Source organism: Adiantum capillus-veneris, chromosome 25 (assembly GCF_014529385.1).
Source record: "Adiantum capillus-veneris isolate H3 chromosome 25, ASM1452938v2, whole genome shotgun sequence".
Lineage (NCBI taxonomy): Eukaryota > Viridiplantae > Streptophyta > Polypodiopsida > Polypodiales > Pteridaceae > Adiantum > Adiantum capillus-veneris.
In genome coordinates, this window is record NC_140955.1 from 81,323,077 (window position 1) to 81,395,165 (window position 72,089).

At 42.8% G+C, this 72,089-nt stretch overlaps 2 protein-coding genes and 1 pseudogene across 2 annotated transcripts; 2 read left to right on the forward strand and 1 right to left on the reverse strand.

The window, feature by feature from the left end:
- Window positions 1-5,620: 5,620 nt before the first annotated feature.
- Window positions 5,621-48,052, reverse strand: LOC147425166 (sister chromatid cohesion protein PDS5 homolog A-like). Its single transcript, XM_086500764.1, has 34 exons — window positions 47,914-48,052; window positions 47,545-47,801; window positions 27,873-28,076; window positions 27,618-27,799; window positions 18,350-18,473; window positions 18,066-18,272; window positions 17,745-17,961; window positions 17,478-17,644; window positions 17,242-17,399; window positions 17,014-17,163; window positions 16,874-16,922; window positions 16,603-16,788; window positions 16,341-16,523; window positions 16,106-16,260; window positions 14,794-14,917; window positions 14,521-14,670; window positions 14,383-14,433; window positions 10,274-10,398; window positions 10,077-10,194; window positions 9,856-9,990; window positions 9,571-9,779; window positions 9,321-9,480; window positions 8,888-9,022; window positions 8,707-8,787; window positions 8,122-8,628; window positions 7,928-8,041; window positions 7,753-7,844; window positions 7,581-7,632; window positions 7,421-7,495; window positions 7,271-7,323; window positions 6,843-6,902; window positions 6,609-6,751; window positions 6,125-6,267; window positions 5,621-6,047 (listed from the first exon to the last, which is right to left on the reverse strand). Exons 2-34 carry the CDS (start codon window positions 47,674-47,676, stop codon window positions 6,012-6,014), a joined length of 4,677 nt encoding a protein of 1,558 aa, XP_086356890.1. The 5' UTR covers window positions 47,677-47,801; window positions 47,914-48,052; the 3' UTR covers window positions 5,621-6,011.
- On the forward strand, window positions 38,247-39,143 carry LOC147425167 (uncharacterized). The gene has a single exon (XM_086499394.1). It carries the CDS (start codon window positions 38,469-38,471, stop codon window positions 39,141-39,143), a length of 675 nt encoding a protein of 224 aa, XP_086355520.1. The 5' UTR covers window positions 38,247-38,468.
- An 84-nt stretch (window positions 48,053-48,136) lies between the features above and the next one.
- Window positions 48,137-60,402, forward strand: LOC147425168 (uncharacterized; annotated as a pseudogene).
- Window positions 60,403-72,089: the final 11,687 nt, after the last annotated feature.

Here is a 72,089-nt window from a genome sequence, read left to right on the forward strand (position 1 = left end):
ACTACTCCACCCGTCACCAATCATTGAAACCAATATTAAAACCAGAAAACAATTCAAATCGACACGAAGACGGGTTCAAAACAGATACCATCCATTTCAAACAAAGGATCACCAAACAAGTTCAAACAGAAGTCAAACTTAAAAGCAATCTCGACATCATTCCAGCTCGAAAAGTCGACTGACTTTCCATCCTAGAACCTACACCAAAAATTAGGGTTAGGTTCATTCCGTAAGGTCGTAGCCAAGCACAGCATGGTCCATCAGCTCTTGGACAAACAGACTGTTTCTTTGGCGGCGATGGTAGTCCCAAGATAGCAATCGCACTGGTTCTCCAAGGTCATCTGCTCGTGAAGAGACATCTATTGAGAAATGTCAAGAAATTTCAAGTTATAATCTGCTAGGGTTTCCATGGCAAGCATTTCAGGATACCCCACTTTGCCAGAAGTTGCACTCTGAAGGAAGATGTCAGAAACTATATAACTTCAGGCAAATTTTTTCTTGAAAGCTTGCCAAGTCCTTGGAAGTGTGCAGCTTGGTAGCTATAGACATCAACATCTACATGGCACTGCTTCTGAGAAAAACAATGACTTGAAACAAATTTGGATCCTTCTCTTACAAGTGATCTTTATGGCTTATGCCTTGTAAAACATGAGCGGTGAAGACGGGAGCGCGCCCGATGCGCAATGAAGTAAGGGTGGGAGTGGCTCATAAGTCCGTGTTGGACAGTGAAAAGCCTTCAAACTCAAAAGCATCTGGTCCAAAAGCAAAGCCAAAAAGCTACCAACGTAAATCACGAAAACCCGTACAACTACCAGGTCGTCAGCCAACGCAAAACGCAAATATCCATACAACCTGCCACGTCATCATGTCAGCGCAGTTTTTGGAAATCTACCACGTCATCAGTTTTTTTGCGTGTGCAGGCCCTGCTTTATTTTACTCCTTTATGTCACTTGGGGCCCCATCGAACGAGGTCCCCATAAGTTGGTAGGACTTCTTATGTTACTTGCTCTTCTTAGGGTTAGGCCCCTCGGCCAGCATCTGCAAGTTGGCTCCCTTCTTCAAGGCTTTGACACGTCAATAGCTTGTGACATGCCACCTATGCCACACAAAGCCAAAGACGAAGGTGCATTATATATGTCAGTGCACAATGTATTACAAGATACGGGGTGGCTTCCACTATCTATTTAGAGAAGGTTTCGGACCTTTCTCCAAAATCATGAGCTATCAAGACCAAAGATGTCTTGGATTGTATCTGCTTGAGTTACACAAACACAGATGTGGCAAAAGACAATCCCAAAGACAGATTACTGATTTCTTCACACCAGACATGGAGCAGCCCTACCACTACAAAGGTCAGTTGAGACTCACACCCACAGTACTTGGACATTGGAGTTAGGGAGATCGCCTCTAGGGAGATCGAGGCGATCTCGACTGAGGAGAGGAGATTCACTGCATCGACGAAGACTATAGCAGTAGATTCACACCATATTGTCACAACATTCAGAGTGTAGATGAGGATGGACATCACGCATACCCCACATCGTTTGAGCTAGTATTCCTCGTTTTATTTTGAGTTTTTCTTATACCAAAACCTGGTCTCCGATTCATCAGTTTGTAACAGCTTGGTCTCATGTTATTTTGGCCTCTTGAAGATGTTAATATATCATTCCATCCCTCGAGTACAAAGAAGACGAGGAGCTACCCTTCTCCAAAGCTTGGAGAGACGGCAAAGATCCACAAAAAAGAGCCCTCATCCTCCAATTCACCTCGAAGGAGTCTTGAACATCCTTCATCCGAAAGAGGGTTATCCTGAGAGGGCTCGAGGGGCCCCCTATCTACCTTGATGACGTCCTCACAAAGATGCTTTGTCGTAAAGAAGGGGAGAATGTTGTATACCGAGATGGTAGGATCATCATTGATGGTCAGACCATCGCATAGGGACTCGTAGCCTATGGGACACATGAGGAGATCTACCTCGCAGTTTGGAACTGCAATAGGGATGTATGGATACATCCACAAAAGCTTGAGGAGGTGATGAGAGCACAGGACCTCATTCTTCTGACAGAGACCCATGAGAGTCCAAAGCAGAGTGTACCAACGATCGACGGCTTTCAGTGCAAGTCCTCGCATCGAGAGAGCACCTGCTAGCACACCACATGAGGGTCAAGAAGGGTGGCTATACTCTTCAGACAAGGACTCCGAAGTAGGATACAGATTGTTGCACGAGACCCACAAGCCCGTTTCCTTTGTATCCACTTTGAGCTATCACAAGCAGGACTATCTTCGTCGCTCTCTGCTACTTTGCCCCCTCATGCTCCACATTTGCTACCACACAGACAACAGGGAAGGGGGAGGAAAGATCATCCCCATACACATGCATGTCAGACGAGATTATGGAATACTCTACACTAGGGGAAGTCTTCCTTATGGGAGACTTCAATGCCAGCCAAGACATGCAAGAATCAGTGTGAGACATACGACACAGAGGACCCAATGGCAATATTCGCCCTACATGAGGAGGCCACCATGAGAGAGTCAAGAGACAACTCACAGCACAAGAGTACGGCCATCATTTGCCTTGATTAGGGTCTAAACACGACCTTGTTATTTATAACGCGATGGCACAACGGCATACTTCAGGACTTACATGCATACCACATGGAGTTGCAGTCCGAGGGAAGGTGGAGAGTACCATGCATTACATCATGGGATCCAAAGGGGGCCACCTACCATACCGTTTGGAGCCGACCACACCTATCTTGCACTATCCTTCACTGCGATGCCACACACCCATGACACGCACCCCACATACCACGATCCATTTCACACGAGCTCATCTATTCTTGACATCAGCCATCAGCTCTTTCTCGCACACCACCCACACAGGCCACTCTCCCCCGCCCCCCACCAAAGCGTTGGTACGATGATGAGTGAAGATACCTCAACCGCGGACGATTGCGTGCACAGTGGACTCTTATAAAGACCATTGATCGAGAGGCTAGACACCATATGAAGACGCTCACATGCCGAAAGCAACAAGCTTTTGAGGAGGCATAGGAGCTAGAGTCATACCACTTGTTCATGAGCATGGACACTGCCACAACACGACGCACCCTCCAAGAGCCACGACCAACTATCCCCACTAAGGATCCATAGGTATGGCATGACTATGCAAAGTAGAGATCGAGGTCGGGCAAAGAGTGTGTAGAGGAAGTGGAGAGTGAGGAGCATTTTGTTTGCAGATGCAAAGCTTATGCGGATATCAAACGCCAATACAAGCCACTATTCAAAGGGAAGCCACCTATAGAAACCAAGGAAGGGGGGGGGGCACAACTTACAGATTTCTTTCAAAGAGCTACACCCCTTCCACGCCTAGACCCACCAAGGGGAGTGACCCTTTACAGGCCAACGATGCCCGAGAGCTATTAGAGGCCAGGCCCGACGACTCCACATTGTAAAGAGATCGAGGAGATCCGGACTCGAGAACATCCAGCTACAGAGGAGACATGAGCCAGATGATGGCTCACCTAGAAGCGTTCATTATTGCAACCCTTACTACCCTCAACATATAGACATGCACACACCCCCATAGATCTCATCACCAACCAGATATCCTCTCTTTTATTCTATACCAGTTTGAACTACTTTGTCTTTTCTAATAGACAACAGCAAACACACATGCATACTCGACCTCTCATAAGCCGGCTTCGGCCTCACATAGACGTTAAAAAGCTCACATAGGCCTCACTCGCATGTTCTACCAGCGCATTGGGTCAAAGTTTTCACAATGTAATGAAAACTATCCATCAAGCCCATGAAAGGGGCTTCTATACTCTCGTCATTGTACAAGTTAGTACTATCATTCTACTTGGCATATATCCTATATCTCTACTCCTGAAGACACAAAACATCATGATACTAGAAACGTGAGTGCTCCATTCTCAAAAAACACTTAAAGCTCATATCAATCCCAATTTAAGCTCATCTAGGACCGCTCCTATGGATCCTTTAGAATAATAGTTTACTTAGGTTTGAAATTTTCATGAAGCTAGTCGTCTGAAACTTCACGCACGGCATATCAAATCATCAAGCAGCTCATTATGAGCATGTGCATGTGCTTTCACGCGCACAAGCCGCGCACAAGCACTCTCACCATGTACCGGGATCGACTTTTCCCTGAGAACTTAACAATGTAAGGAAAGACTGTCTCTCCATCTAGCTTGTGAATCTCATTTTCATAAAAACACACATACTAGACCTTGAATGCTAAAAAAGTTTACCCACACAACTCCATTACCTTAAAACACTATCAAGCCTACTGCCTCTAGGACCACTCTCACTATATCCTCGGTAGGCAATCATCTCCTTACAATCTTTCACTTGACCTGACGGGTACACCTGAATCAAACCGTAGTCTTGCAATTACTTCCAGCAACAGCACAAGACGTTTGTCCATGGTTTCGCGCTTAACTTGAAGTTAAAGCCTCACGGTGGCCAAACAGTGAGTAAAATCCACCTTTCATTGATACGCCATGGTCAGAAGGACCAGATTCTTAGACAATCTCTACCAATTCTACATACAAGGCATAGATTACACACAGCCAACCTATTGCACCAAAGATGAAGCATTACAAAGATCGCCTCATGACAAGGATTGCTTCGTCCCACTGCCTCAATATATGGACACGTGTACCACTTAATGCTAGAGTGAAATGGACAGCTCAAGGTTTCAACTCAGACTTCAGATCAAGTTTTTGGGGGGGGGGGGGGGGGGGGGCAGCCCAGAACACCGGCGGACATACATGGTATGGAGAGGGGAGAAGGAGAGCAAGGGGCACTCTGTATAATAAAACTCCCCCCCCCCCCCCCCCCCCCCCCCCCCCCCCCCCCCCCCCCGTCCCGCCCCCTAATCTGTCAAACAGTAAAGCTGAAGTTCCCAATTACTACTTTAACAATTCAAGTTCGAAGGCAAATCAGGAGCTACAAAGCTTCTGTCGAACCAAACAAGTTGCATCTTAAGCTACGAACAGCGGAGAATTGGATGAACATCAAGGCCATTACCACTGAAAAAATTCTACAGCCAAGATCCTCTGAGATTTTCCAAATATTAAAAACGACACAAGTTGGCAAAGAAAACAATTTTTAAAAACAAAAAGTTGCTCTTGTTTAGCAATAACCCGAAGTAAAATCATTAAGAGGCTGAAAGAGTGAAGCATGCTAATTCAGACAAGACAGGTTGAAAAAGCCCCAAGAGACATCTGTGCTTTACCACTGCTAAACTGTAGATTTCATGAACGTCAGCATCCTAGCTTGCGAGATGCTCCAAACCCCTAAAGGAATACAGTGTAAGTTTGAAGACAAAGACGTACACAGCGTGGATATGGTTAATCCACTATTGCTCTTCTACTTTCAATATCGATTCTTCAGAAACAAACACAACCCACGATGTGGGTGCTCTATTTTCACCGCTATTTACTAGATCTTCTAGGTACTAAAGGAAAACCAAGAGCAATTACATGCACGTACAAAGTAGTCCGCAACAATATAGAAGACTTAAAAGTGGACATTAGCCTATGCAGTGCGCCCGCTCAGAGTTAGTTACTAGCATACAAGAACTACCTTTGCCAACAAAGAATATCTGCATTTGTATTCACTAACCGTCAGTATTTCTATGATACACAATGACAGATTAAATAACTTGTACAATGTGATACTTGTGATTGCATATGGTAATTGCAGAAGGACACATACCTTTCCCCACAATTACCAGAATATAGTACACTAGCAAGGGGCAACAAACTGCACTATGGAAGGTTAGACTACGTCAGTATTGGGTCTCCCTACAAACAGCCAGAATTGGTCTAGCTTATCTTTTTTTATCTCCCATGCTATCAAATTGCTAAACAATCGAGATAAGGCCGCAACAAGACTCCTTACGAGGGACTTCTGTGCATTAGAATCAAGATTAAGAAGAACTAACAAAAAGTACTATACAAAGATCCTGAGCATGATCAGTGCCCTTTTCTTCTCCCACTTTTCCATGCTTTCTGTGCATCAAAAAATAAATATATCAGGTGAATCTGAAGTCAAATCTACCAGCGGACAAGACCTTAACGAAACTTACAAGTGGTAAGTCACCAGACTCTCTGGACTCTTTGGATACTGTAGAAGGACTTTCTCCATGGGCATTATCGTCGACTTTGAGGTCAGCACTTTTTGAATTGGATTTTTTACCCGTCTTCTCTACACTCTTTCTCCGTTTCGCAACTGTTTAATCATTAGGTAAAAGACGTTAGTCACTCATCTTCTGTACTTCAAACACTCACTTGCACTTACATCTTCACTTTGAACACTCACATGCCCTTAATTCTGTTGGAAGAACGCATAACAAATCAAGGCCAGAAAATTTCGAGATGCATGGGACCGACAACAACCACGATCATGAATGAACATAGATAATGTAGAGAAAACACTGCTAGAACAACAGCCCGAAGCACTGACGAGCCTCTCAATGCACTCACAAACGTAACATGAAAGGCAGAGAAATGTAGGGTTTTGGGAAGGGGTCCTCCTGCTCTTGGTTAACAAAACAATTAGACAAACCAAACCTGATCCAAGTGTCTCCTCAGCATCAGCCATCTCTTGGCCATGCTCTGTTGTTTCTGTGTTGTCGCTTCTATTTGACGGATCATCCACTTCAGTTTCACCCTGCTTAGAAGAGCTTTTCTTGCTCTTGGATTGGCTGCCAGATCTGGGTCCGAGCCAAATTTGTACAGCAGGAATCAAACACAAATGAAAAACTGCCGTAAGGTGCAAAACTTTGGTGAACTCTCTATGCTTACTTTTTACGATCTGAACCTTCTTTTGTATTCCTCGACTCCTGTTTCTCCTTTGACTGCCTGCTAGATAAGATCACCTTCATTTAGCACTCAAACTGTGCTTGCTAGAATTATCTGAACTTAAATCCACTAGGAGAATGAAACAATGTGGTATGAGTGTAGGGCTCCAAGCCAAAAGAGAATCTTCAACCTACCTCCTTGGTCCCTACTCCAAACCCTATCAACGCAAACTGTGCTTGCTAGAATTATCTTAACTCAGATCCTCTAGGAGAATTAAACATTGTGGTAGTGACACAAGTGAAAAACGAGAGCTTGACTAGAAATCCAGGTAGCATGTGCTTCAGAATAACATAATGGGCAATTCCTAATGCCAAAACAGGCGACTCAATTCAGAGCTATATCCTCAGTTTCAAGACACAGTAGGAACTCACAAGCCATCATCAGCATGAGACTTTGATTTTGTTGAGGGGGATCCTGGAGTTTCCTGATGTGCATGCCATGAAAACCAAGTAGGAGCTGGTCAGTATATTGAAAAGGTTCTTCATCCAAAGGTTACAAGAACTAGAATGAAAAGTTTATACCTTTGTATCTTTCAAAATGTCCCAACGCTCATTCCCTAGTTTCAGGAACTCCACATCCCCGTCTTCATATACAACCTGACAGCATAATGAAACATTTCAAATCAAGCAGTTGCTACACAAACTACTCATCAATAGCCATCCGAAGTATACGCCCACATACTTTGTGTGTTCTTTTGGAAGGTTGATAAGCTTTAACAGTTCCATTGTAAAACCTGCAGAACATTATAATTAAGAAAAAAGGTTGAAAACTAAGTTGTTGGAGCCTTTTGACAGACATGTTGTCAAAGATGATTCCAATTTCCTAGAATTCAAAAATAGGGACGAGGGCACACTTTTTATCCATGGGCCACCACACCCTTATTCTGCATCCCACAAGCTCATGTGCAGCTGGTTCCTCGTCCTCCACCACCTTCGCTTTTGGGCTCTTTACACAAGAGAACAGTACATCTGGTTCAGTATGAAAGGCTATTTATATTGAGAAGCACATTTTCATGATCAGATTAAGACCTCTAATCCAGAACTGGCAGCAAGCTTAGAAGATCTCCTCGGTGTCCCCCGTGGACTTGACAGTGGCTGAGCTGAAGTTTCAGCTGCACCATCATCAGGAATAGCATCAAGCACCTGCCCATGGTCAGAATGATTACTAATATTTCATTTCACAAAAAAGATAGGTAACAACAGCAATCAATTCTGAAACCTACATCTTTACGGCTTCGTTTTTTTGTGTCAACAGAATCTTCTTTATTTATGGACTCCATCACTAGAGGAGGCTCAGGAGGGGGCCTTGGCTTTTTGATAAAAATTCGCACCCTTTTGGTTGCTGATCCATCTGGACTTAATACCTCTGGTGAAGGAATACCACCATGTTTCACATCCTCCGTTTCATTGACAGAAATTTTCAGATTCTTTGGCTTGCGTGTAGATTTCGTCTCATCTACACGTTCATGTCTTGTTTCAGGCGAAGACACCTCACCATTTTCGTTGCCATGATGAGCCCCTCTCTTCCTTTTAGGGGAGACAGGGGTGGCATCTGCTCCCTGAACATCTGGTTCAGATTCTGCAGACCGAACTTTCTCAATGCCTGTCCTTTTGTTCCTCTCTTTCCTTTCATCGTTAGATGCATCCATAACTTTGCTGCGTTTGTGAAGGGGTGTTTTGACATCCTTTAAAGAGCCAGAATCAGCTTTTCTTTTCCCTTGCTTCACCACCTAACAAAAATACACATATATCACCTACTTGGCATTTCAAACACACAACATAAATCAATTACACATCTAGTTTTTTACCACGCTAAGCGGCCAACCAGACTTCAACTTGGACAATGCTTCACCCTCCTCCAGGACGGATGGCAAATATGACCGGTCAGCCTGACATCCAGCAACAAGATCCAAGCTAAATTATAAGAATTTAATAACTCTGTAGTATAAACACTTGATATGATGCATTCTGCTGATTGAAAGCTGTCACCATTGTATTTCCCTCCACGCTTTTGTAGATTGACACAGGAAGAGGTATGTCATGTACAAGCTTTAAATTTGTAAAGGCATCTCCAACAATATCCTTAATAAGGGAAATTCCAATGTCGCAAAGGAGGTAAGTAGCCTGTAAAAATCCAATAAACGAATCAATGGTGAAGTAGAAAGTCTTTTTTCTGTATAGATGTGTGTGTGCGTGTATACGTGTGGGCACAAGTGTAAGCATAGACACATATACACACACCCACACCCACACCCACAGACCGGGGGAGGCCGGGGGAGGCTGGGGTTTGGGGGAGGGAGGGGGGGGGGGGGGGGGGGGGGGGGGGGGGGGGGGGGGGGGGGGGGGGGGGGGGGGGGGGTTTTAAACCCACATCAACCACCAGGATCAAACTGAAATTCTCTAACTTGGTTGAAAAAGATACCTCAGATTTTGAAGCATCCACAGAATCCACTGCATACTTCATTGCAGAAAAAACACTGCAAATAAATGCAATCGTTTCAAGATCATCTTCTTTGCTAGTATCAATGCTTGCTATCTCTTCGTCACCCAGGAGTAATGCCCAAATGAAAAGGTACAATTTCCTGGAAACATACTTAAGCTGAGATTATGCATCAAATGCCCAGATGATCCTGATACGTGTATACTTACTGACATAACAAAGAAACTCTAACCTGAACACCGGTTCTATAGCTTCCAAACTCAGCCCTCCATCAGTTAATGCAGGGGATTGAATTTCTTGGGCCAGAGTATGAACAAGATAGAAAAGTACATAAGCTGGTTGAAAGGTTACAGAAGATGTTTGGGAGTCTTTCTCGGATAAAAACTTCTTTGAAAGCACCTGTCGTGCATGTTTGACATAATCACCAAGCTGCTGCTTTGCCTGCAAGAAACATATGCAGTCACCCCTATGATGAAGAGCATCGTAAGCAGAACAAGAAACCTTGTATAGCCCTTACTTCTTCTAATGCACCAGCTTCACCATCCTCAACGTTTAGGACAAAGGCACATGCATACTTTGATGGAATCGCTTGCTCCATCAAACCCTTGTGGACGTTTTTCACAAAACCATGCTTAACCAAGATATTAGGATCCTGGAAAAGGAGAATTGTAAATGCCATGCTTGACACACAACCTGCACCTTACCCATCCATAGACATAACACATAAATCTGCACTACCTTTACGCATGAAATAGCAGCCTGAAACAATTTTGGTGATATTTCATCATCATAAACCCTTGACAATTTCAACACTGCATTTGCAGCTGCTAGCCGGAGATGAGCCTTGTCAATGTTACTGCAAAACCCATTATTGAAGACACGCAAGCTAAAGCCTAAAATGTTTATGTTTACTTGCACTCATTCAATGGCCAGACCTTGAGATAACATTGTCCGAGATCAGAAGTCCAAGGAGTGCCTCAAAAAGCTCCTTCGGAAGTTCCACATGTTCAAGTTCTTTGATTGGAAGAAAAGTTCTGACGAGCATTTTCAAACCAAGAATCTGCCACATTAAAGAAGACCCATTGATGCTACCACTCAAGAAGACCATACACACTGTAGACTCAGAGGCAGGCTATAGTGCAAGTGATTATCCTAACAATCAGACTAGAGAGAGAGAGAGAGAAATGAAATGTTATATTAACGTCTTCGAAAGGCCAAAATGACCTATGAGACCAAAAAGTTACAATTGGTGAATCTGATATCATGTCTGAGTACGGAAATTACAAAGAACTAACACAAACACTAAAAAACCCTAAGCAAAAAAAGGAAATGAATCTGAGACTGATTCGGGATTGAGACGAGATTTTTCATTTATTTTTTTTGGGGGGGGGGGGGGGGGGGGGGGGGGGGGGGTTGTGGGTTCAAATGAAATCTCTCATCGGGCGCTGTCGAATCTCATCAACCTCCTCCATGGTCAGTACTCTGGATGGGCGTCTTGCATGTCGAGCTAGGGTGATCTGTATCTTCTGCTGCAGCCTTCGTCAGTGGTGGGAGACCCCCCGAGGTCATGGGCGTCTAGATCTACCTAGCTCAGTGGCTCGATCGAGCAGCGTACCTCTAGTGTGGGTGGGCTCTGAGATCTGTTGTGATGACTGCTCCTTTGGCTCTCCCCTGGCTGGTGTAAAGAAATCTGTGATTCGTCTCTGAGACTGTCTTTCCCCTGATGTCCTCAGCAAGCTCTCCCTAAGTCTGCGCAACTCTAGCAGGAACAATCCGAGACATCTCTAATCCTTGTATCTCATGACTCTAGAGAAAGGTCCAAAACCTTCTCTGAACAGGCAGTGGAAGCAGCCGCGTATCTCATAGTACGCCAGGCAATGGCATGTGTAATGCAGCTCTGTCTCTCTGTCTCTGAGTTACATAGGTGACATATCATGGACCCTGCTTGCACCCCCTGAAAACGGCCAATCTTTGATCTGGAGCTGATGTGAGGATGTCACCATAGCGCATCGTATCCCATGAGATAAGTGCGTATCCATGTATGCAGGCCTAGTCACAAAACCATCCTCCGTGAGTTGGAGAAGATGCTCTCTGTAGAAGGCCATCTTCGTGCCCAACTCCTGTGTCGGTTGTATCCATGTGCTCCTGGTAACTAGCTGAATCAGATCCCGATGTACGAGTCTGGTGAATCTTTGTCCGTGTGAAAGACAAGGAGGGTGCATCCAGGGAGTATTGAAACGGAGGCAATCTATCCACGTTGAAACCATGTGATCGAAACCATGCTCTCATTTGTCCATACCAACATGCTGTATCGCCTTGTAGCGCTAGTTGTCGAGATGACTCGAGGCAAGCCGAGCATATCTTTCCCTGGGGAGATCCCATAGACCGTGTATAAAGGATATTGATCTATTCAATGCCTCACCACGAGGGGTGGGGCGGCTAGCTCGGCTCGGATAATCTCATGCGGCACTAAGGCCTGAGCCCGAATCATCCGAGCGATCATAGAGACCAGAGGCCTTTCCATACCTCTCCATCCATCTGTGTTGCCAGATCTCCCATGGTGGTCTACTGAGGGTCCCCATACCTGAACTCCATAGAGCATAGCTGAAGTCACACTAGTGTCAAAAAGCCAGAGCTTTGTTCGTGGTTCCTGAAACTGAACCTGCGAACACATCCTCTCCAGTCCTCCCAAGGCTGCATATGCTCTCATCAGTCTAGTCTCCGATGCTCTTCTAAGTGAAAACACCGGTCCACCGAAGACTACCCCAAGATAAGTATATGCATCTGTGTACTCCATAGTCTCCTGGCCATACGTAAATGTGGGTGCTGACATCCTGACCCGTTGTGGTGTGGTGTTGAGCACCATAACCTTCATTTCCCCAAGTTGACAGACAATCCACTGTCACGAGCAAATGTATGCAAAGCATCCAAATGACGCTGCATCCCCTCTGGAGAGTCAGAAATTAACACAATATCATCAGCATAGTAACAACGGAATCCATGTCCCTACTAGTTGAGTCCCTCTGTCTCCCTAACGCTCTACATAGTCCGAAAACTCATCCACATACATCCCAAAAAGACTCGAGGATAGGGGGCATCCCTGCTTTACTCCAATAGTGGAGTGGACCATGTCAGGCATTCCCTCAGTGGTGCGTACCCACCCCATCACTGTCCTATATAGAGCCAGAATACCCCATATCAGCTTTGTAGGCACACCCATGTCCTGTAGTCTGCGTATAAGTCTGGCTCTCGACACTATGTCAAAGCTTTGCGGAAATCCACAAAGCTACAATAGATCCTCTTGCCATGGTGTCTACCCTCCTCAATAATAGCTCTAAGTGTCAAAATCTGGTCAAGAGCCTCTCCTGAATCCTGCTTGCCCTCGTGCTCGTATGCCCTTTCGCTCTGCCCATCTACTCAGCTCCTGCTCGAGAACAGATGCATACAGCCTAGCTAATGTGTGACCAACCATGATGGTGCGATAATTCCCAGGTGCATACAGCCTAGCTAATGTGTGACTAACCATGATGGTGCGATAATTCCCGGGAATCATGGGATCTCCTGACTTGAAACTAGGCACAATCGTAGACATACTCCAAGTCTCACAAAAGCCTTCATACATGGCTCGATTAAACATCATCGCCAGGAGCTCTACGAGCATATCCCTGGCATGGATAAAGTGCTCTGCTACCAGACCATCATGATCATGTGCTCTCCTAGTCTTCATCCTGTCAATGGCTTTCCTTACCCTCTCGGCAGTAAAGAAAGAACATGTCTCCGGGCATGTCTCTAGTGGGTCCGGCAAAGGTGGTTGCCCTGATGCTGTATAGAGAGATGTGGCATATTCCCCCCATGTCTTCAGTGGAGGTGACCGTTGATGGTGATGAATGCTCATGGAATAGCCTCCATGCTTCGGGTGAGTCTTGACTCATAAATAGCTGATATAGATCCCGCTCTAGCTGAGATAGGTAAGCCCTTTTCTTTTGTCGCACTAGGCGGCGAAAGATAATCCGTGATTGTCTATGTGTGGTAATACCCATGAGCACTTCCCTCTGTAATTTGATCCTCGTGTCTCTACACTCCTCATCATACCAAATGTTCTGGGGCAGGCTCCTGTATCATCTCCGCGTAGGTTGGTTGTGGGGGTATGCCTCCGAAGCTACAGCATGGAGCGTCTCGATCAGTATCTGAGTGAGTTCAGCTAGTGGCCGTTCCAGCTCCTAAGTGCATAGCTGCCTTTACATCTCATCCATATACACAGAATTCGTCTCCCTCATGAAGGTATACCGGGTGTGCATGAGGACCTCTCCTAATGGAGCTGTGCTGAACTGAAACGTCAGGGTGAAAGGCAAGATAGCATGATCAACTGCTACTCCAACCGGCCTAGTGCCCACAATGAAATTCTGAAAGAATGGAATAAGACCCGGCTGGGCATAACAAAATCCATTGTGCTAGCACCATGTCGGTGTGGAAAGCAAGTAAAACCATTCAAAATGGCCAATCTATGTGCAGTTCCCATAGCTATCAAGTATCTGCCATACTCGGTGTATTCTTTATTTTGTGATAGTCTGGATAGACCCATCTCTGTAACGTCAAGCTCCCTAAGCATCTCCTCAGAAGTATCATAAAATATTGTCCGGTGGTGGGCAATCCTAGCATTGAAGTCCCCTAGTATGATAATGTCACCATCCTTGGAAAACTCCCATAAGTCATCCAAAATAGCAAAGGGGGACTGTCCTCTATGTGATGCATATACTGACGTACTAGGAGGAAAGTAACAAATAGCAATGTACAGGTATCTACCCGTCTCTGCCCTGAGCCTCACCCACATGTACCTAGCCTGTTCATCCTTGCGCGCTATATATATCAATGGCTGCAGCTCCTCCCTGAATAGAACTGCCACTCCCCCTGAGCCCCGTCCTAGAGAGATGAATTGACGTATGTGTTGTCCTCCAAACAAGCAGTGTAACAGCACATTACCACAGATGATATTTCCCATTGAAACCATCTAAGAGTTATATGAAATGGGAAGTTGGAAACAAACCTTCAAATGAGTAATTGCACTCAGTTGCTCGTCACCATCTGCTGACAAATCCTGTATGTAATGTGTCAAAATCAGAAAATGCTAGAAAACTTTAATGAATATATTGGTTAAGGCCAAACTGCAAGATGTAATGCTTACACTATCTCTCCTCAGAAGATCCTGCGTTAAAAAGTTCACGAGTTCTTCCTGCTGTGTTTTATGACTTGCTTTAGTGCACTGAGCTATAATGCCCAAAGACTTCAGAGTGGTAGGAAGATTTGTCCCACTCTTTAATGCATCCAGCAGTTTCTGGTAACAAATAAAAATAAAAACCCTGTTACACATCAATACTTCCGACTGAATCAGTAAAAGTATCACCATACAGCTAAAAGTTCAGATTAGAATGAAGCACAAGTATTAAAATGGGTGTACCCCATATAATGTTGTCAGAGCATCTGATCTAGAATCACCACAAAGAGCAGACAGGGCCTGTACAGCATATTTCACATGCTTGCGATTCCCCTCCACACAGTACTTTTCAAGCAGATTAACTGAGCTGGAAAAAAGCATGTGGAAAAGTAAATCTTTAAAAAATACATACTCCAAGTTTCCAAGACATCTTTAAGCAGCACACTTCAAGAAGCAAATGCATCGATCGTATATGATCCACATTGTTCAAAGTTCCCACATGCTCAACAACCCTTGACAGCAATTGCAATGCCCATAAGCTAATGAATAACACACAGTTCCATAAAGGAGGAACGAAAACAGACTTAATAATCCCACAAAAACATATGTTTGTAAACATTGAAGAAAGTGCATGTTGTGAATAAACACAAGTAAAACAAACACTCTCTCAACTGATTACACAGTTTTTCGCAAAGAACCTTACTATGCAGCACGTGTTCGATTGCTATTTCTCAATCTTTATTCTATTTGTTTACAGATAATAGGTTAAAGGAATCAGGATTGCCTTGGACTCAAAAGGATGGGCATACAAGCATATTATAGAATATGGAGATGGAGATACACTACGTGGCAAAGTATCTATTTGGTTTTTGACCAAGGCTCATGTTCTTGAAAGAGACCCTTGCCAATTAGTTTGGAAATAAAAGCAAAACTCTGCATCTTTACACCTATGATTGCCAACCTGCTCTCCACACAAAGCATGATGATTTGTCCACCATACAACTCATGTTCTAGTATCACGAGTCCCATCAGAACCTCCCCAGAAGAAATTCCGGGTGCGATGCCTCAAGTGACCAAGAACCCCAAATTGAAGCATCCAACAACAAGTTGAGTACTGGTCTTCTTTGCATTTGTCATGGTGGGTAGAGCGCTGATCGCAAACAGGTGCTCTTTGCTACTACATGGCAGCAAAGCTTGCGACAAATAAACAATTGGCGCAAACTGTTCCTAGGGGGATACCCTCAGATATATCTCTGCCTGACCAGGAGACAGCCAAGTGAAACCATCAGAAGTTCCCCAATCACAATCACCCTCACCACCATGAGAGTTCCATCATATATAAGCACTGCTGCGCCCAAGTTGAAAATCTCCAATGCAGCCCTCTTGTGAACACATGGAGTGCCTGCATGCATGTGTGTTTTGTGTACATGTGCGCTTAAGCTAGAGGGAGAATTTTTTCCTTTGCCTCCTAAACAAGAGCCTGGTGTGCTTTTGCAAGGGTCCTCAAAACAAGATTTTTTTTTTTCGAAATGCAGATACTTAAGCCCCATCTTACTTGTACTCTTCGCACAATTCCATGCGGACATTTCCTCCAATTTCAGCTAAAATCTGCACAACTCCATCTTTGATAAAATCTCTCTCGTCCTTCAGCAGTTCCAAAAGGTCAGCTTCTGCACCTTCAAGAAGGCTTGGAAAATATTTTGCGATCACCTGTAGACCTCAAGAAAAAAAGGATCTATTAAATTCATGCAAGGTTAAAGTATCAAATTTCTTTGCATTTAGAACCTTACCAGCATCAAATTTACGCTCGCTTTGAGCATCCTCTCATCTTCCGAACTTCTGTAATCTTTGACCTTCAAGAGCAGAACTCGCATATGTTCTTTGTCAAAAAGTGCAAAAGAGCACTTGATTGCAAGTTCTCTTAAGAAATCATTCTTAATTCCATTCTCTGCATATAACTTCAGTAAATCTTCCTGAAGCAAACAAAAAATACATTACTAATTTTTACACCTGATATTTATGTAAAAAATTTGAAACCTTCACCGAGCTTACTCTCAAACAAGAACACTTCAATGAGGACATGTTTGCATCCAGCAAATCCACTATCATTTTCAGTAATTTGCTATCACTCAGACTCTGAAACTCCAACTCTGCTTTGACTGGATCCGCAAAAAAACTAGCCAGTCTCTTGCAAGTCTTCTGCAAATCTGTTGTTTTGCTTTTCTCGGTCTCTTTCTCCTTAAAAAAACCAACCGACAGATCAACACGAAAACTAGACCCTTCTCCTCACTCTAGAGGAGTAGGGAAGAGCTAGTACTCTTACCTTTGATATTGATTGATTGGCTAAATAATTTCTCATCTCCTGTTGCAGCCTGCACAAAATGACTAACAAGGTAAAATGAACCATTTGCATAAGCATGCCTAGACACACAGACTCACAAAGAAAGAGAAGACCTTAATTACCTTTTCTTGTCATCAAAAATCTTTTCAAAAACCTTGAGACCTTTGTTGTCAAGGGTGGCAAAAGAAACAATCCAACAGTCTACTTTCTGTTCTATAGGAAACTCGACAGGAAACAATTGTTCTGCAAAAACTACCTCTATAGCCTGTGATCTGCAAGCAACTTCGACCTGTTAGTTTGAAACTGCTTGAACTGGTAATCGCCAGAACTGATTCATCTATAACACACACCTGAAAAAGTTGGAGTCTTGATCGGCAAAGCAACTAATAAGCTTACTTGGGATCCAGCAAAATGATTCTAACTCAGCGACCGAACCTTCAGAAAATTTCAAACAAAACGCCTTATGCACCCCAATCAGTTGTTGGAAAGTCTCTTGTCTTACAACAGCCTGCCATCAGCAATGCAGGCTGAGTTATATTGTATACATACTTGGAGAGGATAAAACAAAGGTTAAACATAGCTTTACCTCAGAATCCAACAGGCAATCAGATATTTTCTTTAAGGGGTCTATCAGAATTGTATCCAATTTAGACTTCGCTGTATCCAATTTAGACTTCACAAAGGCGCAGATGGTAGCAACCACCTGCCTTCTTACTCCAGCATCATTGTCTGCCAAGAGAGACATACAAGAGTCTGTCTGCGTCTTAACTCGCTATATTTTCCAAGAGAGACGAGTCTATATGCACACAGAAACTTCCAAGACCACATGAATAATTCAGAGTGGTCAACTCACCGAGGAGTTCCTGTGCTTTGGGCCCGGAAGGCTTGGCATGAAGGTAGTGTTTTGCGAACTCTATTGCAGCAAGACGGATCTCAGGTACACTGTCAAAAATTAAGCTGAGTAATTTTATGAAGAACTCATTGAAACTTTCTGGTGTGTTCTCTTTTTCAGAAACCAAAATACGTCCCACTAATCGCATGGTTTTCAACCGAACCTCAACCTTGTCATTCTGCAAGACAAATCAGCAATGCTCCATCATATTTACAGAAAAACTCACAGCAGTGAATCCATGCTTGCAGCTGAATCTCCGAACAAAAAGAGACTCGAGCATACCTGCAGCTCCTCTATTAGCTTAGGTACCAAAGGCAGAATATATGTGGCGTTAGCCCTAGAGAGCTCAAAAATAAGGTCATGATAGCTCTCCCGCCACTTATTTTTAAACGCTTTCGACGTCAAAACTGTCTCTATCTGCGGCCTTAGATGTGCATCACACCTTTCAAATACAGCACGAGCAAGAGCATACCCCGTATTTGAGACACCCTGTCAATGGTATGAGTTAAACACATTGGACAAACACAAACCTCAAAAACATAAAACAACAGTCACTTGCTTTCTACCTTCTTTCCAGGAAGCAAGTTGCGCAAAAGCACGTCCAGTAGTGGCAATGGAATCTCTTCACTTTCCTCAAGAACTAAGCACATGATTGCTCTCATTGCAAGAATCACACTTTTCGGCTCTTCGCTGCAGACATGCATAAGACACACATCAGCCATTTATATGCTCGAGCTTATGTGCACGCATGATGGCCTGAACAGATGGCAAATACAAGCAGCTGTGTTCACTATTCATTCAGGAACCTTAGTAGATCCCCTGAGACACATAAAAGAGGCACGTTCAAAAGTCCTGCTGGTGGTAGTGGTTGTCACAAGAGAAGTTGCCAGGCCAGGAGAGGTTCATGCCCGCACGCACAAGCATGAGTATTTTCTGTGCATGCCTGCGAGCATGCATACATGTGTACGAGAGAGAGAAATGAAATGTTATATTAACGTCTTCAAAAGGCCAAAATGACCTATGAGACCAAAGCGTTACAATGTGGTGTATCTGATACAAAGTCAGAGAGAGAGAGAGAGAGAGACAGAGAGAGAGAGAGAGAGAGAGAGAGAGAGAGAGAGAGAGAGGAAGAAGATGAAATGAAATGTTATATTAACGTCTTCATAAGGCCAAAGTGACCTATGAGACAAAAAAGTTACAATGTGGTGAATCTGATACAAAGTCTCCGTCTTTGTGTGAGCTTTTCTTTTCTTATGCGAGCTGCTAATATTTTCTTCTTCTTCTTTTTTGCAAAACAAATACTAGAGAGAGAGAGAGAGAGAGAGAGAGAGAGAGAAAGAAAGAAAATTATTTAACGTCTATGTGAGGCCGAAGTCGGCCTATGAGCCAAATCAAGTATACATGTTGTATGTCCTCTGTCTGTGGGAAAAGACTAGAGAGAAATGAAATGAAATTAAATGTTATATTAACGTCTTCAAAAGGCCAAAGTGAACTATGAGATCAAAAAGTTACAATGTGGTGGATCTGATACAAAGTAGAGTAACAAAAATGACAAAATAAAATCCTATGGAAACCTAAACGGCTAGGTGTGAGCTAAGCAGCTAGGTGGGATAGCTAAATCACAAAAGATCCATAGAGAGAGAGAGAGAGAGAAATGAAATGTTATATTAACGTCTTCAAAAGGCCAGAATGACCTATGAGACCAAAAAGTTACAATTGGTGAATCTGATACCATGTCTGAGTACGGAAATTACAATGTTACAAAGAACTAACTGTAACAAGCTGTTGACGTGTCAAAGCCTAAAGAATGGAGCCTACTTACAAATGCCGGCCGAGGGGCCTAAACCCTAAGAAGAACAAGTAACAGAAGAAGAAGTCCTACCAACTTATGGGGACCCCGTCCGATGGGGCCCCAAGTGACATAAAGGATTCAAATAAAGCAGGACCCGCACACACACAAATTGATGATGTGGTAGATTTTCCGAAATTGCGTTGTCATGATGACGTGGCAAGTTGCACGGAATTCCGTGTTTTGCGCTGGCTGATGACATGGCAAGCTGTATGGATTTCCGTGATTTACGTTGGCAGCTTTTTGGCTTTGCTTTTGGACCAAAAGCTTCTGAGTTTTAAAGGCTTTTTACTGTAACTGCTTTTAAGGCCAAGGGTCTTTAAATATGAGGTTAGGGCTCATTCTCTAGCATGCTTCCTGGAGAAGGTGCAGAGTCTGGAGTACCGGCTTGTACTTTGATGATGCAATATAAAGAAATATCGAAAGGGGCGCCAAGGTTTGGGGCCAATGTCACAAACGGGAGCGCATAACAATATAAAATACATTCGGATAAATAGAATTTATCACTTATTACTGAAGCCAAAGGATACAGAAAGAAATAGATAGAGAGAGAGAGAGAGATAGAGAGATCGACACAGTACTAGGACCAGAAGATGGGCTGGTCCCCCCCCCCCCCGTAATAGTATCTTTATTACTGAGGAGAAGTCTATACAAGCACTTGAACCGAACGTATTACCACGTTCATTCTAGAATAAGACTTGATGGTTCCCGGAAGCTGACGCTTCCGATTCCTAGGGCAAAACCCTATTCCAAGGAACTTCCCGTTCCTTATTCCAAATCCTTGAGAACCAAGGTTCTCGCCTCTGGATCTCACCTTCCAGACTCAGGGTATGACATCCCTGCAACTCTCTTTCCCAACTCTGTTTCCAGAGTCCTCTTCCCGTAGAACAACTCTACTTTCCCGGACGCTAAGTCCTTAATTGGGAATCTCAACTTCCGGATCACAACTCGAGAGACTACCTCTCTCCGATCCGTGGATCTACTTCCCAAACTTGGGTACGAAACCCTTGGGCTGATCTGGCTCTAGTTCCTAAGAGCGCTTTCTCCTGCAGAGGCTCATGCCTTCCTCTGTTCCTACTCCCTCACGAAGAGAAAGGACACCTGCAATCAAATACTCAAAGATCATAACATGAAAATCGTTACCTTCAAAGTCTCGACGCTCGAAACGCAACTCGGTCCTCAAAAAGCAATTCCCCAAAAGAGATCTCTACATAAAAAATCCTCTCTTCCAATCCTACACACAAAAGAGGTGTCTTCTCGGGTTCCTTCTTGTAAATCAGCCCCCTCTACGACGTTTATGGGCTGAAAACAGAGAAAAACAGCAACTTGTCACGATGGAAACACGCTTCGTAGGCACTTCTTCACGAGGGAACTCGCGCACTAGGTCTTGGCGACATCTGGTACATTTGGGGCAGCCATGGGCATCACCGGCAACGTCTTCTTTACGGCTGAAATCTGCAGCAGCATCTCCTCCTTGCAAAGATTGGTCTTCCCTCCGGGAGAGGGCATGTGATGCTTTTATAGCTCCTTGGCCATGGCAAAGATAGCAACTCGCGTAGAGATTTTTTTTGTTTTTTTTTTTCGTTGTTCTGCCAGAAAAAGAGAAAGAAAAAACGTTGGATGATCTGTTGCCTTATTTATCAGATGACTGCCCACATATTAAGTGGGCGGCCGACATATTTTAAAAATAGTCTGAACCTGCCCAAAATCTCAATAAAACCTTATAAGTTAAAAACAATGCTTTCACAGCACTTCCGAGGCGTCCCTGGATGCAATCACATGAACAGTTGCAATGCAGACATAGACTTCCTCGCGGGAAAGCATTTGCTTTCCCGAAAAGCAATCCCTCTTTCTCAGAAAGCATATGTTTTTCATTCAAGCAAGCACTTGAATGAAGATGGGTTCAGAGGAAACTTTGAGGAAAAACATATGCTTTCTGAGACACACACTTTGTGACGCAACAGGAATACCCATCACCTAGTCCTTTCCTACCGAACTTACGGTACACTCTCCTTCACGATGCTCTATGTTACCCATCCTATGACGCATCAGAGATGTCCGTTCCCGAATGGTCGGATACTTCTTTCCGATGCTCCCTGTCACCCATCCGATGTGACGCATCAGAAGTACCCGTTCCTGGTGGCCTTACAGATATTCCCGTTCTCAGTGCTCCCGTCATTACTTTAAATGACGGACTAGGAATACTCTGTACTCGGATGTCTCCAGTGAGAAAAACCCTCTCACTAAAAATTCCAATAATTCATTTAGAATTATTTTTCTTGGTGTTCCAAGTGAGAAAACCCTCTCACTTATAAACCAATAATTCATTTAGATTTATTTTTGTGTCAGATAAAGCCAATTTAGCAACAACCAATACTCTCTGGGGTGGAATTCCGCCACTCCGTGTCGTGTGTCGTCTCTCTCTTTCAGTTCAGTTGTTAATGAAGTGCTAAGAGTCTGTTCAGTCTGTTCTTTTCTATTGGCACGTGGTGCCCGTCTTGTGACACTAACACTAAAACAATAATGAAAAAAGGAAATTGGGGGGGGGGGGGTTTGTTGCATGTCGAGCTAGAGTGATCTGTATCTTCTGTTGCAACCTTCGTCGGTACTGGGCGTTTGGATCTGCCAAGCTCAGTGGCTCAGTCAAGCAGCATACCTCTAGTATGAGTAGGCTCTGAGATCTGCTGTAATGACTGCTCCGTTGGCTCTCCCCTCACTGGTGTAAAGAAATTTGTGATTCGTCTCTGAGACTGTCTTTCCCCTGATGTCCTCAGCAAGCTCTCCCTAAGTCTGTGTAGCTCTAGCACGAACAATCCGAGACACCTCTGATCTTTGTATCTCATGACTCCGAAACCTTCTCTAAACAGGCAGTCGAAGCGGCCGCGTATCTCGTAGTATGCCGAGCGGCGACATGTGTAGTGCAGGTTTGTCTCTGGCTCTAAGTTACATAAATGACATATCCGGGCCCTTGCCGGCACTCCTCGAAATTGGCCAATCTCGATCTGAAGCTGATGTGAGGATGTGCATATCTGTCCAATAGCCATCTTATTCCATGAGATAAGTGTGTATTTATGTATGCAGGCCTAGTCACAAAGCCATCCTCCGTGAGTTGGACAAGATGCTCTCTATAGAAGGCCATCTTCGTGCCCAACTCCTGTGTCGACTGTATCCATGTGCTCCTGGTATCTAGCTTAATCAAATCCTGACGTATGAGTCTGGTAATCTCTGTCCGTGTGAGAGACAGGGAGGGTGCATCCAGGGAGTATTGAAGCGGAGGTAATCTATCCATGTTGAGACTATGCGACTAAAACCATGCTATCATCTATCCATACCAACATGTTGTATCGCCTTGTAGAGCTAGTTGTCGAGATGACTCCAGGGCAAGCCGAGCGTATCTATCCCTGGGGAGATCCCATAGACCGTGCATAAAGGATACTGATCTAGTCAATGCCTCCACCACGAGAGGGGGGGAGGGGGGGGAAGGCTAGCTCGGCTCGGATAATCTCATGTGGTACTGAGGCCTTAGCCCGAATCATCCGAGCGATCATAGAGACCAGAGGCCTCTCCATACATCTCCATCCATCTGTGTTGCCAGATCTCCCATGGTGGTCTTCTGAGGGTCCCCACACTTTAACTCCATAGAGCATAGCCGGAGTCATTAGAGTGTCAAAAAGCCAAAACTTTGTTCGCGGTTCCTGAAACTGAACCTGCGAACACATCCTCTCCAGTCCTCCCAAAGCTGCATATGCTCTCGTCAGTCTAGTCTCTGATGCTCTCCTTAGTGAAAACACCGGTCCACCGAAGACTACCCCAAGATAAGTATATGCATCTGTGTACTCCACAGTCTCCTGGCCATACATAAATGTGGGTGCCGACCTCCTGACCCACTGTGGTGTGGTGTTGAACACATATTGGTTTTCCCCAGATTGACAGACAATCCATTGTCCGAGCAAATGTATACACAGCATCGAAATGACGTTGCATCCCCTCTGGAGAGTCAGAAATCAGCATGATATCATCAGCATATAGTAACAGCGGAATCCATGTCCCTGCTAGCTGCATCCCCCATGTCCCCCTGACGCTCTACATAGTCCGAAAACTCATCCACATGCATCCCAAAAAGAGTAGGGGATAGGGGGCAGAGAGAGAGAGAGAGAGAGAGAGAGAGAGAGAGAGAGAGAGAGAGAGAAATGAAATGTTATATTAACGTCTTCAAAAGGCCATTCAAAAGGCCAAAATGACCTATGAGACCAATCTGTTACAAAATGGTGAATCTAATACCATGTCTGGGTACAAAAGAACTACATACTACTACTAGAGGAGCAGTCATTATTGCAGAGCTCGGCCCCCACTCATTCGACCACTACCGGCACTCTCATCGACCGAGCACTGGAGCTACGGAGATCTAGACGGCCACGATTGAGGAGAGGGGCTACACAGCATCGCCGGAGACTACAGCAAAGGATTCGAGCCATACTCTCGATATCCAGGGTGCAGATGAGGATGGATTTTGGTTGTCCCATATCTAAATCTGTAATCTGTCTCTCGGATTGTCTCTCTCTATCTCTCCCCAATAAAGTGTCTCTATATCTGTGTAACTCAAGTAGATATAGCCAAAGACATCTCTGATCCTCATAACTCATGACCCTAGAGAAAGAACCGAAACCCTCTCTGAATAAGTAGTGGAAACGGCCCCGTATCTCATAGTACACTGTGCAATGACATACATAATGTAGCTTTGTCTCTGGCTCTAACTTGCATAAGCGGCCTCTAAATCTACCAATCTCAATCTCCAGCTGACAGGTCCTGACGAATGAGTCTAGTAATCTCTACCCGTGTAAGAGACATTGAGGGTGCCTAAAGAGAGTACTGGAAAGGGGGCAGCCTGTCCATGGTGAAACCATGTGTCTGAAACCATGATGTCATCTGTGCATACCAACATGAAGTGTCCCCCTAAAGAGCTAACTGTCTGGAAGACTCAAGGACCAATCTAGCATATCTATCTCTAGTAGAGTATCCCACAAGCTGTGCACAAAGGAGACTGATCTAGTAAGCCATAGGGCGGTAGGCTTTGGCTTTCACCCGAAATTCTTTACTTTAGACACACACAGAGAATGTGCAAAGGAAACCTGTGACGGGAAGTAACACTTAAGCACACACACTGCTCACAAGCTAGAATGCTCCTTTTGGTATTTCTTTATACTTTAACAGAGGGAATAAAACCTGTGACTTCCTACGAGCTATCCCGCATAATCCAGGCTGAAATCCACCTGTTCTGGCCAATTTCGGCAACATAACTATACTAGGACACTTCACAGACAATATCCCCACGCAATAGATGACTTTCCCGACACATACAGACACTTTGCAAAACCCGGCGAGAATCTGCAGCACGCTGGATTCTCTGTTTTCTGCCCCAAAAATGCCCCAGATCACCTCTACAACGGTCCCCTCGCGTCCCTGAACCTCCTGGGGGTATTAGGGACTGTTCAGGGCCGAAAACCTAAAGCTGCAAAAATACACAGCAGACTGTAATTCCCTGTTTTGGGCTCCGTTTCGCGAGCCGGTCACATCCGTAGCAAGTCCTCGAGCTCCCCCATCTATAAGGCTACTTGCCCTTTGAATCGGACGAGATTTCTCACGTGAAACCTCTCCGAATTCACCTGTACCTACGGGGGATTAGCCACTAGCTAATCCAGGACCTGTGCAAGAGGCTCTTGCCTCGGCAATCGTGCATGAACCCACACAACTGTACATTAGTCAAATGAAGAGCCCTCTTGTGGGGCATCACATAACTGTACGTAGGGGGGGGAGAGAGAGAGAGAGAGGTGTGTAGTGTGCAGGGCATCACTCCTAGCACCACACTGTACAGAGTGGAAAGAAAGCACTCCATAGCTCTTAACCTATGACAGTATGGAAAATGAGGCCTCCCAACTTAATATACAGCGTTACCTCTTCATTGCATAAGGAAAGTACACTTAAATTACACGAATTTTCCCATTTCGGGGTTGCCGCCTAAAAATCTCCCGATCGGTTGCCCAGTTGACTTCGTGGCAGAGTTGTAAAATGTTCCCCTTGTTATTCCGAAGGTAATGACGCGAACACATTTTAGGGCCCAAAATAGCAGTTCCCTAATGTTTAGGAGATGCTTCCGTTGGGCTCCCACTGGTCATCTGACCATCTATCCTCATTGGGACCGCATCCAAAAGTGCAATGTGGCCCCAACTGTCGGATACTTTCTGTTGGAGATCCCACCTTGACCTTATGTCTTTATTGAGTTCGCTTCCTAATATCCACCAACTTGCTAAGTGCGACGGGGGGTGTCACAAACTGCTAACGTGTCAAAGCCCTGAAGAAGAGAGCCAACTTGCAGAAGCCAACCGAGGGGGCCTAAACCCTAAGAAGAACAAGTAACAGAAGAAGTCCTACCAACTTATGGGGACCCCGTTCGATGGGGCCCCAAGTGACATAAAGGAAATAAAGCAAGACCCACACACACACACACACACACACACACACACACACACGAAATTGCGTAGCTGCTCATGACGCGGCAGATTTTCAAAAATTGCACTGACATGATGACGTGGTAGGTTGTACGGATTTCCGCGTTTTGCATTGATTGCTGTACGAAAATTGCGTGATTTACACTGGCAACTTTTTGGCATTGCTTTTGGGACCAGAAGCTTTTGAGTTTGAAGGCTTTTCACATAAACTGCTTTTGGGGCCTAGGGCCTTTAAATATGAGGTTAGGGCTCATTCTCTGGCATGCTTCCTGGAGAAGGTGCATAGTTTGGAATACCGGCTTGTACTATGTTGATGCAATATAAAGAAATACCAAAATGGGTGCCAAGGTTTCGGGCCAATACTCTCTAGGGTGGAATTCCGCCACTCGGTGTCATGTGTCGTCTCTCTCTTTCAGTTCAGTTGTTATTGAAGTGCTAAAAGTCTGTTCAATCTGTTCTTTTCTGTTGGCACGTGGTGCCCGTCTTGTGACAGGGCGACCTACATGATCTTGTACTGAGCCTAGACATCCTCTTACTATACGAATTCCAATACTGACTCACTTCCCGTCTGCGGGTGAAACTACCGTTCACATTGGCCATACATGTCCGACCAGCTGCAACTTCAAAAAGAGGGTCTCAAAAATAAAACAAAAATCATTGGAAAGAAACCAACAACTAAGGTTAGCAGTTGCCACGTCCTCGTGACAGCTAGCTCTGTTCGAATGATAGCGTGGGGTACAGAGGCCTTGGCTCTGATCAGTCGAGAGATCATAGATACCAAGGGCCTCTCCATACGTCTCCAACCATCTTGGCCTACAGAAGGTCCCTATGTCTGCACCCCGTACAACATAGCTAAAGCTACTAAGGTATCAAAGAGCCATCATTATAGAGAGAGAGAGAGAGAGAGAGAGAGAGAGAGAGAGAGATGATACGAAATGAAATGTTATATTAACGTCTTCTAAAGGCCATTTTGACGTATGAGACCAAAGAGTTACATCATGGTGAATCTCATACAAGGTCTGGATAAAAAGAAAGAAAGACACTAACTAAACAGAAACACTACTAGAGCTGTAAAAGGTGGGTTTCGAGAGCCTGAAAGGTACATACACAAAAAGTAGGTGTGTATCTCATAGAGCAGATACAAAATGTTGGATATGTGTATCAGAATCCGGAGATGGCTCGCATCGGTCACTACATGATCTCAGAAGGATTCACAACGAAAATTGGTAGAGGGCAAACCCCAGATAAACCATATCCTCTCTCGTCTCCTTTCTTTGTCGTTCATGTTCTCTACCCCTAAAGCGTGATATATTGGTGAACATGCGGGTGCATATATGAGCCTTAACTGTTGATCTTAGTACATTGTGCTCTTCCATGCAAAAACAGCTGCTACATCTCAAGGAAGCTGAAAAAGATTATTGTACATTTAAGCCTGCACAATAACTGCAAGTCAACAAGCTGGCTAAAGGAGAGCCTCACCTGACAACAGTAAAAAACGTCTGGAACATCTCTCGAATAAGGTCGTCGCACTCCAAATCCAGCATTACAACACATGACCGGACTGAGGCCACTGAGTCTAAAATTTTCATCCTCTTGTCAAAGAAACGACTCTCTTTTTCATTTAGACCTTTGAAGGATGCCACTATCAGCTCAAAAATCTCCTGGAAAAAGAAAGAAAAAAATACGTTTAATAAATAAACAGATTGGTAGTATGAAAAAAATTCATGAAGCAACCTTTAAGGTTTCGTCATCATAGGGTGCATCTGGGGCAACAATCCTCATTATCTCGCTGATGCATGCAGTGACCAAAAACTGAACATCTTTATCCTTGTGCTTCAGGAGGGCAGGTTTGATAAGGGCATCCATTGAGGGCTTCATAGCTGTGAGCACATTTTTCTGGGGTAGTTGTTGGATTAAACTAAGTAATGCTGAAGCTTGCTGCACAAACAGTCCCAAGATCAAGATTCGTTTGTTCATAAGTTTGCATACATTTAATCACAATACCACAATCAGGTGGATAGGAATGTTCACAGTTCCCAAAAAACAAGTATAGCATAGCTGCATTCGTACCCCATACATGAGGCTCAAGTGGAGCATATTCCCTACTAATGTATGGTATGCTACATTTGGTTCCTTTTAAGCATCTTTCACAGCATTTAAAAAATAAACAATTTTGCTTCTATACCATTTCAACTTTTTGCAATGTGGGTGTTTCTTCAAATGTTATGTACCTTCAAAACATCCCCTCCCATCGATTGGCCTCAACAGACTGCTGCTCCTTTTAAGAATGAAAGAGCTCAATCTTCTCCCACAACCATCAAGACTCATATTTTCTCAACAGTTGTGCTATCATATTTATCACATGACGCATACACAAATGGGCCACAACCAAGGGTGCTAGGTGCAAAAAAGGACATATACCAAATAAAGATCTGGAAGGGTGTCCTACTCCCGGGTACAAAAGAAAAGCTCGGCACGAGTTTTGCATGCATGTGTCTTTGTATCACATGTCAACAATTGTCACTGAAACCGACCTATAGGGCGGTAGACTTTAGCTTTCACCCAATTCTTTACTCTCTTTAACTTTACTTGAACTTTATGACACAAAGGAACTTCACGAATAAGCATGTGATTGGAATTCATCACGTCAAAACAAAACACGGCTTGGCAACTAGAGCGCTCCCGAGCAGACAACGACACCCTGTTGACCCAAAGACTTTTCAAAGTCGACGATGCGGAAGCGTAGATACCAACGAGAGAGAGAGAGAGAGAGAGAGAGAGAGAGAGAGAGAGAGAGAGAGAGAGAGAGAGAGAGTCTCCTGAACCAATCAACCTTGGCAATGAATAACTGAATGTGTATACAATGGAGAGAGGGGGTTGCTTATATAGCAATCCCAATAAATTGCCCTACCCAAGACTTTGACAAATAAGAAAAATAAACACCTAAAAGCCAAACTAAATAATGGGATCACATTGGGCAGTTCACTTGAAATGCAAAACTTTAACACCCTCTTTGCAACTCATAGTGGACATCAATAGTGAGACCAAGTCGATGAAGAAGCTACCATGGACACCCCAGCACTGGCCGAGATACTAGATACACCTCGGTGTTGCTCTCCTCAACTTTGTACCTAAAAGTAATGCCATCTTGAGCATCGGTTGCCTTTGTAGAAACTTTGAACTGTAGAACACACTACGTCCAAAAATCCCCAGTCGTGAACTATGAACACATCACGTCCAAAATATAAAACTCCAAGATAATGAACTGTGGAACACATCCTGACCATGATCCGACCAACAACAATGAATTGGCAGACCCATCCATAGTGTTTTAGACATCTAATTGGTTCCCTGCCAAATGCATGTGCATTGAACTCCGACCTACGGGTCCAAACACCAATAACTTGAACTCCAACACGAGGGTCCAAATTAATTATAGGGAGTATTGCTTGCCCCTCTCTGCCACTCACAAGCCTCTCTTTGGCTGAAGCTAATGGTGACACGTGTCATTAGACTAGAAAGCTGGTGTCGAAGCCACTGTGGCTGCCGCCACGTGTGCCATGCCGATCTCCTCTGTCAAAACTTAATTACCGTAATCTTTGTCCAGCTTGCCTTTATCCTTGTCTTCCTTTGAGTTCCTGCTTTTGACTTTGGCTTCAAACTCCCGAGCCAAACAAAGCATCAAGTCACATTTATAACAACTCTGGTGGTACCTCGTGGGTACCAAGGCAGCGAACTGAGTACTGGTACTGCCATCCTTGTCCAACTGACCTTTGCCACTGTCTTCTAACGAACTCCTCCATTTGCTTTTGACTTCACTAACTCGCGTTCCTTGAGAACTGTGCCAATGCATAGACCGCTAAATGGATGGTTGACGATCCGTTATCCATAGCTTTTGGTTGGTTTTGGTTGATGTCACTGGCGTTCGAGCAAGGAAGGGAGGGCCATGTTGAAGTTGATCTGGAAATCAACGAAGCCTTCTCGCACTCCAATGCGGCCTCACTAACCAAGCCGTAAAATTCTCCAATCTCCTCATCTCTGCCAAGCCGCTCCACACCCTCTCCACAGAGAGCTCCACACGAAGTGGCTCGTCGAAAAGCACTTTTCCGCCCCCCTCTGGAGTTCCAATCTCCGCCTTTTCTGGGCCAACATAGAACACTTCAAAGGTGGCTGCAGGGTTTGCACCAAGCCGCTCTAGTCACGCTGCATAGAGGGCTTCACAATCCCATGTTCCGAATTGCTCCTCAAAACTTTAATTCCTCCAAAGTTTCTCCTGAAACCGTGCCAAAATTTTCTCCTCTGCCCTCCAAATATGCTCCAACACTTGTGCTAAGAACCTTAAGAACCTTGGTCCCCTCGTCCAGACCCCTAAGGGACTTTAGCTTTTCAAGCACATTGAAGGCATCTACTCCATTGAAGGCATCCACTACGACAAGGACCAGTTTTGCCAAGCGCTGCAATCGGCGTTTCAAACACCGTCACAGGGAGGCAACGTTGTCATTTGCAGGTCTTTCGAGAACGTTTTAAAACGCTAGCAAAAAAGAGGGGGGGCACTGTGGGCTGGCACTGCATTGGAAGCATTTCAAAACGCTGGAGTCGGGGAGGAGGTCGTCGCCAAGGGAGAGCCGCCGATGCCAATCTACTCAAAGGCAACGGTATTTCAAGACGTTGCCTGCAAGAGGTTCACCATGGTTGTAGCAAAGTTGGGTGTCGTTGCCTGGGGCGTCTCAAAACGTGAGCTCAAGGGGACGAGTCTGCTACCGAAAGGGAACGTTGGGGACAACGTTTTAAAACGCTTGGGATAGCAACGGCGCCAGGAGTGATAGGGCAAACGCAGGAGCGTTTTAAAACGCTAAAGGGCAACAACAAGGGTGGGAATTTCACTTCTTCTTCACCTCTTCAAGACCGCCTTCTCTACATTCTTCCACACCCCTGAAAAGCTTCAACAGTTGCTTTCGCAAAGGACCTCTTTGCTGAATTTTTCTTCGACCGACCATGTTGCCCTAGAATCCATTGTCTTCTCCCTTCAACAAGGCATGACCAGTGTTGGCAACTTCCATAAGCTGAGTAAGGGTGGCCACTTTATTCTTTATACAGTAATTCCCAAGTCCTTTAGGCAGCCCACAACAATACTTCTCAATCTGCTCTGTCAATGGCACAAACCTTAGGAGGTTACTGAGAGCAACGCTTTACGAAACCTCCGATTGTACTCCTCTAGGCTCTTGCAAGTAGCCGCAGTGAGTTGGTGCCAATCTATCACCACATCGGCCTCAAATTCATTTGATAGCCACGAAGAAGCAAACATTTCCTTGAAGTAAACCAATGTGACGGGTGCCTGTCCTTGCATCAACAAAGTCGTACACCATGAACACGCATTTCCTTTCAAGAAAGTGGCAGCTTTCGTGACCTTGGAGGCCTCTATAAAATCCCCCCTTGCATAAGCTGTATCAAACTGCTGGAGGAAAGTAAGAGCCTTCGTCATGTCCTCAAATCCACTTAAGGTATCAAGCTTCACAAATACACCACCTTCCTTCTATGGTTTTGGCTTTTCTAGTGCTCCCAAATTATCCTAGGGAAGTGTCTGCTACATGGGCATTGTAACAGGGATCATCGGCGCCCCTTGGCCATTGACATTCTGCACCACAGATGCCATATGTGCCTGCTGGTCGGAAAAACCACCCATGCCAAAATTGCCCTTATGGTACCCCAAGCTGGCCCTGATTGCATTGAAACCCTTGTTGCACGCCAATGTTACCATACATGGGGTTTGGCATCATGCCTTGCATACCCCCAAAGACTGTTCCTGGCATATACGGTTGGTTTCCAGGCACATAACCAACCATGCTTTGAAACACAAATCCACCCCTGAAATACCCAGGATGTACCGTGGGTGGTGGAAAAACTTGATGCATAGACTGAAACTGATTCGTTGTCCATTTAATGCAACATTTGGACTTTGAAAGGTGGCTGGCTGAACTGGTAGAGCCTGTGGAACTAGCATCCTAACCACCTGTTCGTGGACAAAAGGAATTTGCCTTGGAGCTTCAAGTGACTCCGCAACATGCGAGTGCTCCTTCCCCTGTTGGGACACATAAGGGACCTGGGCTTGAGCCTCAACGGGCTCTCCTGCATGAGAAAGTTGCCTTGTCTAATGTGACACTAGTGGCGCTTGCAGAAATTCCATAAACCTAGGATTCTGCACCAACCGAGAAAACGCATTTACAGCAGGGTCCTAAATGCATCCTCGCCTAGTTGCCCAGTCATAAACCCTTGAACTTGTGAAGCATTCATATCAACAAAAGGCACCAGACAGTGGTGGCCGTAAACTCTCGCCAAACTCGAACACTAGAGGTACAACCTGTTTGTACTGCAAAGAGGAACCCTCTTCCCTGGCATCACTTGTCCTATCAGCCATAGTGTAATTCAAAGTTCTTGTGCTTTGTGTCTTCGCCGAAACCAACCAAGGCTCACTTCTTGAGGAAAAAGTGATTTTGTCCCGACGCAGAACTACGAAACCTGCCCGTAGGGCGGTAGACTTTAGCTTTCACCCGATTCTTTATGTCACAAGACGGGCACCACGTGCCAATAGAAAAGAACAGACTGGACATACTTTTAGCACTTCAATAACAGCTGAACTGAGAGAGAGAGAGAGAGAGAGAGAGAGAGATGACACGCGACACGAGTGGCGGAATTCCAGCCAGAGAGTATTGACCCCAAACCTTGGCGCCCCTTCCGATATTTCTTTATATTGCATCAACACAGTATAAGCCCGTACTCCACGCTCTGCACCTTCTCCAAGAAGTATGTCAGAGAATCCCATGGCCTTATATTTAAAGGCCCTAGGCCTAAATTTCAAAAGCAGTTTACATGAAAAGCCTTCAAACTCAAAAGCATCTGGTCCAAAAGCAATGGCCAAAAGCTACCAGCGTAAATCATGGAAAGCCATACAATTGCCACGCCAACAGCGCAAATCACGGAAATTCGTATAGGCTTCCACGTGAGCATGTCAGCGTAATTTCCGAAAATCCGTACAACCTGCTGCTTTTGCTTCTTCACTTAGGGTTTAGGCCCCTCAGTCGGGATCTGCAAGTTGGCTTAGGTCTTCAGTGGCTAGACACGTCCGCAGTTTGTGACATCCCTCCTTCTTGAAAGAAAGTAATCGTCTGCGATTACAATATATCTGCAAAACAACTCAAGCCAGCTCAAAAAAAATTCCGAGGGACAATCAATTTGCTCTTTTTGTTAAGGAGTTGGCTTCTCCTTTCCGCTCTTTTGATCAAGTAGTTAGCTTCTCCTTTTGTCCAAATTGAAACTCTTAATATTCCGGCGCAGTAAAATTAGCCATCACACCCAGACCGCACTGATCTTCCACGGATGTTTTGATGCACTAAAATTACATACCCAGGCAATCTCATCCAATTAGGCATATTCAGTGGTTGGCACATCACAATGCAAACACAAATGCTCACATATGCATGTTACAAGACACAACAAACGCCACCGCTCACCACTCCCTTGAGACAAACGGTTTGCGATATGAAGCTACTCAACGACTACCTCGTCACTCCCCCCGCAAATAACCTAAAAAGGTCCGAGCCATGAGCTCAGAGGACAGTACAACCAAACGCTCCCCATACCGCAATCTGCATCGCTTGGAGGTTCAAGCATACAACCAAACGCTCCCCAGGCATTGACCTGCATCGTTTGGAGGTTTTCTAGCACACACAACGCTCCCCAAATATCAACGTTGTTCCGAGGTTTTCAAACATACAACGAAACACTCCCCAGACATCGGCCTACGTCGTTTTAAGGTTCAAACAGTACCAAAACAATATTTCTCACTTCTCCACCCGGGAGTAAAATCACCAGTCATTGGAACCAGTATTAAAAACCAGAGTCTTTCAAATGGCACCAAAACAGATTCAAAACAGATACCATCCATTTCAAACAAATTCCAAACAGGATCACCAAACAAGTTCAAACAGAATTCAAACTTAAAAAGCAATCTCGACATCAGCCGAGCTCGAAAAGTCTACTAACTTTCCATCCAGAAACCTGCATCAAAATTAGGGTTAGGTTCTTTCCATAAGGTCGTAGACAACCACAGCATGGTCCACCAACTCTTGGACAGACAGTGTTTCTCTGGCGGCGATGGTAGTCCCAAGACATGGCAATCACACCAGACCTCCAAGGTTTTTAGCTCGATAAGAGACACCTCTTGAGAGCTGTCGAGACATTTCAAGTTATAATCTTCTAGGTTTTCCATGGCAAGCATTTCAGGATACCCCACTCTGCCAAAAGTTGAACTCCGAAGGAAGATGTAAGAAACCATCTAACTTCAGGCAAAAATTTTCTAGAAAGCTTGCCAAGTCCTTGGAGTGTGCGCCTTGGTAGCTATAAACATCAACATCTGCATGGCACTGCTTTTGAGAAAAACAATGACTCGAAACAAATCTTGGATCCTTCTTTTGCAAGTGATCTTTTTGGCTTATGCCCTATAAGACATGAGCGGTGAAGACGGGAGCGCGCCTAATGCGCGATGAAGTAAGGGTGGAAGTGGCTAATAAGTCTAATGTCGGAACCCCTTCAAATAAAATTCCAATAGTCTCTGGTTTGCTTTGTCTGCTCTTTTGTAGGACCGGTATGCTTTCAAAAAAGCACACGCCTGATGCTACTGTCACAAGATGGGCACCACGTGCCGATAGAAAAGAACAGACTGAACAGACTTTCAGCACTTCAATAACAATTGAATTGAAAGAGAGAGAGACGACTCCTAACACGGAGTAGAGAGTATTATCCTCAAACCTTGGCGCCCCTTACGGTATTTCTTTATACTGCATCAACACAGTACAAGCCGGTACTCCACGCTTTGCACCTTCTCCAAGAAGCATGCCAGAGAATGAGCCCATGGCCTCATATTTAAAGGCCCTAGACCCAAAAGCAGTTTACATGAAAAGCCTTCAAACTCAAAAGGCATCTAACCAAAAGCAATGCCCAAAAGCTGTCAGCGTAAATTACGGAAATCCGTACAACTGTCACATCAGCAGCGCAAATCGTGGAAAGCAGTATAGGCTGCCACATCAGCATGTCAACGCAATTTCCGAAAATCTGTACATGCTGCTGCTTTTGCTTCTTCACTTAGGGTTGAGGCCCCTCGACACGGATCTGCAAGTCGACTTAGGTCTTCATTGGCTTGACACGTCAACAGTTTGGGACACTTTACTCTGTTTAACTTTACTTGAACTCTACGACACAAAGAAACTTCATGAATAAGCCTGACAACGATACCCTCCTTGTCCCAAAGATTGGCACCCCTTGTCACAAGACGGGCACCACGTGCCAATAGAAAAGAACAGACTGCACAGACTTTTAGCACTTTAATAACAACTGAATTGAAAGAGAGATACGACACGCGACATGGAGTGGTAGAATTCTACCCTTGAGAGTATTGGTCCCAAACCTTGGCGCCCCTTTCGATATTTCTTTATATTGCATCAACACAGTACAAGCCGGTACTCTAAACTCTGCACCTTCTCCAAGAAGCATGCCAGAGAATGAGCCCTGAGCACATAGTTAAAGGCCCTTGGCTTATGAAAAGCAGTTTACCTGAAAAGCCTTAAAACTCAAAAGATTCTGGTCCAAAAGCAATGCCAAAAAGCTGCCAACGTAAATCATGGAACTCCGTACAACTGCAACATCAACAGCCATCCCAAAACGCGAAAATCTATACAATTTGCCACGTCATCAATCAGCGGAATTTTTTGGCAGCATAGTAGAAGTCTCCACGGACAAAATCTTAAGTAAACAGTAACTTTCCACGCACTTTAGAGCACTTCACAAAACCTGGTGAGAAATTACAGCACCCTGAAATCTCTGTTTTTGGCCTCCAATTTGCACCAAAACTCCTGTTCGGAGTGACTTGTAGGCATCAAAACTGGCCAAAACCCTAAACCTGCAAAAAATTACAGCAAGCTATAATTCTCTGTTATACGCTCCGATTCGTGTGCCGATCACTCCCATGAGCTCCCGCACTTGTAGGGTCACTTGCCCTTTGAATTAGATGAGATTCATCATGGGAAATCTCTCTAAATTGTCTTGTACAAGCACCCAAGGCTTTCCTGAGGCTCCCTTGGCATTACCTTGCAGTTTAGGTGTGAAACCCTAAATCTGCACAAAAACACAGCAGGCTGTAATTTTCTGTTTCGCATCATTTTGAGCAAAGTAAACACGTCTACGCGTGTCTCACAAGCTCCCGCACGCAATGGGACAGTTCCCCTGTAAATTGGACTAGTTTTTGGACGAGAAAACTCTCCGTTTTCGCCAATGTTCGGGAAAAATGTGTCTCAGCTTAATAAGCTCCCTGTTGGGAAAATGGTTTTGCCCTTTGGAGTGGTGCCAAAAGGGAAGGGGGCCGATGTAGAAATTGGGCCCAAAAGGAAACATGCCTTAAGGCTGGACAAGAAAGGGGAAAATCTCCTTCTGGAAATATCCATAAAAAGGATTAGTACCGTTTAATAACCAAGTGAAGAGGAACTGAATACATACATATAACTATAGTCTATATATATGTATAATTTATGTATGTGTGTGTGTGTGTGTGAGAGTCTAGAGAGAGAGAGAGAGAGAGAGAGAGAGAGAGAGAGAGAGAAGTTAGAATTGACTCCTGAGTCATGACTCTTGAAAATTGAAACTTGAAACTACTAACTTCTAACTTCTAAGATAATAACTATAGAGAACCATATTATATATATGATATGTATATATGCTATTATCTATATCTATTGATATATGTTACATGCACATTACATAATATGTGTGCCATCATCCATGTGGTCACTGTCAATGCCCATTGCCAACTGGACCACTGTGTTTCCACTTTGTACCAACTAATAAATAACTTTAACTTTTGAATATTTTGCAAAATTGCCTCTAAAAAATCCAAAACTTAACGTTCAATTTTTCAAAGTTCAAAACTTCAATTTATCACATAGTTTTAAACTTTAAAATATAAAATTTAGACTTAGATAATAGATAATACATTGGAATTTGGAATGCTTTAGCGTTTAAACTTTAAGGCTTTACTGTTGCCACACTCCATCCATTAATGATTGAGCAGTGAAAAGTTGAAAAGTTTGAAGGCTCTTAAAACATAGAGAAAAGAAAATTATGGGCTTTTAAGTTTGGAGTGTGCCATCATCCATGTGGGCATTAGGCATTGGGCATTGGAGTTGTGGACTGTACTGCTCACTCAGCGAGTCAACAGTGAACACTAGAGTCTGGAGTCTGGATACTAAAAAGCTTTAAAATTGATACTAATCTCAAGCCCAAGGTTTTCTGCTTTAATATTTACGAAAAATCGGATTTTTTTTAATTCGAATTTCCTTGAGGCGTCCACTGCCCAGGTCCCAGACTCCCGCCTCCTGCTCGTGAGTCGCGATTCAAGCTCCTCTCTGTCGCCTGCAAGTCTGGCATTTGCCCGTTGTGTTGAGTGCTCCTTCTTGCGCACTAAGGCGGTACCAGGTAGGCTGTAGCCCGCTTATTGCTCGCGAGTCGCAACTGCAACTAGCGGCCAGCCTGCGCTTCCAGTTCCAGAAGCTGCTCCAGCCTCCGACCTTTGGTTGCTCTGCAACGCCAAAAAATCCCAGCCCCTCAAGGCAGCGCAGTGGCAAGAGCTCAGTGGCTCACCAAGCTCCAACTCGTGCGCTATGTCTAGATTCTGGAGTATCGCCTCTCGTTCAAAGGATTTTAACACAAAAGGATTTTGACTTTCCTCAAGTCTCAAGAAGTTTGCCAGTGGTCACATTGCAAAAGCTTCAAAGTTCAAAGGCTACCTTGCCTGCAAGTAGGTGCTAAGTGCTCACTGCTTTGCGTTCGCCAGTCTGGAAAAGCCTTGGCTTTAAGGCTTAGACCTTCAAGAATCAACACTTCTCCAATAATTGATTAAAGTGGTGAGTTCTTTAATCCTTTTACCTATTCAATGCTCACTTAAGCTTAGCAATATGTGCATTGTGCATTCTAATTTCTACTAAAATAGTTTTTGTTTATGTTTTCTAAAATAGTGTCATGAACCGAAAGATTCATCAACGATCTTTGGAGCAATACGGCACCTTGACAAAGATAGCTTCCAAAAAAGCACGAATCGTCGAGAAAACCGATAAGGCATCGACCACCATTGTTATTGATGTTGAATATGAAAATGCAAGAGAGGCTAGTGTGGAGTCGGATAATAAGAAAGCTCGTAAAAAACTTTGGCAAGATGAGTGGTTAGATCGATTTAAACCTTGGCTTGTATATGATGACAAGAAGGTGAGGCTTTTTTGCATATATTGTATGAACTATCCACATGCTAAATCTAGTTACTCCAAGAAAGGTTCTAGGAATTTTAAAACAAGTAATCTTCTTAGCCATGCTCGCACACAATGCCACCAGGATGCAAGGAATGCACAAGTGTTTGCAAAACCGGCCATGCAAAAGGGTTTTAAAAAAATGCATTCAACTCAAGAGGAGTCATTGCTCAATTTGTTCAAGACGGCTTACTTTATTGGTAGAAATAACTTGTCATTTGCATTGTATCCTTCTTTGCTTGCTCTAATGAAGGATTTTGATGTTAAGTCTATGACAAGCCTTTACAATGATGATAAGGCTTGCTCGGAGATGGTGCAATGTATTGCACAATCCATAATGCAAGAGACCATAGAAAAGGTGAAACATAGTCCGTGGTTTGGTGTGATGGTGGATGAATCCGCTGATATTTCCATTCACCACCACATGGTTATGTACCTTTCTTATTTAGAAGAGGGATCGATGCCTTGTAATGCATTTTATGGCATTATTCACACCACGGATAGCACGGCAAAGGAGATCTTTGATACCATCATGCTTGAGCTAGAGAGATCTAATTTAGACCTCTCTAGGTTTATTGCCTTTGGTTCCGATGGGTGCAACACAATGGTTGGTAGGAAAAAGGAAGTAGCCACACTAATGAAGAATGTGAATCCAATGTAACCGCTATACATTGTGTGGCATGCCGCACAAATTTAGCCACATGTGATACTAGTAAGAAGATTGCATATGCAAAGAAAATAGATGTACTTGTGAATGCAATAGCCAATTATTTCTCAAGTAGTTCTAATCGAAGGGATGCTTTGAATGACCTACAAGAGGAATTTGATTGCGAAACAATTAAAATGCAACGTATCTTTGAGATACGATGTCACGTGACACATCCAACCCTAAGTGTCCGTGGACAAGCTACAGCATGATCAGAGTTCAATCAGTCCAATCAGTCTAGATTTAGAAGTGATCTGGCACTTATGTGAGTCTATTCGTAGACCGTGCATGCCCAGTCACTTAGTGTAGGTGCATATCCTCCAGTTGCACACAGCATGACCATCAATATTCCCTTCAGAATCCATCGGATTCAGTCATGGGAGTTTTCCAGTGCATTTAGCCTATTTTCCCTATTTTTGGTATTTTTCACTTATTATTTTTGAGTGACTTTCCAACAAAAGTAGGTAGGGCAATTTTGCTAAGTTAATATATAAGCAAACCCAAGTTAGCACTTTCTGGCAGAAGCGGCAGCAAGAGCTCCCCGCTCAACAAGCACCTTCTCAGCAAGAACCCATCAACCCTAGCGTTTTTGGGCACCCTCAGCACCCCCCCAGATCCCTGGCGTTTTCAGTTGCAGATCGCCTACATCAGCAGTATCAGCATCCTAGCGTTTTCCCTTGGCATGATCGCCAGCCATTCTCAGAACCCCAGCGTTTCCTGTTTTCAGCCTTGAACATCGCCGGCAACCCCAGATCACCTCAACGTTTTACTAACGCTACAACAGATGCCCAGTGTTTTTGGTTTTCAGCCACAATCGCAGCAGAGGAGCAGCGTTTTCAGCAAGAATTAGAAGCAGCAGATTCAGCCCTAGTTGGTTGCAGAAGATAGCCATTTTCAACCATCGAAAACGCAGCCAAAACAGTCATTTTCAGCCACCGAAACAGTCCCGAAATTCAGCAAATAGAAGACCACAGATTTCAGCCCTAAAGTCGTCGTCGTCACCACCATCATCGTCACAGGCATAGTCCCAGATTGCATCAGTCCATTGCATACGCATTGTACCACTTTGTGCAATCAAAAGTAGACCACTCTCGCCGACGAGAGTGGGGCCTTCGGAGGACGGTTTTACGTCTCTGGTGTCGTATCTCTCTTCTCTCTCTATCTCTCAGTCTCATACACTTGCACACACAGTGTCCATTCACTTTGTTTGTGATCATAGCAATTTCCATTAAGAACGGAAGGCTATCCCTTCCATAAGAACTAAAAGGAACCCTTGAGCACAGTTCGGAGCACTCATCTTGAGCAAAGGGCAAACAATCATTCCGTTGCACCTAACATTGGTATCAGAGCTTTGGCAGTGTTCTGTATCACTCAAGGAAAGAACCACAAGAATCACAAGAAATTTTTTTTTTTGCTTCCTGCGGTCGCACGAACCCAAGTTCGCTTGGGCGTGTCGATTCCTAATCGTGTTTTTGAAGAGTGACAAGAATCCCAGGAAAGAAGGGCTTGTCCAACATCTCTTTTCACTCATTGAGAGCGGACCGTGCACTTAGCGGCCAGCCAGTCGACGTGAGGTGGGAAAAAGCAACCTTGGTGTGAGCGCAAGGCCGCCAAGAGGTGCGCCCGCGAAAAGGAGTAGAACTCGGGTGAAGAGAAGATCCTTCTCAAACACAGATTGCAAGCGAAAGAAAACCTCAAGACCCTCAAGAACCTCAAGAATCCAAGAACCCAAGTTCCTCGTGGACTTAAGAACCAAGACCCCAAGTTCCTCGTGAACTTAAGAACCCTAGACCACAAGAACCCACGACTTCAGTGGATGGTCATCACTCGAAGCGGAATGGATACTTCGCTTGGAGGTGATGGGCACGAGAGAGGCGAAGAAGAATTTTCCCCACCAAGAGGTTTTTCCGACCCTCCCCCTTCCCCATCTACGTCAAGGATTGCGCTTAACTCCTATGGAGGAGTTGGACCAAGCAAGAGAAGCAGACAGAAAGGCCTACGAAGAAGAAATGGCAGCCATAGAGCGTCAATACGACTTGGAAGAAAAAGAAAGTCAAGCAAGATTTGATCCCGAGACCACAGCAAGAATCCAAGAGATGTTGCGACTCTTTTCTCAAATGCAGGCACAGATGCAACAGGATCAAGAAAAGGAGACTCTCTCGGTCTTTTCTTCTCCACAGCATGATACACGGGATTTGCATAATAATAAGCATAATGATTTGAATGATAATGATGAGCATGATGCTTTGCATGATCAAGATGTGATTTCTCACAAGCATGATGAGTTGCAGGAAGAAGACGTGATTGTTCACAAGGATGATGTGTTAGTTGATGCTTTTTCTAGCGAAGCTAACCTCGTTGTAGATTCGATCAATCACGAAGACAAGGTCCAAAGAACCCCCACAGGACCATTCGATCATTCAAGAAGAACCGATCTTCACTCTCGAGCCTAGGTCCAAAGAACCCTCACATGAAGTATTATGTGTTTGCATGATTGATACGCACGCATTGTTCGAGTGTTTCATTCGTGATCGTTTCCTGTAATTTAGTCAGCGTCTTTATGTGATCCCGTTTACGAGGCATGACATTGTATGTTGAGCACGTTTTTCTCATGGATGAGCACGAATGTACGAGGATTTTTCATGAAAAGCTGAAAAGTATGTATGTAAGGAAGGCACATTCCAAGTCTAACCTTGGCATGACACATTCGTAGAAAGAGCACATGAAAGTATGAGCACAAAGCATTGGCATTTCAGTTGTGGATTGCCACAGTTGATTGCTTTAGATCAAAAGAGAAAGATTCGATCTCATTGTTTGCATGTGTTTGATGAACGGGTTGTCACTCCGTCTCTATGTTCATCTACATTGCATACACAGTCTTTAGCGAAGACAAGATTTAACTTAAAAAGCAATCTTGACACCAATCGAGCTCGAAAAGTCAACTGCTTTCCATCCTGAAACCTGTACCAAAAATTAGGGTTAGGTTCCTTCCATGAGGCCTTAGCCGAGCACAGCATGGTCCATTAGCTCTTGGTCAGAGAGTTTCTTTGGTGGCGATGGTAGTCCCAAGATAGCAATCGCACCGAATCTCCAAGGTCATCTGCTCGTGAAGAGACATCTACTGAGAGATGTCGAGAAATTTCAAGTTATAATCTGCTAGGGTTAGCATGGCAAGCATTTCAGGATACCCCACTCTGCCAAAAGTTGCACTTCAAACGAAGAAGTCAGAAACCATACAACTTCGGGTAAAAATTTTCTTGAAAGCTTGCCAAGTACTTAGAGTATGCTGCTTGGTAGCTATCAACATCTCAATGGTACTGTCTCTGAGAAAAACAACAGCTCCAAACAAATCTTGGACCCTTCTCTTGCAAGTAATCTTAATGGCTTATGCCCTGAAAGACATGAGTGGTGAAGACGGGAGCGCGCCCGATACGCAATGAAGGGTGGGAGTGGCTAGTGAATCCGGGTTGGAGGGCGAATAGTGAGTCCAGGTTGGAGGGCGAATAGTGAGTCCACACCAACAGCTAGCGTTTTTGGTCAGTAGCAGATATGCAACCCTAGCGTTTTGAAGAGATCCCAGAGTTTGCAGATTTGCAGCAGTAGAAGACCTTAAAAGTCAGCCATAAGAAGTAGCACATTCAGCCCGGAAAGACCATCGGTTTTCGGCCTAAAGAGACCTCAGTTTTCAGCCCTAAACCTCCAGATTTTCAGTGTCAAAGACCCACAGAAACAGTCCCAGAATCAGCGTTTTTGGACTAGTCGCAGATTTCAGCCCATAGCGTTTTTGGACAGCAGTAGAAAGATTGCAGATTTCAGCCCTAGTGTCGGCCTCGTCATCCCCGTCGTCGTCGTCAACATAGCCTAGACTTGCATCAGTATCATGCATACCATTTGTACCAGTTTGTGCAATCATAAGTAGACCACTCTCGCCAACGAGAGTGGGGCCTTCGGAGGAGGGTTTTACAACGTCTCTGGTGTCGTATCTCTCTTCTCTCTCTATCTCTCAGTCTCATACACTTGCACGCACAGTGTCCATTTACTTTGTTTGTGATCATAGCATACTCTCATTAAGAACGGAAGGCTCTCCCTTCCATAAGAACAAAAGGAACCTTGAGCACAGTTCGGAGCACTCATCTTGAGCAAAGCGCAAACATTCATTCCGCTACACCTAACAACAAGCATGATGATTTGCATGATCAAGATGTGACTTCTCACAAGCATGATGATTTGCATGATCAAGATGTGATTTCTCACAAGTATGATGAGTTGCATGAAGATGATGTGATTGTTCACAAGGATGATGTGTTAGTTGATACTTTCTCTAGTGAAGCTAACCTCATTGCAGATTCGATCAGTCACGAAGAACCGATCTTGGCTCTCGAGCCTAGGTCCCAAGAACCCCCTCAGGAAGAACCGATCTTGGCTCTCGAGCCTAGGTCCAAAGAACCCTCACAGGAAGTATTATGTGTTCGCATGATTAGTACGCACGCATTGTACGAGTGTTTCATTCGTGATCGTTTCCTGTATTTTCGTCAACGTCTTTATGTGATCCCTTTTCCTAGGCATGACATATTGTACGTTGAGCACGTTTCACTCATGAATGAGCACGAATGTATGCGGATTGTTCATGAAAAGCTGAAAAGTATGTATGTAAGGAAGTCACGTTCCATGTCTCTTCCTTGGCATGACACATTTGTAGAAAGAGCACATGAAAGTATGAGCATGAAGCATGGGCATTTCTGTTGTGAATTGCCACAGTTGATTGCTTCAAGTCAGAAGAGAAAGATTCGATCTTATTGTTTGCGTGTGTGGTGAACGGTTTGGCACTCTGTCTATTTGTTCATCTACATTGCATGCACAGTCGTTTAGGAAGAGAAGATTTTTTCCACTCACTTTACATGGAATAGGTATGTTCATGGCTTTGTGTTGGAAATGGTTTCAGGAGTTTTCAGCCATGGAGATTCTTGAAGAAGAAAGAAGCATGACTCTAGACGAAGTTGAAGCATTGAAGGAGCCACAAAAGACTGTCGCTTTCGGCGCAGCCCAAAGAAGCAAGCATTGCAGACCTTTATGAAGTTCAAGTACCGCACAACCCGCACATCAGAGTGGGCCGGCGAAGAGTCCCTTCCAGGATTCCGGATGCTATTGGCGATCTCCCTCGACGCCATACAGTTCGGTACCAGTACCTCACTTTGAAAAGGAGGGGATGTCACGTGACACATCCAACCCTATGTGTCCGTGGACAAGCTACAGCACGACAAGGGTTCAGTCGGTCCAGTCAGCCTAATTTAGAAGTGATCTGGCACTTTTGAGAGTCTGTTCGCGGACCATGCATGTCCAGACACTTAGTGTAGATGCATATCCTCCGGTTGCACACAGTAGGATCATCAGCATTCCCATCAGAATTTATCAGAATCCATTAGGGAAATTTTCCAATGCATTTAGCCTATTTTACCTATTTTTGACATTTTTCACTTATTATTTTTAAGTGACTTTTGTTGGAAAGTAGGTAGGGAAAATTGAGTAAGTTTGTATATAAGCAAACCTAGACTAGCACTAATTGGCAGAAGAGGCAACAGGAGCATCATTGCTCAACAGGCAACTTCTCAGCAGAACCCCAAGCCCTAGCGTTTTTGCTCCACAGCAACAGCCTAGCGTTTTTGGACCAGATCAGCCAACGATTTGCACTTGCAGATCCCGGTGACAGCAGAACATCAGATCAGCCTAGAGTTTTGCATTTGCAGAACCACCGGCAACAGATTTGCAGTTTTCAGTCCTAGCGTTTTTGGTTTGCAGATCAACCCAAGCGTTTTTGCAGATCTTCGCGACAGAATCAGCCCATAGACCAGCGTTTTCAGTTTTCAACAATCAGACATCGCAGAAGAAGTCCCGAACCTCGCAGATCTCACCTTCCTGCAGTAGATCCTCGTCGCACGGTCAAATTCCGCAAGGTTTACAGATTCAGCCCGAAGCAGATTTCCGTATCTGCGTTTTAAGCGTGTCGTCGTCGCATCGTCACCATCGACATCGTCACCGACATAGAGTCAGAATTCAGCATATAAAGATTTGCAGATTTCAGCCCTTAGCATTTTCGGATTTCAGCCCGTCTCGTCGTCGTCCTCATCATCGTCGACATCGTCGATGAGTCCAAGCATTGTAGAGATTTGTGCAATCGTAAGTAGACCGCTCTCGCCATAGAGAGTGGGGCCTTCGAAGGAGGGTTTTACGTCTCTGGTGTCGTATCTTCTCTCTCTATCTCTCAGTCTCATACACTTTTTTCACGCACAGTGTCCATTCACTTGTTTGTGATCATTGCAATCTCTCATTAAGAACGGAAGGCTCTCTCCCTTCCATAAGAATAAAAGGAACCTTGAGCACAGTTCAGAGCACTCATCTTGAGCAAAGTTCAGACATTCATTCCGCTGCACCTTACACCACAGGACCAGCAAAACCAACATAGGGAAGAAACACTTGAACAACTGTTAGGAAGTCTACAACAACAGAAGGATATCGGTGGTGTGAAGGGGAGGGCAAGGCCAGGATTCCACACCAAGCGGAGAGGGGACGCAAACCTCATTCTGCAGAGGCCAGTGGGCAACGTGGAGTCAGGACCAACAGAGGGGAGCGATGCACGGCAGGAGACGATGCAAGACTAGAGGCGGGATCTGTAGAGAGTAGTGTGTAGGACAGACAAGGGTGCAGCAGTAGATGGTGAAGACGGTGGCGTAGCAAGCAGCAAAGGCCAATGGGCGCGAGCCGCAGAGGAGTGGGCGGGATCGACAAAGGGCAGCATCTCTCTCATCAAGGGCAATTAATTATTACTCTTCCTGTGTTGTGGGTTTTTTTGGAGGCCGGGGGCAGCAAGGAGGGAGGGAGGGGGGGGGGGGGGGGGGGGGGGGGGGGGTTGTACATCACAAAGTGATATATGAAGACAACCTAACGAGAAACCGACCTCAACAAAATTTGAACACTCACGACAGAGCATAGCTACTAGCAAATCACCTCGCAATTCACGACTATTAACGCGGAAGTTATACAGACGGCTTATGTCATAGGTGCGCGGAATTGTTCATGTGGCAACACTGACATACTACTCGTGGACACCATTTATTAATCAGATGATGTAAATAATTTCTTCACTTTTGAGGCTTTTAAGACCGAGTGCCTACAAAAGAGAGGCCATGGTACGAATAGTTTCCAGATTGTGGCTTTGATTGAATCATATCTGATTTAATGAGATGGATTGAATCAGCAATGAGGTGAGCCCAAAACAATTGTACAGTTACTCGATGAAAATAAAGAAAAGACACTAGAGAGTCGAGACGCCTAGTTGAGGGACAAATGCTTTTGAGTAGCTACAAAATAGGTTTGCCGTTGGGTGTATCTTCAAAGAGCTTTCCCAAAAGGCTATGTAACTCCAAACGTTGCTGTAACAAGAAACGTTTGTGTGTTCCATTGTTTCATTGTTTCCACACATTTTATTTCGTTTCGGCCAATACAAAACACATACATTTCTAAAGGTTAGGAAATATAATATTTAGGTCTCTAGTAGCTGAACACATCCTATATATATGGTCACGCATGCTGCACATCACACCCTATATGAATTTTGAGATTTCGACCAATTCCTTTTTTGGGCCTCAAAAAAGGAATTTGTACAACTGTTTCAAGTTTATTTTAAAACCTTGTTCATAGGAGCTTTTAGCATGCAGTTAAAGTTCTCTCATACCAGCTGTTTTCTCAGTTTCCTGTTCATCATTTTCATTTTCTCACTCGTACTCGTCCTATGGATAAGAAGCTTTACTTTAAATCTTAAAACTCTACAAAAAGAAGTTTTTCTCCAATCGTCTGTGGATCACCTTGCTGAACGGATTGAAGTGAAAGAATATTCTTAAAATCTTTTTGACATCAAATTTAGGAGTTTTTCATTCCCCGCATGGACTTCCCCAACTCACGGTGTTGACTTCTTCACCTTGTACATTTGCTTTCCTATGTGTGCTGCCAAGCCCCCACCCCAATAAAGGGTTTAGCTGTATCATGACCCAGAACCGCAAAAGTTTGAACGAAAACTTTCATCCAGTAGGCAAAAGTCTGTTTATCAGCAACAATTTTCTAAAATTATGGAGGTATAGCTGCGGAAGCCAGGAAAACATAAATCATATCGAACACAAATCTAGGGATGACATTGTTTTCTGCGCAGCTAAATCTCTATGATAGTGTTGCCCTCAAATCCCATTGTCTATGTCCCATATATTCCAGCTCGATGGGTGAAATCACCAGAACTCTCTACCTTCACAAGAACTGCACAGAGCCCAATCATCAATGTACGGAATAGAGAAGGGAAACGAGGCAGCACCTCTAATGCATTGCACAAAACGTCTTTTGAGCTGGACGGATGTGAGAGGCGCAAACCCACGTCTTCGAGCGCGCTTAAATCCACCTTTGATCCACCACCTTCAGTCATGGCTTCCAAAACAGGTGCCACCATGCCGCTAGGGTTTCTTCTGTTGGGTGGCGAAAGAGCAGGAACAGCGAATTAAGTACAATACAAGAACTTCCAGCCCGTCTGAGGTGTCTTTATCCAGGTACCCTTGTGATTAGAGTATCTCGCTCCTGCAAAATTCAAGGTCATCTCGCTTGAATCAGTGCTTCGAAGCATGGACGAAAGTACCGGAAAAAAGAGGGCTACCAGACACTAGAGAACGGAAAGGAGCTTTGAACGTACTGCGCGAGCTTAAAGAAGGACAGGCAGGGCGTTGGGAAACCCTAAATACTCATGCATGAAAGACTCGCCACAGGCGCGGTGATGATTCATTTCGTTTCGGCTTCTTTACACACACACCGGTTTATCGTATCGATGTTTTAACCAAAAGCACCTAACCGGGGAGGGAGGCGGCGGCCGGGGTATCTGTTCACACCTACACCTTAGGCCGGGTTCAGACGACGCGATGGAAGAGGAAGCAGCTTGTGCCTTGCGCGAGAGGAGAAGTGCTGACAAAAACAAGGTTTTTCCATATATTACGCAATTCATTGGTCTGCTCAGCTTTACTTTGTCTTGTTCTGCACGGCAATCCTCTCTTCCGAGGGGGGGTTAGTGGAAAAGAAATGGCGCGTCCGGAAGAGGGGAGGTTTACTACAACTAAGCTCCACTTCTTCTTCCGTCGCTCCGTCTAAACCGGGCCTTATCATATTACAATTGCAAGATGTCTCACTTAAGCAAATGGGGTCGAAAGCGGAGAGAGGGTATCGAGAAGTTTCTCACAAGATACGAGATGAGATTGTCTCCCTTGACCACTCACAAGAAAGTTAGGGACACACTGTCGACCAAATATGGCTATGATATGCTCTTTTCAAAACAATATTACTCTAAGCTCTTAGTTTGCACACTCCACATACTCCTTGGATCACCTTGAGTTTTTATGAGTACACGAATATCTTTCGTTATGATTCGTGAGTAAAGCTTGTAACGCACACAAAGTGGACATGGTTTCTAACCTAGTCAAACACAAAAAATTCATTTTGCGCCAACTAAAATAGCAAAATAAGACTCCACGCAATAGCTACTTACACAGCACAAAGATGGCATAATCCTCCTCAAAGTTTGTAAGCACTCGGCATCGAATGATACATCAACATTTATTTAGATGTTTTGGTGTTCTTTTGTTGTCGTTGTGAAAAGCACATAGAGCCATGCAAGTTAAGCCATAGGTGCAAAGAGCTCTATGCAAGATTCTTAGCGAGTCCTTGAGTGCACAATTCTTTTGAAAAGAGTGGTAGCTATCGTTTATTTTTGTGAAGCAGTTGAGCCGTATGATCAAGCACAAGCATACGTGCAAAAGTCAAAAAGAATGTTTTGAGGGTAAGCTTCTTATAGATATAGTGAGGGAAAAATTCTTATATATGCCGGCTCATAACAAAAACTTTGATTTCTGCATAGATTTAGTGTTTTGAAATGTTTTTGGGAATTCCAAAGTCTATATAGAATTTGTTGACTGAGCATTTTCTCGACTTCATGACCATAAATTTTGAGCATTTTAGAGAGTGAATTAGGAATATTTCTTACAAGTAAAATATCTCCTTATCAAGTAGAAAAAATCAAATTCATCAATAGTCTTCCAGTTCCTCGTTTTTTGTCTTTGTTTGATGCTCTACATGAGGGTGCTTGTTGAAATGATATATTTTTAGCCTCTTTCACAGGTAAATTGAAAATATTTGTTGGGGTAAAGCACCATGTGGCCGGTCAAACCAGGCGCTCGTTCACTTCACCTATTTCATATACATAATATAATTAGGGGCTCACATATTCAAAGTGAGTTTTTGTCCTTGCAAACACGGGTCTTCTCTCTTCTCCATTGTTGCACACACATGCACACACACTCTCGCTCATGCAGTATCAGAGCTTGAGGATTGGAGAGCGCCATTGGAGCTCGGCAAAGAAGCAGACAAAACACAACAAAAACTTCAGCATGTTTTTGTCTGTCAAAATTGTGTGTTCAAGCCGATTCCCCCCAAACTTAACCGATTTTTTGTGCTCTTCGACTTTGCAGAAAAAGTTTTATCAGAATCCTCACCAATTTTGAGTTATGTTGCTCAAACTGCTTGCAAGTCGTGCAAGACAAATTGCAGAGTTTGGAGATCATATTTCTTCTAGTTGAAATCAATATTTCAGGTCAATTCCCGTCAATTCTAACATTTTTGCATGCTCTACAACTTTACAGAAGAAAATTTTTGTAAATTCGGCACAGTTTGGGAGTTATCTACTTCAAATAGCAGGGTGGTCTATTTTTTATGGTCCTTCTGCATACAGGTTTTTTGCATTGCAGGAGTTTTGGCATGTGTATTTGTATGCATACGTAGACATACACTTGTAGATTGATATGCAGACCATTAAAGCCTATTGTGTTGATTTAAAGTGCTTTTGGAGATAATTTGCTACATCCAAAGAGCTCGGACTAAGCTTGGTTGCTCTCTTGTTTTTTGCGTTTATGGTTTTCTCCCAGTGAAGAGAGTGTGGGCTGAAAACTTCATCAAATTTATCACATGAGAACATTTGATGGATGTATGCACTCTTGTGGACTGTCGAGATTTGAGAGCGGATTCATCACAAGTTATGCGTGTTGACTCCTTTGATTGAGCTGATTCTGGAGAGTGTGGTGCACGGATTTGCAAAGAGTTTGCATGCATTTTGGCATGATTGTGAGCTAATTTTCCATTTGATTCAAATGTTCATTTGATGCACATTTGGTGCATGCTTTGATGCTCATTTGTATTGCCACATGAATGCACATGATGTGTGCTTTTCGGTGATGATATTCTCCGTTTTACAGTGGCATATGTGGACTGATTTTCAACTATTTTTTAGCATCAATTTGTGCCATATTTTGGTTGGTTTGCATCTAGGTTCTTGCTAGTGATTGTGTTGCTTGCGGAGTGCGGTTAGTGCACTTTCTATTTAGAATTGCATGTCTGATTTCTAGGTTCAAAGAGTTGAGACTTTGGGGAAGCTCATGTATTTTTTAGTGCGGTTTGATGTGGATGGTTTGCTCTTGATACCAGCATTGTCATGGTTATTTTGGCAGATTGGCTGAATACTGTTTGAACTCTTTCGGATTTTCCCAACGACTTCGTCGTTTATGCGCATTGATTTGAAGTCTGTTTGATTGCTTGTAGCACTCAGTTGTTGCTTTGCCATAGTGTTTTGGCATCGCGTTGTGAGAGTGTTTGCTCTTGTGGACTTGAGTGTTTGCTCCTCGGATTAGGTCCTTTGACATGTATGTAGTACTTTCTTTAGGAGGGAGATTGTTGATGATAGATTCATCAGCTACCGCATGGTGCTCTTGGTTATATAGGCTCTTGGATTAGAGCGATTTTGGTATCATTTAAGCGGCTTTTCTCATGTTTCTCATTACATTGATTGCCATATTGGTGATAGTTCTCTTGGACAGCTTATGCCAAAATATATGTTGTATTTTGACATCGCTTGGTGTATGAGTAAGCTAGGCTTTGCCTATTGTCAGTAGATTGATTTGTGCTTGATCTTGTTCATAGGTTATCACCATCAAGGTTTGACGTCTCAAACTTCGAGCATTGGAAAATAGATATGCATGATGCCTTGACTTAGCTGGGCCAAGTATTGCCACTCTAGGGCATGTATGCTAGGCTACAATCTATGACTTACACTGAGTGGGAGGACTTACAACCGCTTGCACATTCGATGATCATGTTGCACCTTGTTGAGTTTGTCTATCGCATTAGTTTGGATGCATGTACAACTAGAGATTTATGATAGAAATTGTGCAATGCTTTTGGCACAAATGAGTCTAGAGAGATTCTTACTATTAGAGGAAGAACTCATAGACACAAAGACATTGTATGTTGGCATTATGGTTATACAAGGCATGTACGACGTAGGCATTGTTTTCAATGGATGAGATATCATAAGAGACAACACAGGACAAATGTTATCACTTTGACTGATGTGGGAGAGCAGAGGTAGTGTATAAGGCTACACATGACGGAGATGTCAAGTTTGCTTTTATGTTTACTCTTGACTTTATTATGTAAATTGATGACACATTACCTTCACATTGGATACTATATGTGAGTGCTAGGTTTCACGTCACACCAAGTCATGAGTGATTTAACACATATGCTAGTGGTATGCTTTTACGTGTGCGTCTGGTTGATGGTTATGCATGACATAGTCGCTGCACACGATGCCAGGCTATTATTGTCGAGTGGTGCATCATACGTGTTGTGAGATGTATGCTATGTGCCAGTGTTGATGCAGAGCTTGATCTTTATGAGTCAGTTACAAAACAGCGGATTCCAGGTAGTGCTAGACAAGCACTATTTCAGATTGCATTGTGGACAACTAGTCATAGTGAAAGGTGTTAGTGCTAGCACAATTTATGTGATGCGAGTATGTCACGTTCAAGATGGCATAGTCTTCATGAATACGCAGCCACGTAGAAAGACAAGGCATGTATCCTTTGCAAATCGACTGCATGATGCTCCAGTTGGTGAGCATGTTGAGCCAGTTGTGTAGATAGTTGTGCAGTAGGACTTGTCATTTGTGGATGCGATGACAGACTTGAGAACTAAGGACTCAATCGTGATTCGTCATTCATGGATATTCTTAGGCTAGAGACTGATGTGTGTGAAGTGGAGCTAGACATTGCTCTCGACACACAGTATTCAAGACAGACATGTGCTTTTGGTATGCATGTGATATGCGATGGACACGAGGATGGATTCCAAGGATCAAAGTCCAGGTGTCAAGATGATTGCCATGAGTAGAATTCTGAGCCAAATTTGATTGAGATAGTCAAGTTGGCAGAGATTGCAAGGATTGCATCAGCATTCGGGAGTCTCATGTATGAGATACTAATCTTGAGACCCGAGATTGCATTTGTGGTAGGTGCATTTTCAATGGGAGTAGTTGGCCATGCAATGGCTGATATTGACTTTGAGCATAGGGGCACTTTGTAGTTTATTGTGATATACATGCGAGATATGTGCAGCTTTGGTGAGGAGTATGTGTTACAAGACTGGGCACCCTCCTGTTGCATGTGGTTACCTGCAAGTGGGATAGCTGGCTTAACGGTTAATTATGTGTTGTCTATTTAAATTTTACTAACAATGAGTGCATGATGGTTTGTAGATTGGAACTATGGGAGTTGACGAGGAGGCACCGACAAATAATAATTATCCCAGTCATTTTATCCTAGCACAATATTTTAAAAATCAGCCTCTATGGCTCCTTTGTAAATAAGACAGTGAGAACCCACCCTAAGAGGGTCGTGCGATAACTAGTGTGTACCACTCATAACTAAAGTGAAACTAAAGTGTAAAAGAGGGGCCTCCAATTTTGGCACTAATTTTAAATCAAGATATCAAATACCAACTCCACAAGAGCGGTGTCGTGGAGTTTGGGGCTATGACTTTAGGCATTTCTTGTGTAGATGCCCTCAGTTTTCTAGATCCCATCTCTTAAGCTATTATGTGTTTGTTGTGTACTCCTTAATTAAGTCTACATCTTCTCTTCCATGTTCTTACACCCTCTTACAGCTTGTCTCTGTCAATTCTATGCTTTTAGTGTGTGTATGTGATAGTCTAGGTGTGTGTGTGCGCGCTTGGAAATTAGGGAAACAGGTTGACAGGTTGATGGTGATGTATGTGAGCAAGTGTTGAAGTGTTCTAAGTAACCGGTCTCCCCCCTTTCTACCCAACAGTGATATCAGAGCAATAGGTTCAAGGAAAATGGCAATTAAATTACGAATCAACAATATCAAGTCCGCAAATTGAAGCTAATCAGTGATCAATCGACAAATTGATAAGCCGACAAATTAATTTGCTTAACAACGATCGAGACTCGCTATGGCCAATTTAAATTTCAATTGACTATTAACTCTTGTAGATTTGTGAAGACATGTGGGTGAAGAATCAAGAAGAAGGCGATGATTGAAGAGCTTTGGAGGAATTTTATGATCCGAAACCAACATCGGATTCCAAGGAAAGATTGTTGAAGAGATACATTTGGTGGATAATTAAGGAAAAGCGGAAGAAACAAGCTTAATCAAGTTGTAGAGGTTTACTATGCAAAGGAAATTAATCCAAGAGCTAATCAAAACTGAGATTTCCGGCTCTCCACGGTCGTGAGAGACCCGCCTACACACATACAAAGCCCTTGAGAATTGTCTAATCTCTGTCCGAGTGGGCGTGGGACCAATGTCTACCAGAAAAAAGCCTCTCTGGCGACCTTCACCAAAGGCATCATAGTCAACCCCCAGTAGGGGCGCCTAGGCCTACCGATCACTTTACTCTTCTACCTCGCGGCCTAAAACCCGCTCTGCAAGGCATCCTCGTCAATTCTCTGCAACACGTCGTCCGCCCTTCCTGCTTGCACGCTGTCGACTTCTCAAGTTAGCGTGTCCACACACTTTATGGAAATAAAAGAAAGGCCTTAATTTACCCCTGGTTGATCGCCCAAGCTAACTCCCAAAGGCCATTCATTTCAAGAAGCCATTCACACCACAATCTCTTGGTCGGCCACCACAAGCACGGAAAGTTTGGCCGTCCTTCATCGACCGTTTTCACAGGTCATTGCAAAGAGACTTGGCACTCTTCAATTAGATTTTGGCCAGATTTACAATTGCAAAGTACCCCATTCAATCGAAGCTATATATATATATATAACCCTTCAACTGGAGTTCATTCACAATTGAATTGCTCAAGATCCCTCAAGCTATACCGTTTTCAACTATTGTGAGTCTAGTTACCCAATATTTTCCACCGAAACAATACCAGATGACAATTTGGGTGACATAACGGAGGTCGGCCCTACAAAATAAATTTTATTGTGAAGAGTAAAATTATTTTGTCGAAAATATCAAAGGCATTAATTTGAAGCTAGCCATCACCGGTTCATCATCTCCGAAGGCTGATCAGATTCTTAAATTGTTATTGTCATCATCTTTTTGGGGACACGGGAGATTGGACGCCACGAACTTGACCGACTTACAAACCAACCGTCTGGCTACTCACCTTTTCGGCAATTTCCTCACACATCGCCATTCTAGACTGGATGCCAATGCAATCTTAAGCCAAGTACATTTTATTTCTGTCATTTCTTTTATTCTCTCTCACCTATTTTGCATGCTGCATCTTTAAAAATCTCCATACAGCCATTTTAAATTTCAAAACACACATTTAAAAGAAAAGAAGCAAGAAAGCAATCATGACACCTTCCACACGCACCCACAATTGCTGAGCAGCTTGCCAATATGCAACAATCTCTCACGTATGAACGCATGCAAAGGCAAGAGCTTGAAGATAAATTATTGCATTATGCACGCATAGAATCTGCACCGGCACCCAAGCAAAACAAAATTAGCAGAACAGCCTTCACTTTCAAGCATTTTGATGGCACTAAAGATGCTAGCACGGTTCTAGCATGGATTATTCAATTAGATGACTATTTTCATGATGAAGACTTTCCCAAATGTGAAATGGTAAAATGTGTATCAAATCGTCTCACCAGTAGCGCTGCACTGTGGTGGAACGCCACCAAACTGCACGGAAAAAGACCAAGTACCTGGCATGCATTCAAAAAGCTATTTTTACCCACACAGTATAAAGCTAAAGCACGACGCCAGTGGGATTTAATTTGACAGGGTCAAAATGAAGATGTCCAAGGCTATACTAATTGTTTTTGGAAGAGTTCCAAAATCAATTGCAAGCTATTGAACATGTTAGCCGCAGGAAATTAAAGCGTAAATATATATTTGGCTTAGCACTACAAATTGGTGTTGAGGTAGATATGTTTGAACCGGAATCATTGTCAAAGGCTATTAATTTGGCCCTTAATGTGGAGAATAAGAAAGGTGGACAATCCTCTCACACTGAACCAATTGCTAACACTAACCGTAACAAGAGAGCTTCTTTCTCTCCTAACTTTGACAAGAACAAACATTAAAGCCATACCTTTTTCAAGAGACGCAGATTTGGCAATTTTGCTACAACTTCTCAACCTCATAGCAATAACAACAACACGCATCAATGAGGAAACCAAACTTCTTTCAACTAATGTCCTGCTCAAAACTGTAATGGCAATAAAAAGGTGAAGTGTTTCAAATGTTTTCAATATGGTCACTATGCAGATAAGTGCCCAAAAAGTCCTCCTAAGAGCAATGGCCAACCCAATGGAGTCAACCATGATCCAAGCCAAAAACCCTTCAACAACAATTACCCCAATGGTGCTACTGTTAACCTCATCGAAGATGCTAATCCCGAGACGACAATGAAGTGGAAGCTAATTACGATGAGGGATATATCCTGAGTATGATCTTGATGACAACCCATCTTCAGGTACTCCTATGTCTCCTCACACTTTGTTTAAAGTGCAAGGCATAGTCAAGGGTGAAAGTGTCACCATACTTTTAGATGATGGCAGTAGCCATGATTTTTTTCTACACGATTGGCACAACAACTCTTTCTCTCTGGAATTTCTTCACCTCACAAAGTCAAAACTATTTTTAATAATCAACGTTTTAATTGCAAAACCCAAGTCACTGTTGAAGTTTGTATTGGTGAATTTACACAAGCACATACATTTTTGGTAGCACCATTGCATGCTCTTGATATGATTTTGGGAATGCCATTTTGTCATGAATTTGATCCTTTGATTATTATAAAACACGTACCATGTCTCTCGCTCATAATAATAAAAAATTATCCATCCAAGCAACACTAGCACATTAAAAAAAATCACTCCTTTCTAACAATCAAGCCAAAAGAGCCATTCGAAAACAAGGAAAGACATACCTAGTGTTGGTAAATCAAATTTCCGTTGAATAACCAACCTCACATAACTCTTCACATTATGATTTTCTCTCACAATTTTAGAATTGTTTTATGCATGATCTACCACTTGGAATACCACCTTCACACCCAGAAGATCACAAAATAGATATTATACCGGGTAGTGAACCTCCTTGTAGAGCACCTTATCGTGTAAATCCAACTGTACACGAGGAGATACAAACTCAAATCACTGACTTGCTTGATCGAGAACTTATAAGACCTAGTAGTTCACCATAAGGAGCTCTAGTACTTCTTGTTAAGAAGAAAAATGGGAATTTTTGTATGTGTATTGACTACAGGGCTTCAAACAAGATCACGATCAAGAATAGGTTTCCTATTCCTAGAGTGGATGATCTATTAGACAACCTAAAAGGGGCAAACATTTTTAGTAAAACTGACCTCAAATCAGGGTATCATCAAGTTAAAATGTTTGATCAAGATATATACAAAACTGCTTTCAGAACACAAACAGGACACTATGAATTTCTTGTCATGCCATTTGGTTTGACAAACGCACCAGCCACATTCACACGCATGATGAACATAATTTTCATCGACCATCAAGATTTTGTGATTGTATTCTTTGATGACATTCTTGTATTCAGTAAATCAGAACAAGAACATAAAGAGCATTTAACACGTGTATTTGAACTACTTGCACACAACCACTTATACATCAAGCTACACTTCTATTTCTTAAAGCTATCTTTTCACATCATGGTTTGCCTAAAGTTATAATATCTGATCGAGATTCTAAATTTTGTAGTGCTTTTTGGACTACTGTTTTTGAAAATCTTGGAACCACACTTGATTTTACTTTTGTATTCCATCTTGAGTCTAATGGTCCAACCGAAGTCACTAATTGCAGCATCTTTGACTTGTTAAAAGCTTATGTTTCTTCTCAATCCAATAAATGGAATGATTATCTGCATATTCTATAGTTTGCATATAACAACACTACTGACACTGCAATAGGTAAATCTCCATTTGAAATTGTTTATGGTCATTCTCTGCCTACTCCTGCTTCCCATCTTTCCAATATTGTGCCTGTTGATGATGATTTTACTGCTAACTTTCATGATATTTATGCAAGTGTGCATTCAACCATTAAACACTCACGAGAACTTTACATAAGCATGCTAACAAGCATTGCAAGGCACACCAATTTAAAGAAGGTGATTATGTTATGCTTCGCATTGAAAAATGAAGGATCAAAAGTGTTGATACTAAGGTTTTTCTAAAACTCGCTCCTTGTTTTTACGGTCCTTTCAAAATTTCTGTTGTGATCAATGATGTTTCATTTTGTTTAGACCTAGCTTCACATTGGCTCATTCATAATGCTTTCCATATTAGTGTTTTAAGACCTTTCAGAGGACCCCTACCTACACATCACATTTATGAGGATCCACCTTCACTTGTGGATCAAGAAGAACAACTCATCCATGCACAAATAGTTGATCACGAGACCACCACAACACACACTAGCATGGTTTATAACCGCTATCTTTTGACCTTCAAAGGCCACCCTCAAGAGGATGCCAAATCGATGCCTGAAATTGTTTTTCGCAACTTCCCAGAACTTCTCCACACTTTAAATCACTCACGGTCCAGTTGATTCTTTGCTATTCCTGGTGGGAGGGATGTTACGAGACTGAGCACCCTCCTATTGCATGTGGTTAACTATAATTGGGATAGCTGGTTTAATAGTTTAGTTGGCTTAATGGTTAATTATGTGCTATCTATTTGAATTTTACTAACAGTGAGTGCATGATGGTTTGTAGATTGGAACTCTGGGAGTTGACGAGGAGGCGCGGGCAAATAATAACTCTCCCAGTCATTTTATCCTAGCACAGTATTTTAGAAATAAGCCACTATGGCTCCTTTGTAAATAGGACAGTGAGAACCCACCCTAAGAGGGTCATGCAATAACTAGTGTGTACCACTCATAACTAAAGCGGAACTAAAGTGTAAAAGAGGGACCTCCAATTTTGGCACCAATAATAAATCAAAATATCAAATGCCAACTCCACAAGAGAGGTGCCGTGGAGTTTGGGACTATGATTTTAGGCCTTTCTTATGTAGATGCCCTCAATTTTCCATATTCCATCTCTTAAGCTATTTTGTGTTTGTTATGTACTCCTTAATTAAGTCTACATCTTCTCTTCCATGTTCTTACACCCTCTTACAGCTTGTCTGTATCAATTCTATGCTTTTAGTATGTGTGTGTGTGCGTGTGTGTGTGTGTGCGCGTGCGCTTGAAAATTGGGGAAAGAGGTTGACAGGTTGATGGTGATGTATGTGAGCAAGTGTTGAAGTGTTCTAAGCAACCGGTCTCCCCCCTTTCTACCCAACAGTATGTGGTCAATTACTATATACTTCCTTCACAATTTGAGTTGGATGCACACAGATTCACTAAGCTAGTAGACATTGATTGAGGTCATACTTGATAACGACCTTGTACATGTGTTGTACATTCTTCTTTTGTTTTCACCTTCACGGCCACACTGGCCTTTACGTGAGAGGTTGTAGGGGTAAAGCCCCATGTGGCCGGTTAGGCCTTGGGGTAAAGCCCCATGTGACAAGTTAGGGTAGGCGCTCACCCACTTCACTTATTATTTTTTCCCCTGCAAACACAAGTCTTGTCTTCTTCTCTCTTCTCCATTAGTGCGCACACACACAGAGAGTTGAGTTTTTGAGCGAGTTTAGAGAGGGAGTTTTTTCTAGATTTTTGCTCAATTGAGCAATTAAAAAAAAAAAGCTCGCTTAGCTCCAAAATAAGTTTTTGGAGCGAGCTTTTATTTTAGTTTATATATTTGTATGTATAGATAGATAGATACATACATACATACATACATACATACATACATACATACATACATATATATATATATATATATATATATATATATATTCATATTCCTATCTCTCCCCTCTGTCTCCCCTGTGTGTGTGTGTGTGTGTGTGTGTGTACGGAGGCTCCACCAGAGAATCATGACTATTCTAACACGACATGGGAGATGCCTAGTATGACTATTTGCAAAGACGAACATTGACAAAGCTCTTCAACAACCGATGCAATACTTTCTTGAATAACTCTCGATGCCGGGCATCCTTGGGCATGGATGATGATGATGATGATGATTTCAGTCTGACAATTTTAGTCTTTTAGTTTTAGCCTTTCACTTTACTTCATTTTATTTTTGTACCCAGACATTGGACATTTAATATAACATTTCTCTCTCTCTCTCTCTCTCTCTCTCTCTCTCTCTCTCTCTCTCTCTCTCTCTCTCATATGTGCAAGTGGGCGCTAGTGTCCACTTGCACAAGCAGTGGCCGCAACAATAGCATGCTCGTCAACGACGGGTGCAACACAAGTTGTGACCCCGCAACAGGTGTTGGAGTCTCTCTTGATGGACGGTACCTTTGATGATCTCCACCATAAGATCATCAAACAGCTTAAACACACAAAAAGTTGAAGAGATATACGACATCTATGGTTGAACAAAGTCAAACTCTGAAAACTCTTAGTGCTGAAAAGAAGTCAAAGAGAGATCTGTTTGTCTCCCTTAAACATGAACTTGTGGGCCGAAGCCTTGGAAAGGGCTTCCAAAGCAGCTTGGGAGTTGATCCTCTCAAAGGAAGGCATTGGAAAAGAGATAATGGAAACTTTGTATAGGGCTTACAATCAATTGCATGGAAAGGAAACCTCCCTTTATTCTCCATCGTATCCACATACCTCTTTCACTCTTTCACAACAATCACAAATGAGTTGCAAATGCAAGGTCAAGGAGCAGGTCACCTCGGTGGGCTCGTCCATGATTCAAAGCCACATTTCTCTGCCAACTTCTAGAGTTGAGAAGTAGCAAAGTGTGTGCCTTGGTATTTCAATTGTAAATTTCACATCCCTCATTGGCGCCATTGTTCATGAGGGCTCTTACTGCTGGCTCTGTTCAGAAGATAGGCAATTTGTATTTTGATATCTAGTTGGGTTGAAGCAATACCATTTCATTGATCTAAACTGCCTATGACTTTCATAGTGAGAGTCTTGAGTACATTATAGTTGGGCTTTGATTCCAACATGAGTCTTTTGTTTGTATTCTAAGGCTAAGTACACATTTATAAGATGGTAACAGGGATTGTAGAGAAGAATAAAATTTTTGTAACTATGTCCCATGCTGTTTCAAGATCCCTCTTAGTGAGGCCTTGTATTTTGTCAAATGAGGATTTCTTGACTATGCATTAGGGAGGGGGGAGGAATAGAGGAATATATATATATATATATATATATATAGAGAGAGAGAGAGAGAGAGAGAGCGATTAAGAAAAAAAGCTCGCTTCAAAAAGCTCGCTTCAAAAAGCTCGCTCTAAAATCAAAAGCAATCCTTTTTTTAAATTGCTCAGTTGAGCAAAAGTCTGGAAAAAGCTCCCTCCTCCCCTCCCCCCCCCAAACCACACACACACATGCTCTTGCTCGCGCACTTCAAATTTTTGGTTGAAGTTCAAGAAAAGCCCAAAGCAGCTAAGGAGCACTTCACAACAATCTTTAAGATTTTATGTTGATTCTAACAAGATGTGTCTTATTCCACACAAATATGGAGCTATGGCTTCCAAAACAATGGACAAGCTAATTTTAAGCTATTTGAAGAGATCGTTGTTATTATTTAAACAGTTGAGCAAAAGTCTGGAAAAAGCTCCCTCCTCCCCTCCCCCCCCCCCCAAACCACACACACACACACATGCTCTTGCTCGTGCACTTCAAATTTTTGGTTGAAGTTCAAGAAAAGCCCAAAGCAGCTAAGGAGCACTTCACAACAATCTTTAAGCTTTTATGTTGATTCTAACAAGATGTGTCTTATTCCACACAAATATGGAGCTATGGCTTCCAAAACAATGGACAAGCTAATTTTAAGCTATTTGAAGAGATCGTTGTTATTATTTAAAAAGCAAGCACACAATTTCTAGTAAAAATCTAGGCTAAATTTTAAGCAGCCCATGATTGAGAGTATTGACCTGTTTGAGAGTGCAAGTGCATTTGAGAATGTGAGTGCATGTTTTTAAGTTGTGATTATGATCTATTGAATGTAAGCTAAGAAGTGCCCAAGGGTTATTGAAGGTACAAGTAATTTCCTTTTCTTCTATTATATTCTCTATTTTTCTTCTTTCTCCATTTTAGATACAAATTTCTCTATTGGAAATATCATGATTTATGTTACAAGTGGCATTAGAGTTTATTGATTTTTTGATTATGGAAGGCTACAAGAGAAGGATCAAGGAGCAAAAGGATTGGATTCAACATGTCCAAATGGATTTGGAAATGGGCTAATAAAGAAGCCGAACAAGAAATAGGTCATTTTAATGTGGGTGTGAATGGAATAAAAACAAATAAATTGGCGACATTTTTGGCTTACGACAAGGATGAAGATGCAAGGGAAGCTGCTTTGAAGCGAGTCTGAGTTGGTAATGAACAGTTTTCGTGCCTATTTGCAAAGTGTTGCCAAGTTATGGTGGAAAGAATACCTAAAGTAGAGAACTCAACCAAGACCAATCATGTGGGAGGAGTTGAAGACATGGAGGGATGGGTCCCCTCAAGGGGCCCCCAATCTCGGAAAATAAAAATCCTTTCAAAAGATCTCAAATGCATAGGGTAAAACCCCCAATAGGAGGCCACCTAAGGAGAGCTCCTTTGTTCTCACATGTTGTTGCACAAAATGATGCATGGAGCAGTGCATTCAAAAGATAAGCACGATCTCTACACTTAGTAAAAATTTCAGCAAGAACTCACAAACGTAGACAAAGTGTGACAACAAAACAATATCTATGTGCAATAAAAACGCGGATCAAAGTTGCAATCTGATAGCCAAGGTTTTCTTGCAACTTTGTTGAGCACTCAAGCATTATGTCATGCTTCATAAGGATTCATAGACTACAAAGCTTTCGTAGGACACTTTTTAAGTAGATAAGGGGGACACATGATGGCCTCAAGCCAAAACGAATGCGGCAAAGCTTTACTTTTGACCATACATCGTGCCATTTTCATAAGTGACCCGTTTTTCCTCTCAGCAACACCATTTTACTAAGGTGTATATGGAATGGTACATTGGTCTTTTATCCCATGACTAGCTAGAAATGCATTAAATTCATGATACATATACCTCCCCCCCCCCCCCGGGTCGGAACAGAGGTTGCCCATAATACATGTCAAGACATTTTCAGCCATAGCCAAAAATTTCTTGAAGCACATAAACACTTTGAACTTAGGTTTAAGCAGATATACCCATGCATGCCTAGAGTAATCATCAATGAAAGTCACAAAGTATAGGTAATTGTACAAGGAAGGAGTTTGCATGGGCCCACAAACATCACTATGCACAAGCTGCAACCTGCATGTAGCCCTAAGTGAACCATCCTTTGGAAACTTTGAATGCTGCATCTTACCCAAAATACAACTTTCACGAACATTTTTGACAGGTGCTTCAAGAGGCAGCAAAGAAGCAACCATATCAGATTTTTGCAAACGTAGAAAACTAGCAAAATTTAGATGCCCAAAGCCAAAGTTTTTCATCTGAAATAGCCTTAGAATCCACTACTGCATTTGTAAAATTATGCCTACACTTGTCATACAAAGTGAGCTTATACAGCCCACGACATAAAATGCTAGATGCAACAATTTTATCACCAAAATTGAGATCATGTACTATACATCTGTCATCCATAAATTTGACTACAAGTCCAAGTCTAGCAAGTGCAGATACAAAGAAAAGATTCTTCTTGATCTTAGGTACATATAATGCATGAACAAGTGTGAAAGAACTACCATTTGCAGTAGTAAGCACAATCTTTCCAACTCCGTGAACCATATAATAGGCATTGTTGGCACAAGTGACAATATTCCCGTCAGGGACAGACTCAAGAGAGGTGAACAAATCACGATGTGAGGTAATGTGCTTTGTAGCACCACTATCAAAATACCACACATGTGAATCTACAGCAACTGACATGCATGCATCATGGACAGTAGGATCATAAGTACACTCTGCACTAAAAGACCACTCTGATCCACATCAATATCACAATCTCCTTTCATAGAAGACTCTACAATAGCTACACTTGTATTGCACCATGCAGTTGATCCAACCTCTTTCTTCTTAGCCTCTTTTGCCTTCAATTTCAGACATTGCTTGATCAAGTGATCAATATCTTTACAGCAGTGGCAAACACATCTTCTTTTTGCCCTTATCACAAGAATTCCCCGACGAAGTGCTGACAGCAGAAGCATTAGGAACATAAGATTTTCCACTCACAGAAAGAACCATGAGAAGTGGATACATTGCTGTTACCACATTTTCTTTGAGCAACAATATTGCACATTGTTTATCCCCTTCTTTTTTGGAAAGTGACTCTAGCAACATCAATGTGCATAATGCATCAAACTTGACAACTTCAAGATTTTCTTGGGTCATAAGTCTCCAAGTACTAGCAAAAGTCTCGTAAGAATCTGGCAAAGCATCAAGAACAATCTGCACAAGGGAACTATCAGAGAAATGACTTCGCTTGCAAAAATAAGTTGCTCATTTATACCCTTGACAACAACAAGGAAAGTGTCCATTTCATCTTCCTCATGCATAATCTTCGACTCCAGCTCTGCACCAATGCAATTTTTGCCTCATTGTGACTTGCATAAAGACCAGCTAGAATATCCCAAGCTTGTTTTGCAAACGTTGCTGAATGAATGTGAGGAGTAATAGTGCGCTTCACAGACAATGCGATGAATGCATGAGCTTGCGCATCTCTTACATCCCAACGAGCTTAGGTAAAATAGTTATAACAAAATCCTTGCAGCAAAAACTGCAAGAATATCCAAGTTTCTTGCGCATAGCTTGACAACAAAGCCTGTTTTAGGCTTACTGTGGAATTCAATCCTCCTCCATTTTATTTGGGATTTGTGGGCATGTTCATTATTTTGCTGCATGAGTTGTGTCTTTTATCAATAGTGATGAAAGTGTGGGATGCTCCCTCCATTTGATTGAAAACATTAAGATTATGAGTGTCCTTTTCTTTGTTAGACTAAAATAGATGAGAAACTTGATGACTATTTGGAATAGGTCTATAATAATTGTTGTTAAGATATTCAATCCTTGATGCTATGTTGGCCAACTCAAAGTCTTTTAAGGATCTCTATGAATATTAGATCATTTTGTTGTATTGTTAGTGCAAGCTCATAGCACTGTGGATAAATGTGTCAATATGAAGGAAAAATTGTTTCTAAAAGTGTATGTTTTTTTGCAATGATTTAGCTATACTTGATGGGACTTGCTTGACATAAATCACCACACAGAATGACATCCAATCCACCAAATGGTTTATTGTGGACTTGTTTGATTGCACGCGTGAGTCGGCCATGGAAAACACGCTTGAACCAATAAAAAACACCTCATCAAAAACTACAATTCTTAAATATTTATATAGAAGGGAAAGTGTATCCAATTTTTAGTACTCAAAACTTGTTTCTGTAGAAGTAACTAGAGGTAAGTGAAGCGTAGATTGGATTGTGGTGCCACCAATACTAAAAGATGCCTTCCATGTATATATCATCAATAACGCTATTGGAGATTCTGGATTGGGTGCACTTTTATGGTTGTAGAATCTTTGAAATCCTTCTACTAACAATAGCAAGGTGAATGTTTTTCTTGTTCCTGCTCCTCCTCTAAGGAAGAGGTGTATTGCTTTGTTGTGTTGAGTCCGTTTTTTTAACATTATGTCATCAAATATGTGCCGTTGTTGGTGGTTTAATTTTTCAATGCCTGCATAGTAGTCATCATTTGTCATAGCAAGGTACTTCAAATGTTGTAAGTGCAAAGGGTTTTTAGAGCGTAGATTGATGTTTAAGTCATTACGAATATCTTTTTGATGTCATTCATATGAGTCATTGTCTGTTGTACTAGTTGTGCTTGGGGAGAGAATACAATGTTTTGCGAATTTTTCTATTGGGCTTGTGTCTTTACTGAACTTGATTTCATTTGATTTTATGAGTTGTAAATGCTGATCATACGCATCCCTCCATGTAGAGGATTCTTTGAAATGCTCGTTCTCATTATTGAACCAAGGGAGGTATAGTAAGCATTGTTTGTCTTCTTGACTTTTAAGAATGTTATATTTCATGACTCATATGATCTTACCTTTACACAATTTTTTGTATGTTGTTCCCTCTTGGTTAATTGTTGATGCATATTCATCCAAGCATAGATAATGGAGACTTTTTGGTCTTTGAGCATATTAATCAACAATATTTTGAAAGAATAGGTTTGTGTCAGATGAGTCAAGTTTTTGCAAAGATGATTTTCTTTTGAGGACTACTGCACAATAATCAGGAGGGTTAATGTTTATATACGTAGTCACGAGTTGCACTATGGAGTGGTAATGATAGCACTATGTAAGATGCTTGTTGCGTACTCATTTGTTGTATGTTGAGGACAGTGTTGCCTACCTTGCGTAGTCGCTCAATTGTTGTCACATTATTGGCCACAAAAATATTAAACTTAGGTTTTATTGCGTCAATCAGTGTGTTGAAGATAGTGTTGCCTACCTTGCGTAGTCGCTCAATTATTGTTGCATTATTGGCCACAAAAATATCAAATTGTGGTTTTATTGCGTCAATCCGTGTGTTGTCCATTTTTATCATGTATGATGTGCAATAATTCGTTGCACCATGTGCGTTCAAGATGAATTGAATATCAGTGTTTGCATCCCATAGTGTTGCAATTGTGGCAAAAAATTGTTTTTGTAAATGTCCTTTACATGTCGTTTCAAAAAGAGTGTTGCAGTGGATAGTGTGTCGATTATTGCCAAAGAATATTCTTCTAAAGTCAAATGCAAGCTTTGTAGCCACTCTTCAAAAGACATGGCATTTCCAGTGCCAATTTTATCAAGGCTATTTTTAATGCATTTAAAAAAAATCTTACTTCTAGCTCAATTTTGGTAGTCATTGTTAGTGGGTCTCAAAATGATTGTGAATGGCATGGTGAAACTTGGAAAACCAAAGCGACAACATTTTCCTTTCTCAAGGCAAGTTTTTTTTTTAATGATATGTTTGTATTTTGTGAAGGTCTAATGGGAGTTTGCAGATGTCTGTGTTACCATATACGTGTGGGAGTGATGTATGTGAGCACACTTAGGACCGCCGGGGCATTTTTCCCCTCACAAGGAGTCCCCCCCTGGTGCATTGTACATACGGCCATCACTCTAGGGCCAACTTATCTATATATTGCACACTAAATAATACTACTCTCTCTGTTGTGTGCCTTGAGCTTCCTTTGTCTTGCCCAAGCTATGTGTGTTTCTGTGCAACCCTATTTCCAACAATTGGTATCAAAGCAGTCTGCGTCCTCCCAGTCTTTGTACTTATGGACAAGTACATAAGTACAGACTGTTGGAGATAGGGTTGCACTGAAACACACACAGCTTGGAGAGACAAAGGAAGCTCAAGGCACACAATAGGAGAAAAAACCTCCTAGTGAGGGAAAAAATGCCCCGACGGTCCTAAGCGTGTTCACAGACATCACTACCACATGTATATGGTAACAAATCTGCCCTGGGAGTGATGCAATGAACGAGAGTTGGAACATAGAGTATAGGGAAGGGCCATGCCCTGTGAGGACATGATTAGTCCACAAAGGGGAGTAAGCCCAAAGCTTTTTGGAAAGCTTCAAGCGTCTCACGAGACAATGTCTTTGTGAAAAGATCTGCAAGGTTGTCCTGTGTTGGCACATAATCCAAGTTGATCTTTTCTGGTGAGAGCCTTTCCATGTCATAGTGGTAATGCACCTCAATGTGCTTTGTGCGAGCATGAAAAATTGGGTTCCTCACAATTGCCAATGCACTCTGATTGTCAGTGTAGATAGTGTTGGCAGTGTCTTGTCCAACACCCAAATCAACCATAAAGGCATATGATCCATACACACTCAACCATTCCTGTGAAGATTGCCCTGTACTCAGCCTCACAACTAGAAGTGGCCACAATAGGTTGCTTCTTGCTCAACCATGTTATGCATGAACTACCGAGCATGAAACAAAAACCACTTGTGGACACTCACATGTCAAAACAACCAGCCCAATCTCAGTCCAAAAAAGCATGTAAATCTGGCGGCAATGATCTCCCCTTGGGATAAAATAACCCAAGATGTAAAGTGCCACTCAAGTAGTGAAAGGTATGCTTGACAGCCTGCCAATGCTTAGACCCTGCGCTATGCATAAGTCTGCTAACCTATGAGACTACAAATTGCATATCCAGCCTCGTGTTGCATACATAAATGAGACAAAGAGTGACGTTGATAAGATCACCAGCATCATGAAGACTCGATTCCAAACCTGTTTTCATTGGAGTGGCAATAGGATTTCAATCCCCAAGTCCAAACTTACATAGCAATGTCTTTATGTAACTTGTTTGACACAAGGCAATATCACCATCACACTACTTAAACTGTATACTCAAGTAATGATGCAAATAAGCATTTAAATCAGCCTTAAATTTAGCAATATGTATTTCATTTGGTCCAGTGATTAGCAAATCATCCACATAGAGGGCGACAATGAGAAGTACATCACATCACCCTCACGCTTTACATACAATGTGCTTTCTGTTGGACTATTACAAAAGCCTTGTTTGACCAAATGAGTATCAACTTTCTCATACCAAGCACACAGAGATTGCTTCAACATCACATAAGCTAGACACAACCAAAGAATAACAATTTGATGCATAAGATGCATGGAGAGAACCCGAACAATTATGACTAGACAAAGGTGTATCCAATTTACTGTCACACAAAGTATGCACTAGCCATTTTGGAATACCTCTAGCTTGCTCATTCTCAACCCTGTCCTCATCAAGTACATCATGTAAGTCTACATCAAAAATAGGTTGATCTATAACATTTTCTAAACCCCCCATAGGCTGTACATTTGCCTCACTTGAAATTAGATTCAAACTTCCACCACTGAAAAGAGGAAACAAGCTGTCAAAAATGTCCTGTGAGCTTATATTATTGTCTCTAGTACATGACAGCAAGGGCTGAACAGAATCTTCCACAAACACAACATCCCGTGAAACCAAGATACACTTTGTTTGTGGATGGTACAACCTGTAACCTTTGCTTTCAGCACTATAGCCAACAAAAAAAATACATTTGACAGCCTTATCATCCAATTTTATGAGCTGCGCTTGTGGCACCAAAGCATATGCCAAACAACCAAAAGCATGCATGTGCTCAATAGAAGGCTTTCTATCATGCCATGCTTCATATGGATTCATAGACTGCAAAGCTTTCGTAGGACACCTGTTAAGTACATAAGTGGCACGCATGATGGCCACAAGCCAAAATGAATGCGGAAAAGCTTGACTTTTGACCATACATCATGCCATTTTCAAAAGTCACATGGTTTTCCTCTCAGCAACACCATTTATTGGGGTGTATATGACACTGTACATTGGTGTTTTATCCCCTGACTAGACAGAAATGCATTAACTTTGTGAGACATATATTCCTCTCCTCGATCAAAATGGAGGGTGCCCATAGTACATTTCAATACATTTTCAGCCATAGCCGGAAATTGCTTAAAGCACATAAACACTTTGGACTTAGCTTTAAGCGGATATACCCATGCATGCCTGAAGTAATCATCAATGAAAGTCACAAAGTACAAGTAACTCCCCAAGGACGGAGTTTGCATGGGCCCACAAACATCACTATGCACAAACTACAACCTGCATGTAGCCCTAACTAAACCATCCTTTGGAAACTTTGAATGCTGCATCTTACCCAAGATACAACCTTCAAAAACATGTTTCATAGGTGCTTCAAGAGGTGGCAAATAAGCAACCATATTAGATTCATCCAAACTTGCAAAATTCAAATGTCCAAATGTGCATGCCAAAGTTTTGCATTTGAAATAGCCTTAGAATCCACAACTACATTTGCAAAATTTTGCCCACACTTGTCATAGAAATCGAGCTTATATAGGCCACGTCATAAAATGCCAGATGCAACAATTTCATCACCAAAATTGAGATCATGTACTGCACATTTGTCATCCACAAATTTGACTACAAGTCCAAGTCTCCAGGTACATACAATGCATCAATAAGTGTGAAAGAACTACCATTTGCAGTAGTAAGCACAATCTTTTTAACTCCTTGAACCAGATAAGAGACATTGTTGGCACAAGTGACAATATTCCCATGAGGGATAGACTCAAGAGAGGTGAACAAATCATGATGCGAGGTAATGTGCTTTGTAGCACCACAACCAAAATACCACACATGTGAATCTACAGCAACTGACATGCATGCATCATGGACAATAGGATCATAAGTACACTTTACACTAAAAGCCCACTCTCTATCCACATCAATATCACAATCTCCTTTCATAGAAGACTCTACAATAGCTACACTTGTATTGGACCATGTAGTTGATCCAGCCTCTTTCTTCTTGGCCTCTTTTGTCTTCAATTTTGGACACTACTTGATCAAGTGATCATTACCTTTACAATAATGGTAACGCATCTTCTTTTTCCCCTTATCACCATAATTCCCATACGAAGTGCTGCCAGCAGAAGCATTAGGAACATAAGATTTTCCACTCGTAGAAAAAACCATGAGAAGTGGTTACATTGCTATTACCACCTTTTCTTTGAGAAACAATAAAAGCCTATTTTTGCATGCTATTTAGCCCGCTTTTTGTTTTGGAAAGTGACTCTTGCAATAGCAATGTAAATAATGCATCAAACTTGACACTTTCAAGATTTCCTTGGGTCGTAAGTCTCCAAGTACTAGCAAAAGTCTAGTAAGAATCTGGCAAAGCATCAAGAATAATCTGGACAAGGGAGATGTGAGAAACGACTTTGCCTGTAGAAATAAGTTGCTCATTTATGTCCTTGACACCAGCAAGGAAAGTGTCCATTTCATCTTCCTCATGCATAATCTTTGACTCCAACTCTTTACGAAGCAATGTAATTTTTGCCTCATTGGCGATTTGCATAAAGACCTGCCTGAATATCCCAAGCTTATTTTGTAGATTTTGTTGAACGAATGTGAGGAGCAATAGTGTGCTTCACAAACAATGCGATCAATGCATGAGCTTGTGCATCTCTTACATCCCAACGAGCTTGCTCAGCCGTGGCAAAATAGTTCTAATAACAGTAATCCTTGCAGCAAAACCTGCAACATCTGTCGTCTGTATCCACAGAACCAAGACGTACATCAATGCCCTGCACAATGTTCCAACTGGCCTTTGACACGAGGACATGTTGCATCATGTAAGCCCACATAGGGTAATTTTCCCCATCCAATCTGTCCTCGGTAGCAAACATCTTGAAACATCTGTGTTGTTGTGAGCCATGGCAAATGCCTGGACCTGATGTGAAAACTGTCCGAAAAGAGAAGAAACGAAGCGGAAAAAACACGTGTTATATAGCACAAACCGTAGAACACTGTAAGGGACCTGTTATGTAAAAAATGGCATTGACAAAAATCTTGCACAAAATGACAAAATAGCATGTGCAATACTACTTGAAGTGGAAACAGAGGCCAAAATAAGCCCAAATGAAAATTCTGAGAAGATCTAGCTCTTTTGGCATACCCGAAGTATTTGTTGATCTGTTGGCGCTAGCCAAAGCTCACCAAAATTGTAGAAAGTGAGCAAGTGTATGCTGGAGCTGATGGCGACTAAGTCCTGGAGGACGCAACCTGTTGTGATACCAATTGTTGGAATTAGGGTTGTAGGGAAACAAACACAACTTGGACAAGACAAAGGAAGCTCGAGGTACACAACAAAGAGTGTATTACTTAGTGTTCAATGGAAAGATAAGATAGCCCTAGAGTGATGGGTGCATATACAATGCACAGGGGGAATTTTCTAGTTTCTATCTCCATTGTGTAAGCACATTGGAGGAGCCAATTGTGTAACTTGCGAGCGAAAAAACAATCTGCCGCATTTTTCACATGGATATGTAGGCGTGTCATTCAGCCTCCTCACAAATTTATTTACAACCTTGGATCTTTGATGCAGAAGAATAAAAGGATGTTGCTTCAACGAGGCAATTTCTATGGACTTTGTAGTTCTTAGTTGTTTTAATTTTGTTGTGATTGCAGAGTGTGTATTGACACAAAGTGGTTGCTTTTCAATGAATAGATACGCGATTTGAGTAGCTGGTTTATTCATGTTTTCTCTCCACAAGAGAGATAAAGCATCACATTCTTCAACTCTCCAAGAGACATGCTTATGACAAGATTGCAAACTCATGAAAATGTAATTTATTAACCCATAGTATATGCATTTATAATGAGAAGTCCTTTTTGGAATTGTTGAAGTAATCTCCCAACTACTTGTTGTTTGCTTTGTCTAGTTGTAGCATTATGAAGGATCATGGCAAGTCCTTTTTCAAATTTGAGAGCAAGAATAATAACGACCTCCATTGTGAGACTCATGGATATCTCGCAAGTTTTGTATAAAGCATTAAACTATGCAGTGCTTTCACTTG

Coding starts and splice junctions, on each gene's coding strand:
- LOC147425167 (XM_086499394.1), top strand. CDS start 38,469: ATGAACTATCCACATGCTAAATCTAGTTACTCCAAGAAAGGTTCTAGG.
- LOC147425166 (XM_086500764.1), bottom strand. CDS start 47,676: ATGGTGGCACCTGTTTTGGAAGCCATGACTGAAGGTGGTGGATCAAAG. Junction 17,645..17,744: donor CAAAGCACAGGAACTCCTCG/GTGAGTTGACCA, acceptor AGACGCAGACAG/ACTCTTGTATGTCTCTCTTG. Junction 16,923..17,013: donor ATTTTTGATGACAAGAAAAG/GTAATTAAGGTC, acceptor CATTTTGTGCAG/GCTGCAACAGGAGATGAGAA.